The following is a 72,089-nucleotide window of genomic DNA, read 5'->3' as shown; positions in this document are numbered from 1 at the left end:
CTCCTGCTGGCTCGGCAGAGCTGTGAGTGGACGGCCTTGCTGGGAGCTGGGTCCTGGCAGCTGGGGTGAGATGCTGGCAATATATAAGCCCAGGCAGGTATGACGGCAGGGAGTCACAGTAACCGACAGCCATCAGGTGCTCAGGAGGGAAGCTGCAGCCAGGAGATGCCGAGCTGAGCGAGGAGCAGGTCCATCCGGTTGTGCAAAACACAAAGAGCCGAGTGTTCACGTCTAGGGATCAGGTGTCTCAGAATGGAAGCCCGAGCTGTGCATGCCGAGCTTCAAGCTCTGTTCCAAGGCCAGGGACAAAAACCTGCCTGTTCCCCATCAGGAGGATGCCACCCAGACACACCCATTCCCCCTAAGGTGAGGGACAGGGGCCAGAGCCGATAAGCATCTGCAGCTTCCTGTGAAAAACCTGGTGACAGCCTGGTGACTGTCAGGGTCCCCACACCCGCCCACACCTCCTAGGCTTCTGGAGCTGGGCGCTGCTGTCCAAGGCTGCTCTGTGCCAGTGAAACCTCTCTGAGCAGTTACAGGCTGTCGGCTCCCAAATGTTTCCATTGTAACTGGACCCGCCTGTGCCCAAGGCCCTGTGTTCAAGACACAGCTCCCAGGAAAGACAAGGAAAGGAAAGGTATGCGGTGCCCACTGCTCCAGGGCTGCTGGCTCCAGGGTCCTGCCGCAGCCCGTCGGGCAGCCCAGAATGGCTTTTTTTCCCCTTTGTTTTTTAGCCTGGACAACTTTTTTGCTCACACGTCACAGTCAAGCTTATTAAACTTGGATGACAGTAAACCTGTGACTAACTGGATAATTAAAGCCACAAGTCAGGAGGCCTGGGCGGGTCCTCCTCCGGAACCCCCAGTGGCCTGTTCCCTGGGCGGGTGGCCCTCGTCCTCCCCACAGCAGAAATGCTTTTGTGAATTGAAAACCCGCTGTGGTGACCTCCACCTCCTGTCACGGTCACTTCTCCACTGTCCGTTGCTTCATCACCCCGCCCCATGGTCCCTGTCCACTGCAGGAAGGAGGAAGCCTAACCACAGTCCCCCCGCCGCCCTGACAGGGACATGACGGAAAGTTTCCAACTAAAACCAGAGCTGCTCAGCAGAGCTTCCTCCCAGGAGACTGCGGAGGGCATGTCGGCCTCCTTGCTCCTGTTCCACACGACGCCGTCTCTGCTACAGCCCTGGAGGCTGCCCACTTCCTGCGGAGAGCGGACGAGGCATCAGAGTAGATGGGGCCGCAGCTCAGAAGACCCCGGCTTGCTTCAAAGACAGTCTCCCCCACGCTGAAGCTCTTAGGGAATGTCTCTCCCCCATCTCTGGAACAAAAGGAGGAGTCACTGAAGTTGACAATGTCCCCAAAGGCATTTCTGTGGGTCTCCCTCTCAACCAGGCCTGGGGGCTTCCACGGGAACGCCCCACGCCCTGGGAAGGATGCTCCCTGCCATTTACACCCTTCAGTGCCTCTGCCCTCTCTCCAGACTCCCCACTCGTCTGCTCCGCCGAGCCTCTGTCCCTCTTGCATCCCTCCTTTTCCACAGAGGGGACACGGCTTGGGGAGGGGCTACAGTTGGGCATGGGGTGGGCTATTCCTTGTTCCAGAATAGGTTTGTGGTTATTTCAATTAAAAAAATAAATAATGTTCCCTCCAAACCTTTGAGGACCTTTGATTCCAGGAAGATGTGGACCACGTTTAGCCATGGCTCTGTGCTGTGCCCCTTGGCAGGCCGCTGCTTACCCCTGGATGTAAGGACCCTAACATGAGAAGCAAGAGTAATCTGGATCTGTACTTTTCAGTGAGCATCTCTTTGCAGTAAACTGTAAGACTCTCGAGGAAAGGGGCTCTGACATTGAATCTTGTGGTCTTGTGATCATGCCTGGAAAATAGTGAGAATTCTCAGGTGATCTGTGTGTGTTAGACTACTATCATTGCTCAAAAAAATTTAAAGACGTCACTCTCTATTCTCAAGATGCTGCAGGCGCAAGTGTGTAGGTCACAGACACACTGAGGAACTGCACAGGTATTGTCTACAGCTCATATCACCAGGAACTAGGTACCAGACCTCTTGTCTCATCCGCCGTCTTATCATGTATCCAGCAGACTAAGACACAGCAAACCAGTGCACCTTCAGGAGACCCGCAGACCGATGAGGACATTTGAGACAAAGAAATCCAATGGAGCCCTAAACCAGAATGAAAAATAGAAAGATGCTCATGCTGTGAAGTCCAAGCCTCTGACCTGCCCTCGATGTCACCATCCCCCTGGGCTTTGGGACCATTGAAGATGCTCCGCTCGGAGCCCATCTGCTGTGGCTGACTTCCCAGGCAGCCAGGCCTGCGGGGAAGCGATGGAAGAAGCGCTGTGGGTGAGCTCGGAGAGGCAGGTGGAGCTCGGCACACCCAGAGTTGACTGTGGTGGGGAGGTGCTGGTCAGAGGAAGCTACCCTCTCAGCAGAAGCGGCTTTCTTGTCCCTTGTCTCCCAGACACACCCTCCAACTGAAAACTAATAATTGTGTATAACTCTGACGGCAGGTCCACACCTGTGTGTACGTCCATACCTGTGTGTATGTCCTGCCAGATTTCTTTGCTCCTGGAGAGAAACATCACATTCCTTTTCAGAAGGGTCAGTCGTTTGTCTGTTCATTTATTTTTAAATATTGAAACCCTCTGAGTTATACACAGATCACTTACTTGAAATGATACCAAATAGTAGCATTTTGGTGACAGAAAGAATTCAACCACTTCCTGGCAAGTAAGAAATCTATCACTCTATTCTACTTTTCTAAAGTTTAGAAGACGCTTCGAGGAAAACTCTTCCCTGGTGTCCCTGGAGTTGCTGATCCCAAGAAGGGGCCGGTGGTCAGGACCCCTGGGAGACACTCCGGGCAGCAGGGCAGGCTCCTGTCCCCCAGGCCATCTGTGGCCAACAAGCCAGAGCACCGGGTCTGGAGGGCTGCATGTTGGCCGTAATGAGCCATCCGGCCGCCTGGTGGAAGGAGCCCACTGGAGCAGAGGTCTGGGACTTTCCTGACTTTACCCCTGACCTTGGTCAAGGAGGGTTTGGTTTTCTCTAGAATGACTCAGCCCAGTAGGAAGAACACATCCTCTTGGTCCAGAACACTTTCGGGGATGGGGCAAAAACCCCTCAACCTCCAAATTGAATATTTCCTACCAGTGGGGCCTACCATTGGCCTGGCTGTTCTGAGCTCTGGTCCCTCCCATCCCTTTCCCCACTGAGAATGCGGGGTCTCTATCTTGTGTCCTGACCAATCACAGTGGTGGGGCCAAGGCTTGGCTTCGGCAGGTTTTCTTTGTTTTTTAAATAAATGTGCGATGTAAGTATAAAGAGAGTTTACTATACAGCGTAGCTTTAGAAGAAGTCCTTTAGCTATTCCTCGCTTCCAAACAAAATGTCACCCCCAAGATTTTCCTGCATAGAAATTCTGGAGCCATTACTCACCCACTGTGACATGTGTCCTGAATAAGATAGAGTACCAAAGTACATAAGTGATTTACCTTTAAAAAATAAATGATGGCTCAAGGCCGTCTGTGTCATTGGTTCTCTCGTGTTCCTTGGGTCTGAATGTTTTTCCAGTGTGGGAAAGGACAGGGTGTAACAGTCTGTATATGGGGTGTCACCCTGGAGGGGGTCCAGGGAGTGGGCTCTCTGTATTGGGGGTTACTGGGAGCAAGGGGCGGACACAGGGAAGGGGAGAGGAGGACTGTGGGTCTGGGGTGTCAACAGCAGGAGAGAATGGGGGCCTCAGAAAGCCGGAGCCTTCCTCCCCTCCAACACAGGAAATGGCCAAGGGGGTTAGGGGGTGGGTTTAACTCTTCAGACTGAAGAACGGCCTTTGGGGGTCTGCTTATTTGGGAGCAGAAGATGGGAGCACTCCCAGACCAGTCCTCAAGGCCAAGCCCCCCACTCTGAGTCTCAGACTGCCGCCCGAAGGTGTGATTTGCTTGGTCTGAGGAATTTTCCAAATTAAATGTGTCATCATTTTAAAATTGGGAGAATTCAGGCAAAATTGAGATTTCTGACTTCTTTCAAGAATGAGGTGTTGGTGACACCAGTGTCATTGGTGCGCAGCAATGGGCAGGGGCCGGGCCCACCCGCGCTGGCCCAGGCAGCGCCACATGCCGTCACAGCTCCCCTTGCAGGCCCGCGGCCACCGCGACGGGCCACCGCGAAGCTGCCCCGGCCTCTGCGCCACTCAGCGGGGTCCCCACGCCCCCCGCCCCGGTCAGCGGCCCTGGGAGCCGCTCCCCAGCCTCCCGGTTCACTGAGGCCCCACGAGGTCAGGACCAACGCGGCGCCGAGACAAAGACGACGTCCGGCCTCGGCGGCCGCGGCCCTGGGGACAGCGGGCTTCTCGGGACCCCAGGCCGGGCCTGGGGGCTGCAGACCCAGCACGGAGGGCGCGGGGTCTGGGCCGGGAGCAGGGCCGCTGGGGCCACAGCCGGCCCGGCCCCGGCACCAGGGCACCCAGGTCACAGACTCCATGGACAGGTGGGCCCGGGCCTCGCGGCCGCCCCCTCTCAGCCACTGGCTGCCCTGGTGGCGCGCCGGCTGTCCCCTGGGCTTGCCCGCGAGGGCCCCTGAGGACGAGAGTGCGGGCCATGCAGGCAGGAGGCCCCGGCGCCGCGGCGGCCCGGACAGTCGGCCCCAGGGCTCCCGGAACACGCGGGACCCGGTCCCGCCTCGGCTGGCCCCCGGCAGCCACAGCCCCAGCCCTGCCGAGGGGCTCCCGAACCCCCAGGGCCTCTCCTGCCCCACACCGCCGCCGGGTACCGCAGAGGGGCCGCCGGCCGCCCAGAGATTTGGCGGTGGGAGAGGTGAGAAGCAGAGTCCCTGTGCGCGGAAAGGGACCCCGGACAGTGTCCTCATCACCTGCTTCCACGCGGCTTACCCCCAGATGCCTCGTTTCCACTCGTCTGGGCAGCAGAGTCTGCCCCCAGCTCTGCGATTGCCTCAGTCTCACTGTCCTTTGAGAGGAGGAGGAAGCAACCGGTGCGTGTAGACGTCTCTGTGCCTCAGTTTACCTCTAAAATGGAGAGAACGGCCAGTACCTGTATGTCTGCTTCTCCGGAGCTCCGCAGGTGGATTGAATGGCCCCGCGAAGGCATCTGTGACCCTTGGGCGCAGGAAGAAGCTTTCTGTACCCTCACAGAGACGTTCTTACAGGCAAGGCCCTCTGGCCACGTTTTTAACAGTCCTGATGTCCAGATACCGCTGCAGCTCCTCAGGCTGCCCTGCGTGCCCTCCAGGAGGGGCCGCCTGCCTTCTCTGGGTTTCTGGGGAGCTGGTGAAGTGTTTCCTGGGGGTGCTCTTGGGAGCACCCCAAATTTTAAAGGACTGAACAGGACAAAAAGTCAAACACCACCACTACTGGTAACTAGCTGGGGCGTTAATAAGTGCCAGGCATGCTCCCCAGCATTGTGCACGAGTGGTCACACCCAGTCCTCCCTGCAGCCTGTAAATGGCGGGGTACAAGTACTCCCATTTCACAGACGTGGAAGGGGAGGCTCGGAAAAGGGAAAGAGCTCGCCCAAACTCACACTGCTGACACAGCCGGAGTGACAGAGCCGTGAATCAAACCCACATGCTCCCGTCTCCAGGGACAAGGCTCTGATAAAGGGCGCTGATGACAGGCCGCTGTCGTCATGAGATTGACTGTTCGTGTAGGGCTGCCTGCTACTTCCTCCCGACGTTACACCCTGAGGCAGCTCGGCCGAGGACGGCACGGCTGTGGCTGTGCTGCCTGCTGGGAGGTTAACAGTTCTGTCAGTTCAGGGACTGCCTGACCCAGTGTGACCAAAGTGGAGCAAGGAATGGATGTGACATAATTCGACATGTACATTGTTAACGGAACCCCACGGGAGACTATTTTAAATAGAGACAAATACCATGCTGTGAACTATTTGGGTCACGAAGCCCTTATTCTCTGACTCTTGCAGGAAAAAAGAATTGTGTCATGATAACCTGAAAACCCCAAGAAGCTGCTCGGGGTCAGGAGAGCAGTGGGCTACCTGGGTTGGGGGAGACTCTCCCCAGAAGTCAGGGACTTCACTCTCCTTTCCTGGCATTTTACCCCCAAAACACTCCCACTGCCCAAATTAAGAACCATGGACCTCACCCATTCTCCCCCAAGAGACCTCCTAAACTGGGGGGCCCAGAACCCTAGGCACAAAGCCAGCCCTGGTAAGCCGCCACACAGCTTGAAGTCTCCACATGCGCCCCCATCTCGCTGAGGGGCCCACACAGTTCCACTGTCTCTGAGCACCACCCAAGCCCCCCTCCCAGTCCCACTCCCTTGTCACCAGCGAGACCTGCCTGTCCTGTTTCCCCCATCCTCATCCTTGCCTCCTGACCTTCATAAGGAGTGTGTGCCCCCATGTGCCAGTGCCACCAATCCCGATGGCTCAACACCTATCAGGTGAGACCTGCCACCTATGTGACACAGAACCAGCACCTGAGAAAGGTTTACTGTTGAGTTAATGAGTGAAAGTAAGAGTGGCAAAGGCCCTCTGGAAATCCCACGCCTCACCCCAAACCGATAAGCCTAATATTGGCTTTCAGGCTAGTAGAAATGAATGCAGGAACAAAAGACCTTTGCCTTTTTTAAAAAAACAGAAGCCCCTTAAGTAATACTACCTGCTAAGGACAAACATGGTGGCCTCCTCATGTGCATTCCCTTTCTTCCCTTCCTAGCAGAGTCCCCCACGCCCCAGCCACACAGCAGGGAGGGATTAACCTGGTCACCATTCTCTGGGTGGACCTGGGTAGGCTTAAGCCATCCAGGGGGCTCCATTTTCTGGCCACCCTAGCCACAGTGATTGATTTGGGGATGGCCACCCTGCCCAGATGCAAGGAGACTCTGCCAAGGGCTTCTGGGATCTCGGGATCATCAAGTGAGACAGTCTAAGAACAAAGCCAGTACCATGGGAGACAGAGAAGAGATGGAAAGACATGAGGTCTTGCTTGACTTGTCCTGCTGCTATATAGGACCTGACCTGAAGCCCAGCTGACCTTTGGACTTCTTGATTCCATAAGCAAATAGAGCTTCTTTTTAAGCTGAATAAATATACAACACAAACATACTTAACCTGTTGATCCCTTTTTATGACTGAGCTCAGAGACTCTATTTTGTCATTTTGAATCACCTTTATCTTACAGTTTATTTAACTTAAACAAATAAACATACCAAAAAACAAACAAATAAAAACCCTAGTTTTTCACTCTTCAGTCAAAGCCTTCCCAAGGTCCCTAGGCTTGTGATGTCCCAGGCGAATGTGGAAATAACAGTGGTTTCAATAAAATGGAAGCTGATTTCTCTCTCACGTAAAAGAAGGCTGAAGTCTGCCTGGTAAGGGAGCTACAGAGTCATCAAGTCCACGGCTTACTCTACTTTTTTGTTCTGTCATCTTTTAACATATGGCTTCCATCTTCAAATTCACTTCATGGTCCAATGTGGTGGCTAGCACTCCAGCCATCACACCGATCTTCTTGTTCCAGGAAGGCACGGGGGAAGGAGAAGGGGAAAAAAACAAGTGTGTCAGTAGTCTAGCCCCTTTTAAGGAGTATCCACAGAAGATCCATCCAGCAACTTCTGCTTATATCTGCATGGCCATGCCAGCTGTGAATGTGGCTGACAAATGTAGTCTTTCATCTGGGCGCCTTGATTAAAATCTGGGTTGTGTTACCAAGGGAAAAGGGGAGAGGAGCTACCAAGTTTACCGCACCCTACTTAACAACAAGCCCACTTCTGTGTCCAGTTCTGCCACTTGGTGCCTGTTCCTCCCTGGAGACCCCTGGTTCAAGCTGCAGTTTTGCTCTCCACAGACCCGTAACATCCCAAGCTGGTTCCCTACCCACCCCACCCAGGATCCTCTGAGCAGCATCTTCTGATTCATCCGGTTAAGGAGCAGTCGTTGAGTGCCCACTGTCTTTCATTAGACTGCATGAGTCTTTCATTAGAGTCTTGGCTTCAACTGAACTCACAGCACGTTTGAACTTCTGTGTCGCGCTCCTGTTGGGCCCCGTTCACACGCGCCCTTCTTCTGTTTCAGTCCTTCCCTAGAACTCTGTTCTTTCCAGCACAGATCCACCCTTCACTCAGTTTCTAACCTCCTGGCATTAGCGGATTGGGGGCTCTGCCTGGGCAAGAAGGGCTGTGGTCAGCCCAGCAGCAGAGTGGGGGCTGGTCTCCAAATCTTCGTGGGTGACAGGGCGTGGTTTTGACTGGGGACGGGTGACTGGGCGAGGCCAGGGCGACGGTTTCTTTCTCAGTTCTCCCAAGGCCTCTGACCCCTCACTGTCCGTTCCCGGCGCCGAGGACCCCACTGCCGGCCTCCGTCAGCAGCGAGCCACGCACGAAGGAAGGCAGAGGCAGACACGAGAGTGAAGTGAGGTATTGTCTCGTGGAGGTGAAACCTCTGCTCCTCCCACCTCACCTGCACAAAAGCACAAAGAGTAAGAATGAAATCCTTGTCTGATAATGCTGACAAACGTGACCCCGAGTCCTCAGACGAGAAGACCTTCCAGAAGTATCCAGTACTTTCACTTGCATTTTCTCACTTTGATTTTAATAACAAACTGAAAGCTATTGTCGCTCAAAATTTACATTCTATTATGTCTTTTCAAATAGGAGCATCATTAGGCAGATGTGAACAATTATCTCCAACTGGATGCTGTTTTTTTAAGTTCAAGTCTTCAGAGAATCAGCTAAATTATGCCTTAAATCCCTGGTTTGGAACTAACGCTCTGAGACCTGACACTACAGGTGTAACCTGGAGGGCTCGACTTTGGACTTAGAAAGTTTGTTAATTGATCTGGTCATCCCTTTTATAGAGCTAGCCATATATTTTTAAACCAAATGGTTGTAACAATGCATATTTTAGGGCCAGTGGCATTTGTCATCTTGATGACCAAATGGTAAATGGAGAAAAGGTTTGAGATCTAAGAGGCTCTGTCACTCTGTCAAGAGGGCAGGTAAAGAAATTCCCAAGGAGGGTGGGGGCCTGTGTCCTCCCTGCTTCTTTCGTTTCCAACTCCAAACGGCAACATCACAGTTCCAACCATTTCTCATGCATGATTTGGATTCAGTGGAGTTTATTCTCAGGGAAAACAGGCAGCATAAACTAAAAAGAGGTGCGTTTGGCTGGTAAGCCAATGCACACTCAGGCGTCACCGCGGTCAGTGTGGCAGGATCCCCGTGGGAAGCAGCAATAGGGACAGCTCTGAGGCCTCAGAGCATGGCTACCAGTGCCCAAGTGCAGGGGGGACTGGCTGGCTGTCAGAGGACGTGTATTTCGGTGCTGGAGAGGGTTTACTGAGGAGGGCAGACGCTGGAACAGGCAGGACTCATCTCCGAAAGGTCATCTGAAGGAGAATTTGCCCAGGAATGACGTTCCCCTCTGTCTCTGGGTAGAAGACCAGCCAGGTCCTGGCGGCTCTGCCGCCTGGCTTCCTTCCAGGGCCACAGCACCCCACAAAGAGTTGAGCAACATGACCCTGGCAGCAAAGAAACCCTGGACAGGCCTCTGAGGCCGGGGAGATTGACCAGTAGCTGGCTGATGAGAGACGGCCCTGGCCTTGGCGACCCTGTCCTCACCTTGACTTTAAGAGCCTCTCTTTGGTTTTCCCTGCAGTTACCACAGCCTAATTTCCTCTCCCCTTCCTGCTGGGGCATTTTGCTCGGAAGACCGTGAGCCACAAAGCTAGCGGGACCACGTACATCATCTTACACCAGAGGCTCAGGTCCTGTACAACTAGCTGTGCGATGTGGGGGAAGTCACTTCACTTCTCTGCACCTCAGTGGCCACAGCTGTGAAATGGGGATTATGATCGCCTCCACCTCAGAGGACTATGAAGGAGCCTCTGATGCAATCCCTCCTTAAGCACTGAAGCCCAGCGCCTGGCTCAGGGTCCGAGCTCCACAAGGGCCACGGTCTCTGCAGGTAACAGGGGGCAGTTCCTCCCACTGCACTTCCTCCCTGGGCCCCCACGTCACTGAGACACACGCTTGCCTCTTCAGACACAGGACAGAGTGACATGTTTCACTCGGTCCTGAAATCCTTCAATTCTCGGGATATCCAAAGACATCTGTGTGTGCGTGTCTGTGTGTCTGTGGGTTCTTTGAATCATACAGAGTCTACGCTGATTTGGTTAAGTTTTAATTTGTCATGTTTGTTCAACTGTTGGCACACAGGCTTTGGGGACATGTGGATAAAATGTAACCAGCGTTATCTTCGTTCAAATTCCTTTTTTGTGACCGACTGCTGTCTCAATGAACCTTCACAGGGTTTTTGTTGTTTTTCTTAGTTACAGCAGAGAGTAAAATGAGCGCATCCAGGCCTCTCACACCGAGGTAGGCTGATGCCAAATTAGGTCCGCGGAGGCCTCCTTCTGGCTTCGCTGCCCACCGTGCAGAACAGATCTTCATGCACGTTGAAGACAGTCCATTAGCTCTTGGCAAGGAGAATAAAGTTTCCAAGCTGTTCTCTCTAACAAGCCCCCCCTTTCTCACGCGCAAGACCTGGCTGGAGTGGAGAGGCTCCCCTGTTTGTGGAGAAGTGGGGCCAGCTCCTTCGGCGACCGCCCTGCTGCAGCCTCGCCAATCGTTGCCCCCAGGATGCCCCTGGACTCTGATTTGGATCAGTCATTACGTTCCCAGTGCACAGCCCAGATTAAAATCTCTCCCTCCCTCTCAGGAGAGAAGCATTTTTATTTCAAAATCATGTAGTAAGAGCTTTGAAAAGTAGTTTGCAAACTTCTTTGCCTCTGGGGGAGACAAGTCCGTGCACATCTGGAATTTTCCCTCAGTGCCGTACGTGTTGCACTGACTGAGCTTCTGGGCTCCCACAATGCAGCTGAAAAGGAAACAAAGAAACTTGCCCCGTCTGTTACAGTGGAAACGTAAGCCAGGGTGACGCGGTGGAGCCAGGATTCTTGGTTCCTCGGAGGAAAATCCAGGAGATTTCTCTAATAGCCCCTAACAGAGCTGGATGTGGACTCCTTGACCTAAATGTGCTCCCAGCAAAGCCCCCTCAGGTCCGGGGGGAGCACTCTTGTGAAAGGTACTGAGGGGCCGAGGATCAATGATCACTGGCAACCAGCATTTTGGAGCCTGGTTACCACGGTAACGTTATCAGCCCCAAATGACTGTCAGGAGGTGACAAAAATCTCCTAAAATAAATGAAGCCAGAAAAGGTATATTTATAAACCTCTTACCAAACACCTATCTGTTCGCAAAGGAGAACACGTACTTTAGGCTATAGATGATACTCAAAGATCGGGAGAAATTTCATGACACAAACATTTTCTTAAATTAAAAGAATTGTTCTTCTCACCTCCTCAAAAATGACCTGTAAAAATAACTACTACAGATTTTTTAAAATAGAGAGAATTCTAAGGAATTATGGGCTTGTACACTTAGATGTTCTGTAGTTGTGACATTAAAACTCTGTACTGCTCTACTGATAGCTTATTTGGAATTTGTAAAATGGCGATTGACTGGGAGTTTTCTTCTGTCTAAGTTGTACGAATTATTTCTGGCAAGCTGAGTAAATAGAGTGTGATAAAATGTGTTATGCAGTGGGAAAGGACAGTGGTCACATACGGAAGCAGGAGGACACGGTTTTCGCTTTGCTCCTGTGGAGCATCATCTCTCGCTTGCCTTTCCTCACCAACAGAACCCCAGTTTTATTTGGAGCAGCAATGTGCCCAGCAGGAAATACTCCATTTCACAGCCTCCCTTGCGGTTAGAGGTGGCCGTGCGATGGGGTTCCGGCCAATAACACACGGGCAGACGTCCCTGGAGAGGGTATTGCTGGGAGACAATTCTCCTCGGTCTCTCACATTTATGTATACCTTGCAAGCAGAAACACTGGCTGTCTTGTGTTTCAGACTGTCTTCCCAAGAATGTTTGAATGGCATGCAACACCTTGGAAAACAGAGGTACTATCTCTAGAGCGAAGGGGAGGCTTGCTTAGAACCTTGGGAGACAGAAATAACATTTACTCCAGACCAAAGGGCAGGCCTGCCTCTGCCCATTGCATAAGATTTGGGGTCCCTAAGCTCAGGGTTCCTTCCCTGTAAGGCAAGCCCCTGTGTATACAAGCATTCCTATTGGCCTCTGAATTTCGCCTGTGGGGCCTGAGGACAAGGAGAATGCCACAGATATGCTGATGCTCATGCCACTTGCCCTGTTATAATAAAGCCCATTGTCCCTGACCCAGGAGTCGCATGTCTTCTGCCAGCTTCCACGGAGCCACGACAGGCTAACTTGGCTAACTTTTTAGCTTGCAAGTAGGATGAAATCTCAGATGCTTCACAGTTCTTGACAGGATATTCTTTTCAGAATAAAAAAGGAAAGTAGGAAAAAGCTCTTTCCCCTTTGCCCGTCTCCTTTCTTCCTGCCTTGAGGGGCAGCAACCATTTGGAGACTACAAGGTGACGGCATGAGGATGAAGGTCTGTATGCTGTCGATGCAAATAATCCATAGTCAATCCATAAATCAAAATTGGGGCGAGTTTATTATAAGCCTAGTCTGAGGACTGTAGCCAGGGAGGGAGGAGGGGCAACAAAGAATGGGGTGTGCAGCATGGCTATGTACCATCTTGGAACAAAGAGCATACATGACGTATGACAGGAACATCTCCTTTGCTACTGTCACAAGATGTCGCAGGAGGTCAGTGGTCAGCAGGTCAGTGGTCACAAGATGAGCACAGCAGTAATTAATCCTTAGTTTCCAAGAAGAGATGCTTATCCTAAAGGAAATGCCGATACGGGGGGAAGCTACATCTCTATCTTTAAGGGCACCATTCCTGTCTTTAGGGCATGGTAAATGTTTAAAACAGATGTGCAATGCATGCTCAACAGGCCACGTCAGGCTCTTTTGGAAAAACAAGATCAGGCCGAATTAGTTTTATACCAAATGACTTCCCCATATACTCCAATATATCCTATTGCTTTTCATTTATTTATCAATGCTAAGGATGGCACAGCAGAAAGATGAAGAACCTGGGTCCCTGATAGAGAATTGTGTATTAGCCCTGGATTGCAAAATTTGGGGCTTCCTGTCATATGAGATAAATGAGCCTCTATTTGTTTAAGTCAATATGAATTGTTTCCAAGCAAATACATTCCTGGAGTTTGTGTCAAACATAGTAGCATAGTAATTACATAACAGTAATCGTGTTAAACATGTGCAACTTAGGGCTCTAGCACATTGCCACTTTCCTTATTTCCTTACTGATCCTATCTTTCTGTATAGGAGCATTATTGTATGTACTGTATCTCTTATAAGCTAACTCAAATCCTTTTGGGAAAGACATGTCTAAAAATCAATTCAGTGAGTACAATTTGGTCCTGGGCCAAGTGTCTCCCTGAATTTTTACAAGTTATCCTTTAGGTTATCAGTCAAGAGGCAACAGAAAGAATAGGACTATCCCGTTCTACAAACTTCTACCACATGCCACGAGGTTTGTTTTGTCACCAGTGTGTATCCAGCACCCAGCACAATGGGTCAAAATATTCAGTGACCAAGTATTCATGAAAAGTCCCTATCAGTTGTGTTGGTTATGCTCAAAGAAAATTAAGATTTAACAGAGCATTTCAATACATTAGATCTGCCATTTGACTACAGTAAGTGTTTTAAGAAAAGACTACACTCAACTTCAAAGAAACAGCATCTCATCTTTGTTCCAAATGACCACAATATGCTGCTTAAGCTAACAATGGGATCAAAAGAATCTGCTGAGCCTCAAGGGCTGGTTCAATAGGACGCCAGTAGTAATAACAATTGTCATCAGAGATTAAAAGATCTTCGAGTGTCATGTACAAAAGTTATTTTTAGAACACTGGCTAAAATTTGGAACTTGGGGGCCAGACCCATGGCGCAGAGGTTAAATGCACACATTCCGCTTTGATGGCCCAGGGTTCGCCAGTTCAGATCCCGGGTGCAGACATGGCACTGCTTGCCAAGCCATGCTGTGGTAGGCGTCCCACATATAAAGTGGAGGAAGATGGGCACGTCTGTTAGCTCAGGGCCAGTCTTCCTCAGCAAAAAGAGGAGGATTGGCGGCAGATGTTAGCTCAGGGCTAATCTTCCTCAAAAAAAAAAAATTGGAACTTATATCAAGAAGAAAAATTAACTAATACACAAGATAAGAACATAGGAGGACATTTTAGAAATTTACACCAAAAATAAGATAAACAAAAAGAGACTGTGCACAATACGATGAGTTACAAATATCCTTAGTATTAGTTTCAGTATGTTATGATTCTTAGTTTCTGTTCAAAACCTAAACTACGTGAAATTACCTATAATATGTGTCCTCAGTATGATTTCCGTTTAAAAATCTGTCAAAACCACAGTGAGATACCATTTCACACCCATTAGGATGGCTATTATTTTTAAAAAACAAAAAAATGGAAAATAGCAAGTGTTGATGACGATATAGAGAAATTAGAAACTCTGTGAGCTGCTATTGAGACTGTAAGATGGTGCAGCCACTCAAAACAGTCTGTGGTTCCTCAGAAGTTAAACATAGAATTACCCTACGACACCAGTTCTACTCCTCAGTATGTACTCAAAAAACTGAAAATAGGGACTGAACCAGAAACTGGCACAGCAATGTTCATAGCAGCATTATTGACAATAGCCAAAGGTGGTAACACCCAACTGTCCATCAGCATATGAATGGATAAACAAAATGTGGTATATCCACACAGTGGGATATTATTCAGCCACGAAGAGGAATGAAGTTCTGATACGTCCAACAACATGGATGAAACTTGAAAACATTATTCTAAGTGAAATAGGACAAATATTGTATTATTCCATTTATGTGAATAGGCAAATTCATAGAGACAGAAAGTAAAACAATGGTTACCAGGGGCTAGGGGCTGGGGGATGGGAAGTTACTCCTTATTGGACACAGAGTTTCTACTAGGGATGATGCAAAAGTTCTGGAAATAGATAGTGGTGACAGTTGCACAACACTGTGAATTTTACTTAATGCCACTGAATTGTACACTTAAACATGATTAAAATAGTAATTTTTAAGTTGTGCATATTTTACCACAATGAAAAAAACTCTATGAAATAAATTGAACCAAAAAGATGGGTTTTATTTGTTTGAGGAATAGCCAATAGAAAAGATTTCTACATTGTGTTTGTGGCTTTGTCTGTCTTTGCTCTCTTTAGCCCTGTCTGCCTGTGCTGTGAAGCAGTGACAAGGTGCCCCCACGACACGGCCGAAGTCCTGCAGGCTGTGGGTTTGTGGGGTGTGGGCCACGTGCCTCAGGGGTCCTACGTCGTTCAGAAAGAATTCCAGCTTGGCAATTTCATTCCAGTTCTTCAACTCTCATTGTGTGTCACTGGAGCTCCCCCACTCCCACCGCTCAGGCGTATGTTGGGCCAGAATTTGTTTGTGAAAACATTATTTTAGGATTCCTTCCACTCCTATCATCTGCTTATTTTCCTTCCTGCATATTTCATAATGTAGCTTAGAAATTTCTGATTCAGCAGTTAAAATAGCCTGTGCATTAGTTATCACTTCCTTGTGACCCACTTTATATGCAATTACTCGTTCTGGCATTGAAAGTTCAGGTTTCAAAAATAATTTCTGGGACTAAAGTATGTGTCTGCGGAAAAAGTGGAGGGGAAAAGACATTCACTGACTATCTATTGGCAGCATTCAGAGGACCCCCAGAGCGGGCATCCCAAATCAGCCTAAGACTTCCCACCTCTCTCGCTCTCCTGCACGGGCTCCCACTCACGCCCTCCCCAGTTATCCCACGTCGTCCACCGCCCCCACTCCGCTTTCCTTCCTGAGAAATGTGTCTCTGCACTGAATTCACACACACTTGTGTCGGCTGCACATCCCTGTGCTCAATGCCAGGGGACACAAAGGACAGTGCCAGAGTCCCTGCTCTGAGGAGGCAGGTAAGCCACGCAGTTTCTCTCCCGCTCGAGTGTGCTCCAAGCCCACGAAAGGCTCGTGAGGCGCAGGTCCTGAACCTCGGCACCAGGGAATCAGATTCCGTTGATCGGCACTTTTCACAGCTCCCCAGAGAATTCTGACTGGGATCCCAGGAACATGTGCGAAACACTGTGACGACGCCGCAGAACATCTTCTGAGCTGTTGTGCGGTGGCTCCACCACAGCAGGAGAACAAAGGAGAGACCGAACTGTCTGAGATGGAGCGAAGGCTTCCTGGACAAGGAGCTGTCAAAGAAGAGCTGAAACTAGGCAGGTGGGAGGCACCGCGGCACTGTCACCCGCTGCCCCCCACCCCTGAGGATGAGGGCAAGACTTTTGGTCACATTCCTCCCACTCAGGGCCTTTGCACATTTGGCGGGGGGGAGGGATAGAGGGGGATGCGGAGGTAGGTTGGAGGGGTTGGGGGATTGGGGAGTTGGGGAGGGAGGTAAGGGGACAGGAGACTCTGGTACAATGGCTGCACTCATCTCTGAGGGGATCCAGGTGGAGGATGCCTTTTCCTGGGGTCCCTTCGTCCACGCTGGGCCCCAGCTCCTGACTCACCTCCTACAGAGGGCCCTGGACAAGGTCCTTTCCTTCTCTAGCCTCAGGTGAGGGGTGACATTATTGCTTTGCAGGCTTGGTGCAAGAATCAAATGAACCAATGTGTGTAAAACCCTTGGTGCACAATTAAAATTCAGAACATGGTAGCTAATGGTATTATTATTCTAGATTTTTCTTTAGAATAAATTCCTAGAGGTGGGATTTCTGGAACAAGGAGTGTGTTACCAAATGGCACACATAGAAACTGTGTTGCAGCTTGTGAGTTTTATAGAATTGAGTGTCTCAATTTGACTGCCAGAGATGAGGATGCTCATTCATCTCTACGACACCAGGTACTGGGAGGATATACACCACGATATTAACAGTGTCATCGCTGGATGAGAGGGACAAAGGGTTTCTTCTATGTCCTTTTTGCTGCGTTGATAAATGGCAGCCATGATCTTCCTCCTCCTCTTCTCTCTCCTCACATAACACACACACACACACCAGCTTGTTCCAGTGCCTGAAAAATCCCTTTAAATTAACACTCTCCCTCCACCCAGGGGACTCCTATTAAAATGCAAATACATTACCTGGGAAAAGTACCACATTCGACTCAGGGACCTCGCTATGCGCCCTTTCCCAGGTTACTGATCCAATAGCCAGCTGTTATCCCCTGGCCCAGAGGAAGGACAGATGGAAGGTCTGGGGCAGGGCTGCACCCCTAGAAGGGCAAGCCCAGAATAGGAGTAGTAGCAGTGGGTGGCCTGAGAGCTAGGAGGCACATCAAAAACCGTCAGATGCTCAAGATGCCACAATCCAAAGCAGTGGGCGGGTTTCCAGAGGAGCCTTGAGAGGGAAGGGCTGCCCTGCTGCCGGAAGTGGCCGTGTTCAAAGTCTGGAGGCAGAGGAAGGAACCGAGGGACCTCCGGATTCCCCTGCACAGTCCTGTGCCAGCGCGGTGACAGGTGCAAGGGAAGGTCGTGACCTTGGAGATGCTTGTTTGCACCTGCCTCGCCTTCTCAGCCTGTATTTAAGACCAAAAAGGTTATGGTTTGTACGAGCGAGCCCCCGGGTGCCGGTGAGTCCATCACTCTGAGAGCCAGTCGGAGGGCTCAGAGGTGGTGCCACAACCGTTGGAATGATCTGTTGGCGTGTTTTCTACATGAGAACCTTCCTTTCTTGCTTATCTTATTACGGAGCTGCATGACCTTTGACTATAGGGTCCGTCTTAGGAAACCAAAACCCTCTAACATTCTCGCCAATACCTTTTCATTCCGTGACTGGAACCTACTTTTTCGGAGAAATGCTTTGAGAGGCTGATACCTCTGAAATGCAACTTCATTGTCTGCCTTTTCCCAATTTCTCTCAATTCCAGTTTGGGGCAGACATACTTTTTCCCTAGAGCTCAGAGCAGTTCCCTGCCCAACTCAGAATCGAAACTTCACCTCAGAATCCAAATTTTAAGTAACGAAGAGATTTCCAGGGTCTGGGTAGAAGAGAGACATTTAGGTTGTCAAAGGGACAGAGGAAGGCTGACGCCATCTTGTATTTCTTACAACAAAAAATAAAGGGAGGTGGGAGGCCAAAGGGTGGGTCCGGCCAGGCTGTACCCCTCTCATGCACACTCCCTCTAACCTGACCAGCCTGTGCGTGTTCCTGTTATTGCCAATGAACCCATCTAGAAGGAAGTAATGTTGTATTCTTTCTTCAGGAGAGGGAGGGGTCGAGGGGAGAAAAATACCAATCAAGTGGCAGCTAGTCAGACCTACAGGGTTTCCTCAGAGCCCAGAGTTTAGAAATTCAAATCAAGGGCGCTGACGGAGCTACAAGACTACCTGAAGCTTATCTGGAGCTGAGGGCGGGAGGCAGTCCGCTAGGAGAGGCCTGGCGCACACAGGAGGGCGGGCCGCCAGCAGCCAAGGGAGTAGACGGGGACTGGGGCACACGGGGTCTCCAAGCTGCCCCTCCACGGCTCTCCTCCTGTCACCTTCTTCGTTGTTCTCTACAGAACAAAGACTCTCCCAGAGAAAGACCGCAGCCTTCAGAGGAGGCTCCAGGTCCGGGCTCTCGCCAGGCTCTGTCCTGGAAGGGGACAGGCCCAGGCGGGCTGCTGGGCCTTCTACCTCCCGGGCGAGGACTTCAATTCATATCTGGTTATGGACGGAAGCCTTTCTCTGCTCCTTTCAATAATCCTGGAGAGAAAGGAAAGCAGTGCCCCAGGAAAGCAGGCAGGCAAACCTGGACAGGAAGTGGAGAGTGGAACGGACAGGGGCAGGGAGGGACGGGGCCACCACAGGGTGGGGCAACTCGCTGCAGGGGTGCTGGTGGGGGTGCTGGTGGGGGTAGTGGTCTTTCTGCTCACAGAGGAGATGGCACAGCGTGTCTGCAGAGCTGGGAGCATCCCTTTCTCTGGCTGAGCAGACGTTGGGCCCAGTCTACCCTGGTCCTCTTTTCTGCTCTCCCACTCGCTCCCCTCTGGGCGTGTCACTACCTCTACGGATCCAACTTGTGTCAGTGCTGGGGGCTCCCTACCTTCTTCTCTGGGGTCCAGACTCATGCACCCCCGCTCCAGCCAGTCATCTCCACCAGGACGACCCACAGGCACCCCAAACCCACCCTGTCCTAAGTGAACTCTTTGTTTTTCCATCTACACACACCGTCCACCGGGATTCGCTTATCTCAGTCAATGGGGGTTCCCCAGCCCCACTCACTCAAACCAGAAGTCTCGCCCACCCCGCACCCCGTCTTGTCAATTCCCCGGGCATCACTTGGGAGGTCAGGCCACCATTACCTCTCGCGGGATCAGTGTGGCCGCCTCCTCCCCCTCCACTCTTGTCTTCCTCAAATCCAGCCAGGGCCATCTGTCTAGCAAGCAGCTCTGACTCCTGTTTCGAGCCCCTTTCTATGTCCTCATTCCCATGTAACACGTTCAAGGCCTAACCCAGGCACTGGGGGCTCACAGTTCTATTCAGAAGTGTACCTTTTTAAAAAATTACATTATGAACTATTTAAAACCCTCAAAAAGGCAGAAAGAATATAACAACACACAGGTACCCACTCCCGAAATTTAAGCCTAAAACCTTACCAGAATAGCCGAAGCTTCCTGTGGCCTCGCACATCCCATCTTCTCCCACAGAGGTAACTGCTATCCTGCATTTGTCATCATTCCTGCGATTTCTCTGTAATTTTATGTAACACGGCTCCTTTATTTCATGGTAACTTAGTGTTCTTCCTTTGAGCCTCTCTTGCGGGGTAACTTTGGATGCAGTCCAGGAAATGCCACGAGGAGGTCATCTGGACACGGTCGTCCCTCAGGCACATTCTTGGGCTCTGCAGTGTCTCCTCTCCCCACGCTGCTCTCCCACATGCGACATGGCATCTGGGGGATTCACTGGAGGGAGGGGTGCTGTCTTTTGTGACCTTACGGGTGGGGGTTGTGAGGGTAGAAGACGAGGTGCTTAAAACCATAGCATGTCCTCCAGATCCTGGGTGATTTCTGCCACAGGGTGGCTGGGAACTCCTCTGGGGTCTTGGCTGGGCCAGGGCTCAGTCATTCTCCCAGCTGGACTCAGCCTGCTCAGCATCCCCTGCCCTCTGACTCTGGGTCCTCCGCCAGTCTCCCCTCCAGCCTCTGCCGTGGGCTTTCACCGTGCACACCCAGGATAGACCCTCTGACTCTCAAGCCAGCCATCTCCTATGACATATGGGACTTCTGAGTCCAGTCCACGCCCCACAGAAACTGAAGGGGGTTCAGAGAAGCCAAATTCTAGCCCTCGCTGTGCCTCATCACATGACTGTTTTACTCTGATGGGTCGGGGCAGTCTGATAGGCATTCTCCTCTCAGATCCCAAATAGGAAGCAGGGCAAACCCCCTGGGTCTGGGTCAACCTACCTGACAAGCAGACAAGATTGTCCTTCTGCATGCTTCTTTCTTCTGGGCAGGTAGTCTCCAAAGATGACCACTGTGAACGCATCTCTCCCTGCACATGCGCACTGTTCCTCCCATCAAGAAGCTGAAGCTGCTTCCTCCCCCTAAATCAGGGCCGGCCTTGTGACTTGCTTTGATCAACAGAGTGCCGTGCAAGTGAGGTTCGGGTACTTCTGAGCCCAGACCTCACATGCACTGGCAGCTTCTCTCAACTGGAAGCCAACCGCCATGTAAGAACCCAACTGCCCTGAGATCACCGTGCTCCGAGGAAGCCAGAGATAGCCACATGGAGAGGAGAGAGACAGAGAGAGAGAAACGGCAGCCAGCCCCGGCTCTTCCATTTACCCAGCCAAGGCATCAAACACGGGAGTTAAAAAGTGTTTTTGGGTGTTCCAACCCCAGCAGATAGTCCATGAACAGAAGGACTACCCAGCTGAACTCAGCTCAGATGGCAGAATTATGAGAATGATCAAATGTTGTCGTTTTAAGCCACTAAGTTTTGGGGGTGGCTCATGATGCAGCAAGAGTTAAATGGGGCTGCATTTCTCACCACTGCCCTCCTTCAACTTCACGCCCCAACAACTCACGCCAGCTTGTGGCTCTGCACACGCCGTGCTGGGCGCACCTAAACACCTTTTTCAAACTGTAATCTCTTTGCCCACCTCTCTCCTCTGCCTGGCTAACTTCCTTTCCCCTTTTGTCTCATTTCTGTTTTTTTCCTACACACCCATGACACCTGAGGCAGGTCACTATCATTGCACCAATGACATTATATTGCAATTGTTTCCTTATGTATCTGACGCCCAAACTCGGCTTGAACTCTTCAAGGGTACGTGCTGTGTCTTCTTCAGCTTTGTGGCATCATTTTGTAAGGAACTGCAGGCAAGTCCCTTAAACCCCTTCAGCTCCATTTCCCTGGTCAGTTAGGGATTGCATTCAGCTGTCTGTAACACAAATCCGACCCCACTGGGTTAACCAAATAATGGTTTATTTTTTTCACTTAACAAGCTGAAAGTAGGCCTTCCAGGGCAGAAGCAGTGGCTTTGCAATCTCAGAATATCCCACTTTCCTTCTATCTTGCCGTTCTACCACTCTCCAGATATGGCTGTCCTCCTTGTGGTTGCCTCGAGGTCACAACATGGCTGCTCCGCCACAAGCCTCGTCCTCACATTCCAGGTAGGGAGAAGGAAGGAACAAGGAGGACCGGGCAGTGCTCCTATCAGGAAAGCAACACTTTCCCAGAAGACTTCTATTCAAGTCTCCGTGGCCAGAACCATATCATGGCCATCCATAGCTGCAGGAGAGAAATGACAAAATGTTTGCAAAATGATCAGTGTCTGCAGTAATTGCCCAGAGAGCCTAAACTTTAAACTAGAAGCGGTATCTGCTTGGGGCTGTCTCCATGCAGGAAACAAGGAGAAAATGGGTGTTGGGTAGCAACTGGCGGTGTCTGCCTCACTCCCCAACCGTAAAACAGGATGAGGACATACCTCTAGTTGGCAAAATCAAGACAGAATGTAGGCAAACTATTGTTCTTGGTACCAAGGACACAGTAAGCACTGAAGAAAAGAGATTATCTTCCTGCGTTTCCAGCTGTGGCACTTAACTGAAACAGCCCAGAGTTTTTCCTGAAGGGCAGAGAGTTAGTGGACTCGAGGCAGTGGTCCCACCTTCTTTCTGCAATTCTTCTGCAGGGAATCTGCTTCTGATGATTAAAAGGCTTTTCTCAATAATCTATTCAACTGTCAATAAAGCCAAACAGGATTATCATCATGGCTCTTCACTTAGAACGTGTGACCCAGAAAAAACAAGGCGCAGGGAACGAAGAGACAAATGAATAAGCCGTTTGCGTTACTTTGTGGCTACAGCGCTGCATATTTCATTTCTGATTCATGGAAAAACATCCAGCACACGGGAGTCAGCTAGATGGTGAGCGGCCTCAGACCAAGGGGTTTAGGAAGAAAGGTTCCAACATCTTAGTCACTGGGGCCCAGGAGGCTGGCCTGGAAAATGTTAGCGACAGGAAGACTCCTTTTTGCTAGGAACCTGCTCTGTGAATCTGCAACCTCTGACCCCCACAGGTTTTTGTTTGTTTGTTTGTTTGTTAAAGCAGATCATTTTACATTTCTGTGTTGGTTAGAACTTTTTTTGTTTGCAAGGGAAAAGCACAAAATGGCTTATTAAAAAGTGGATATATTGGCTTGAGTGACTGAAAAATCCAACAGTAGAGTTTCAGGCACGACCGGATCCAGGTGCTCAGGAATCTCGCCATCACCCAGGTTCTCCCTCCGTGGTAACAAGACAGCCCCTTGCAGCCTCCTTAATTACAACCCACCAGCTCAGCAACCCCAGCAGAAAGAGGATGCCTTTTTCCCAAGGTTCCAGAAAAAGCTCCAGGACTGGTCCAGCTTGGGTTACCCGCCCACCCTTGAACCAAACCCTGTGCCTAGGGGAACATGGTTCTCTCATTGGCCAGTCTGGGTCACATGCCTAAGCCTGGGGCCAGAGGGCAGGGTCAGCCCCATTCAAACCACTTAGGCTGAGAGTGGGAGCCAGGTGGTCCCCCAAAGGATAGTTGGGGGGCTCCTGCCAGCAAAACAGCGAGCCAAGGCCAGGACCACAAAAGCTCCTGGTGTCCTGTACAGATTCAGATTCCTTTAGACATCATTAAACGTCAATACCGTAATAATGCCACTGACACTTTTTTCCGTCTGTCACAATCCTACTCATTTTTCAGGCTCATTTCAAACGTCAGCACAAACATATCTCCCTAATGAAATGAATTTTCCATCAGCACTTTGTTTATTTTTCTCTTGCGGCATGTGCCATTTCTTGCCATAGGTTGTGGTGACTTACACACCCGTTTGTCTCCACTCTGGTTTGGAAGAAGCTCAAGACAGAGTCAGAGCAGCCACACCCCCCATTTCCCACTAGATCCTGAGGATGAGGATGAGGGATGCGAACGGGCAGGAATGAGAGGAAGGCGGGATGGTGTGACGGGAGAAGTCACATGGCTCCCTCCAGGAAGAAACGCACCCATGGCGCAAACTTGGATTTTAGAAGACAAGCTGGCTTTCCTTCTTAAGTTGTGCTGGAACCGCCTGTCTCTAACATGTGTGGTGAGACCTGGGCTGAAGCTGAAAACAGACTGAAACCCTAAGATGGCTGTAGTCTTGCAAATACCACGTCCTGAATAAATAGAGAGAGAGTTGTGAGGAGCGTTCCTCCCTTCAATAAGCAAAATGCCGACACCCCAGCTGCCTCTCACACTCTCCCAGGGCCAGTGGCTTATTGACGAGCTCAGAACTTTCCCACTGCCCCTGTCTTCACCGGGACGCCACGCACCGTGCCTTCCTGCAGCACCCTCGCTGCAGGCCTGCAGGCTCCCTTGAGTGTTTCCTGTTCAGCTCAACAGGTTTCATTATGAGAACTAATATTTGCTCACTATTAAACCGTGTTTACCCTCGTAAAAGGCAGCTCCCGAGGACTGGGATTAGGTGAGCCCAGAACAATCTCAGTGTTTATGCAAATGTGCTCGTGATTCCCACCGCCCAGCTCTCCTACGGCTCCATCATTCTGGGCCCTCTGCCTTTGGACGTCTAACTCCTTGGTCTTCTGATTTAAAGCAGACAACCACAAGTCCTCCGTTTTCAGCCTCCACCTGCCCGTGGTGGATGCAGGACAGAGTTCTCCTCCTACGGACGTCTCATCTTTCTGTGCAGAAATAGCCTCTGTTGACTCCTTCGTAAAGACTGACTGTTAATGATCCTAGTGAAGCTGCAGGAGTGCCTCCCTTTCTGCGGCTTCTGGGTCACATTCCTGAACCAAAAATTGAAGACTGTCAGAAAATCTGAGACGTATTGTTTCTCGAGTCTCGTCAAGCATATCATGTGGTTTGTTCCACTGCCAAGTTTCTCCCTCATAATTCTGACATGTTTGTCCCCAAACACACTCATTTCCCGTAACCAAAAGAGCGTGAGGGGGAGGAGACCTTTAGAACTCAAGAGACATAAAGATGGAAGCTCGTCACGAGAGACTTCATCTACGGTAAGAGTGAACACGAGAGTCCCTGATGTGTTCTTGGGGTGGTCGTTAGGGTCCGATGTCCTTATTTTGACCTTAGAGAAAATGCACTGTTCTTCCCCTCCCCCCCAAACACACACCAAGCTGCTCACACGGGGGAGGGCATCTTGGGAACAAAAGCAAGAATCAAGTCACATCTATCAACCAATCGGAAGCGAGCCGTTTCATCCACAAGGCAGGCTGGAGGCAGAGCTGGTGAGCACCCCTTGCCAACAGTGGAGCCCAGCGCGGATTCCCAGCGATCCGAGCCGCAGCAGACGCTCCTGGGGCAGGAGGTGCTTACCCAGGCTCAGTGCACGCCCTTCCTCTCTCTACAGGCTCCCGGACGGCGGTGGCCGAAAGGCTTCAGCTTTCAGTACACACCGTTCTGATATAAATAACTGCCGCTGAGGGCCTCAGATTTGACTTCCGCAAAACTCAGGTCTTCACTTCCCCAGTGTGTGGTCAAACACACCTGTTCCTCCGAAAACCAGCAGGCTGAATTCTCCTCAGTAAATCAGCCTCACGCATTTCTGAGGCAAGAGTCTGTACCTAGTGCATCAGCTGCACTTCTGTGCAAGATTCTCCATCACATTTCTCCAAAGACACTAACCCACAAATTCAGATATGCGATTCCTGAAATCAGAAAAAATCTTCCACACACTGTGTTCTTTAATCACTGCCTACCAGTAGGTATAAACAGTTCATTTGTAAAGCATGCCTGTGCAGACAAGCCCATGTGCACTGCATGTGCGCGCACACACACACACACACACACACACTGTGGCATGTGCTACACGCAGTAGAAAATTTCATTCTTTCAGGACAGGCACCAGCCAAACCCTTAAATTGTGAAACGAAGAATGCAGGCAGCAAAACTTGTGACTTCAGGCCACTTTTGATTACATTTCTGGAGCTCGGCCAGCAGAGCCATTTCCCAGCAAACCAACTCAGACAGTTCACAGTCGCACATTCAGCTCACCAACCTACAACCCAGCTCTTTGCCAAGCTGAGGGGGGTGTTTCTCCTTGCCCTGAGCCAAGCTCCAGTCCTATAAAGTCTTAGCTAAATCACAAGAGATCGGCCTTCCCAAAACTGTGTAAGGACAAAGGAAAGAGGAGGGGCGAGCAGAACAAAACAGCTTCACATTGTGAGCAACTGGAGAGTCTGCGAACGCTCAACTGATTGCACGCCAACACAGCCAGTGTGCAGGCGCGACAAGCCAGTGCTCCATTTCAGACCCAGGAAGAGCACAATTGAGGTCAAACACACTTCTCCCATGTGTGACCCTACAACCAGTACCCCCTCAGCTGGAAAGATAGTTTCCCTCAGGTGGGTAGCTTTGCCTGAGGGAGTCATGTCTAAACCAAAAGCTGACCCTGGGGCTTTGCAACTGTGCCCCAGTCCATGCCGGGGACGAGCTCAGTGCTCGTAGTCCATTTGGGGCATCTTCTCAGATTGGGAGGAGCGGGATCCTCAGGAGGGAGGAAGCAACTGTGGTTTTCCTGCCCCAAGAACCTGGAGCCAGAATGCAGTCAGGCTGCCCTGAGATCCAGAAGGCGGTCCTCCTCCTCTTAGACACAGAAGTCCACGAGAACCGCACCTTCCAGTTCCACAGTACGTAGTCGACGAATAAATAGTCAATGCCATTTACACACATGGCATTTTGGGTGGTAACCACTGATTTAGAACATTTGCCCCATTCAGAATCTAACTCAGACTTTACTTAGGGAAGACTCTTCTGAAGTCAAAAAAATTTTTTAATTCTTGGCAGTTTCTTAGCTCTTCGATTTTATCACCTGTCTTGAGATTTTAAAAAATAAATATTAAAAAAATCTAGGCAGCAAATGGTATAATTTTACTCATCCCCTACGTGTTAGCCTCTGTCTCTCATGCTCACAAAATAAATTCCAGACTGATTAAAAAGCCTAATGTGAAAATCAAAATAAAATGAGTATTAGAAGGAAACATAAGGGAATATTTGACAATCCTGAGATAGGGAAGGACTTGCTAAGCACGATGTAAAACCCAGAAACCATAAAGAAAAATACCCGCAGATTTGACTGCATAAAAATTTTAAACTTTGTGAAATAAAAGGCAATATAAATAAAGACTAGGAGAAAATATTTACAACAGACATAACACATAATTAACATCCAGAATAAATAGAACACATACAAATCAATAATAAAATGCAAACCACCCAATAATTAATGCACAAGGAATATTCATAGGAAATTCACAAATATAATTGGCCAGGTTGACAGAACATTGCTCATGACTCCAAAATTTCGTTTCTAGATATATACCCAACAGAAGTGTGTGCGCATGTGTTCTAAAAGACATGCAAAAGAACATTCATAGCATCATTATTTGCTAATAGCTAAAAGTTGGAAACAACCCAAATGTCAATCAATAAGTAAACTGTGGTATATTCACTTAATGGAATATAATGAGCAATGTAAACGAATATATTACAGCTATAGGCAGGAACACGAATGACTCATAAACATAATGTTGAACGAAGGAAACCAGACACAAAAGAGTGCATGTGGTATGATTCCATTTATATGAAGTTCAAAACCAGGCAGGACTGATCCCTGGGGTTAGATGTCAGGATGGGGATTACTCTGGGGGAGGTGGGAAAAGGTCTGATAATACTCTATTTCTTGACCTGGGTGGCGCTTATGAGAGGAGTTCACCTTGTGTTAATTCAGTCAGCAGCACACTTAAGACTTGTGTATCTTTGCTGTATTTATACACCTCAAGAAAAAAGTTCAAAAAAATCCAAATGGTCAATAGGCATAGGAAAAGATGCACAACCTAATGGGTAAATCAGAGAAATGCAATTTTAAATGGCATAGTTTTTTATGTGTATGATGCTGGCAATTTTTTTTAAAAAAATCAATAATGTCCGGTGTTGATGAGTATGATGGTGGCTATGTAAACTGGAGCAGAATTTTTGGAGAGAATCTTGGTATTATTTAACAAAAATTCAAATGTGCATGCCCTTTGGTCCAGAAATTCCACTTCTGGGAATGCATCCTTCAGAAATATTTATACGTATACACAAAAAACTTGCCTATGAGAATGTTTGCTGTAGGACTGTTTGTAATGGTGAAAAATGGAAAACCAGCCATGTGTCCCTCAACAGACTAGGAGGTGAAGAAACTGATCCGGCTGTGCAGTCTGGAAACGGGCGAGCCTCTATGTACTGACACTGAAAGAGCTCCAGCAGCCTGTTAAGTGAAAAACAGTAAGTCCCAAACAGAACATGTTGTATGATGCTGTCTATGTATAAATGACCCGAATGTAAACCGTAAAAACCACAAAAATTTTGGAAACAAGAAAACAAAACGAAAATCTCGTGCAGCTCATTTATCTAAATATTTTACAAATCCTGTCACAGAATAAAGTTAACTTCTCTCTTGAGATAGAATGCACAGTGTAAGCATTCTCCGGGACGGTCTCTGCCCCAGACCCAGAAAGGCTGCCCCTCACTGGAAGGAGCCGCGGTTGTTCCGCAGCCTCCCGGAAGAGCCTCAGCATCTCAGAAATGCCAGCTCCCACACAGGCCCAAGCAAGGGCACACGGAGTCTCCCAGATCTTGTGCTTCTGAAGCACTTTTCAATAATTAACAAATCCGCCTAAAGGGTGGGGCGGGCCTGGCTCCCACAGACTGGGCACTCCCTCTGCCAGCTGCCCTCCTCTGGAATGCAAAAACATCCCTAGGAATGGCTGTTGCTGGCCGCTGCCCTCCCTCAGCCCCCAGACTCGGGGAAGGTGAGGCCGGCCACACCCAGGACAAGGCAACGACTTCCTCTCTCAGGATGTTCTCCAGGAAGAGTTTACGATTCTCTACTCTTCTGGTCCCACCTCTGCCTGTCCCCTCCCACCATCTTCCTCCGGAGTCTGAGGAAGAATATTGCAACAGGCAGCGGGAGAGATAACATCTTAATACTGTCAGTTTCAACTCTGCCTTTTCTTGCTCAACTGATCCTATGAGCAACAGAAAAATGTATACAACTTTCAATTTCTTACTGGACAAATAAAATTAATTGCAGGAGCAGTCTCTGTTACAATATTTCAAATGATTGGCATCTGGAGCAAAGGTTTGTAGATCTACAAAAAATACACACTTAGCTCTACGAAAAATACACACGTATTTCACACAGAGGGTGACCATTTCCTCACAGGCTGGGAGCAGTCCCCTTGGAAAGGCCGCCAGAGATTAAATCACAAGTTTTCAAACCTGAATATGCCAGAAAAAGACAAGAAGGCATTAAAAAAATATGGCTTCCAGGTTCCCATCCCACGTGTACTGCATCAGCCTCTTCAAGAGTGGGGCTGTGGCATGTGTATTTAAAATTTTTTTTCACTGTGGTAAAATATACACAATATAAAATTTACCTTTTTAGCCATTTCTGAGTGTACAATTCAGTGGCATTAAGTACATTCACAAGGTTGTGCCATCATCACCACTACCCATTTCCTAAAACTTTTTCATCATCCCAAACAGAAACTCTGTAACCATCAACATGACTCCCCATTCCCACCCCACCCAGCCCTTGGTAACCTCTGGCCTGCTTTCTAGGTACTTCATATAAATGGAATCACACAATATTTGTCCTTTTGTGTTTGTCTTATTTCTCTTAGCATAATGTTTTCCAGGTTCATTTATGTTATAACGTGTATTCGAATTTCATTCCTTTTTATGGCTAAATAATACTCCGTTATGTGTACATACCACATTTTGTTTATCCATTCGTCTGATGGTGAACATTTGGGTTCTTTCTACCTTTTGGCTTTTGCAAATAATATTGCTGTGAACATTGTTGTACAAGTTTCTATTTCAGTCTCTGCTTTCAGTTCTTTTGGGTATATATCAAGGAGTGGAATTGCTGGATCATATGGTACTTCTATGTTTAATTTTTTGAGGAACCATCAAACTGCACCATTTTACGTTCCCTCCAGCAATGCACAAGAGTTCCAATTTCTCTACAACTTTGCCAACACTTGTTATTTTCTGGGGTTTTTTTGGTAATAGCTATCCTAAAGGGTGTGAAGTGGTATCTCTTTATGGTTTTGATTTGCTTTTTCTTAGTGACTAATGATGTTGAGTGTCTTTTCATGCTTACTGGATTATTGGCCATATGTATATCTTTGGAGAAATGCCCATTCAAGTCCCTTGCCCATTTTTGAATTAGGTTGTTTTGGGTTTGTTGTTGTTGAATTATAGGAGTTTTTAATATATTCTGAATATTAGTCCCTTATCAGATATTTGAGTTGCAAATATTTTCTCCCATTCTGTGGGTTGTCTTTTCACTCTCTTGATAGTGTCCTTTGATGTCCTAGAGTTTCTATTTTTGTTGAAGCCCAATTTGCCTATTGCTTTTCTTTTCTTGCCTGTGCTTTTGGTATCATATCCGAGAAATTATTACAAAATCCAATGTCATGAAGACTTTCTCCTGTGTTTTCTTCTAAGATTTTTATAGTTTAGCTATTAAGTTTAGGTCTTTGGTCCATTTTGAGTTGAGTCTTGTATATGGTATAAGGTAAAGGTCCAAATTTATTCTTTTGCATGTGGATATCCAGTTTTCCCAGCACCATTTGTTGAAAAAAATTGAATGGTCTTGGTGCCTTTGTCAAAAATCATTTGATCATATAAGTAAAGGCTTGTTTCTGGGCTCTCTATTCCATTCCATTGGTCTGCACATCTGTCTTTATGCCAGACCCATGCTGCTTTGATTACTGTAGCTTTGTAGTAAGTTTTGAAATCAGGAAGTGTGAAACCTCCAACTTTGTTCTTCTTTTCAAAGATTGTTTTGACTATTCCAGGTTTTTTGAGATTCTATTTGAATTTTATGAGTTTTCCTATTCTGCAAAACAAAATGTTCTTGAGATTTCAGTAGAGATTGCATTTAATATGTAGAGCAATTTGGTAGTATTTTCATCCTAAAAATGGTAAATCTTCCAATACATGAACCCAGGATGTCTTTCCATTTATTTATGTCTTCTTTAATTTCTTTCAGCAATGTTTTGGAATTTTCAGTGTACAACTTTTAGCCTCCTTGTTTAAAAATTTATTCCTAAGTATTGTATCCTTTTTGACATCATGGTAAATGGAATCATTTTCTTAATTTCCATTTCAGATTTTTCATTGCTAGTGTATAGAAATGTAACTGACTTTTGCATGTTATTTTGAATCCTACAACTGCTGAGTTCATTTATTAGCTGTAACTGTTTCGTGTGTGTGTGTGTATAATCTTTACAGTTTTCTGTGTATAAGATCACATCACCTGTAAACAGAGATGATTTTACTTCTTCCTTTCCAATTTGGACGTCTTTTATTTCTTTCTATTATCTAAGCACATTGGCTAGACATTCCAACATTATGTTGAGTAGAAGTGGGCATCCTTGTTTTTTCCTGATCTTAGGAGAAAAACTTTCAGTCTTTCACCGTTGAGTATGGTGTTAGCTGTGGGTTTTTCATAGATGGCCTCTATCATGTTGAGGAAATTTCCTTCTATTCCTAGTTTATTGTCATTAAGTGTTGAATTTTGTCAAATGCTTTTTCAGCATCAGTTGAAATGATCATGTGGGTTTCTTTCTTCATTCTATTAATGTGATATAGTACATTGAGTTTCCTATGTTAAACTATCCTTGATTTCCAGGAGTAAATTCCATTTGGTCATAGTATACACTCCTTTTAATATGTTGCTGAATTTGATTTGCTAGTATTTTTGTCTTGGTCTGTAGTTTTCTTTCCTTTTGTATCTTTTTCTGGCTTTGACATCAGGGTAACTCTGGCCTCATGGAATGAGCTAAGAAGTGATCCTTTTTCTTCCATTTTTGGGAAGAATTTGAGAAGAAATGGTGTTAATTCTTCTTTAAATTTTTGGTAGAATGCACCAGTAAAGCCATCTGGTCCTGGAATATGTATTTCTAAGCCAACTTCTCCCCTTCCCCTTGCTCCCATGATTCTGAAATACAGTTGGGTTTGGGACCCACTACCCAAAATATCTGATTTGAATACCCTGGGGTCTAACTCTTGATAAACTAGTAATACTGCCTTTTAAAAAAGAGAAAGAAAAGTTTGGTTTAAGAAGTGTAAGCAAGATATCCAGGTCTAGAAGTGCTTGCAGGTTGGAAATAGGACACAGGGGTGAGCCAGCGCTGAGAAGGAGGAGAGCATTGATTGACAGCCTCGAGGAGCCAGGGCTCCACCCTTCACCTGACCACAGCTGCTTCCACTCAGCCGGATTCTCCCCATAGTCATACCGCCATGTGGCTCCGTCTGGAGCCACTAGAACTCCAGCAAGTCCTCAGTCTGAAACAGGGTGAAGGGAGGAGGTGTTCCATGGACAGGGCTCCTCACGGGAGTCAGGTGGCCAGGGCCAGAGCTCTGATGGGCCGAGCGGATGGTGCTGCAGCAGGAAAGAGGAAGCTTCTTGGCCAAATTGATTAATGTGAGGCTATTCTCACTAAAATATTTTCTTCATCTTCATGCAGAAAGATCACGGACGATGGAAAAGCGTCATAAAACTTGTAATTAAACAGAAAAGCTGTTTTCCACAGGTTCCTTTGCCTTTTCAACTCAGCCTCTCTTCTCCCCACCCCCATCCTTCTTCAGGCACTAATCTGCGTTTCCAGTAAAAACTTGCTGGGTCACTTGTGCAGAAAGAGGAATTAATTTAATATTTGAAGACTCAGCTGACTGGTTCTCCTTGGGAGCAAGTAGCCAAGTAAATATCCAAGACAAGACAAGAAAAGGAAGAAATGGCACCAAGCCTGGATGAAAAGTTCCTCAATCATCCTGCAACCCCTAGACAAGAACATGGAGCCACATCCTCTCTCCCGGTGAGTCACCGCCTCCCACACCCAGCAGGGTGTAGACACGTTTGACTGAAACCTGAATCAAGTAGTCAGAACAAGTCAAGCAGGTTCAACCTTCCCCTCCGTCAGTGAGATAAATGCTCAACCTGCTTCAAGACGGAAGGAGGGCAGAAGGAGGGTTTGCAGCAAGACGCGGTGTCACAGAATCCCACAGATATTTCCGTCTATAAACACAGAAGGGCACGGAAGCTCTGAACACAGAGTCTTCGTTTGTTTTGTCTTCCAGGAGGAGCATTTCTATAGACTGGTGACCTTGAATCGATGAGAAAAGGCCATTTGGAAGATCTGAGTTTCTTCTTCAAAATCCAAGACGTAGTAAATACACAAACACTTGTACTGTTACTATTTCTCTTTTTCCCCTTCCACCTCCTGCCCCTGAGATGGAGAAGAAAAAGTGATAACAGCATCCCAGAAATCCAGAACTGCCTCAGAGACCAAGGCCTAAAAGAGATCGTAACATCAGCGAGGAAGCCTGTGACTAAAAGTTCAAAACTTAAGACCTAATGCTCAAATAATCTGAGCCACTGCTCCATCAGGAACCTCATTCCTCAAGATGGAGAGGGGCTAGTGAAACCCTCATGGGTCTGTCAAGGAACGAATTTACCTACGAGGCTGCTGCAGCCCGAGCTCTCGTCATGACGAGCACGGAGCATCCTCTGCCTCTTTATATAAATAGAGAATGTCCAGACAAACTTGTACTAGGTCATTTCATCATTATTATGATGGTTATTGTCCATAAACGCTTATTAGCTGTCCACTTGGCCAGCACTGACCTGACCAGACCCACGTCAACTCCCCTGAATCGTTGTTGGATGAAGAACATATCCAAGAGTGCTGCTTCCTCGCTTTCCAGAATTACACTCTTGGCAATATCTATATAGATGCATGCTGCTCTTGACACAAGCTTTCGTTGTAAATAGGCACTAAAATAGAGGCTGATAATTAGCTCTCTGGGGAGACAAATGTGTGGTAGAGCCAACTCAGCAGGAGAAAAGTCATGGCAGGTATTGAAGAAACACCGCATGGAAGATGCGTGACACAAAGATGTTTGGAAGACAGTTGAAGTTGGGGAAGACAAGAGAGTCCTGTCACTGCAGACCTTCCCAGTGACAATTTCCATACATCTCAGCACGTGGTTCTGAGAGCGTACTTGCAATTATCTGACACTGTTCAGTCCTGGAAAGCTGAGGTGGCTGGAATGTAAGAGACACCGAACTGGTCAGATCGTAGCCCTGGGAGGGCAGCACTGTATCCAGTCGTGTCTGTGTCTCCACCCCGGGCCAGCCCCTGGCCCTATGATGGGCTTTCAATTTGTGTTCCTTGACTCACATCCTTCCAGACTTCCCCATCTGTTACGTTCTTGACCTTTTGACATCTAAATCTAAGACTAGAAGTCAACATCAAACCTTCAGGTCTCTAACTTTCAAGACCCCTGCCATTGTGTATAGAACTAGCCTTGAGGGGCTGGCCCCGTGGCCTAGTGGTTAAGTTTGTGCGCTCCGCTTCGGCGGCCCAGGGTTCGGATCCTGGGCATGGACATGGCACCGCTCATTAGGCCATGTTCAGGTGGCATCCCACATGCCACAACCGGAAAGACCCACAACTAAAATATACAACTATGTACTGGGGAGATTTAGGGAGGGAAAAAAAAAAAGAAGAAGAAGAAGATTGGCAACAGTTGTCAGCTCAGGTGCCAATCTTTAAAGAAAAAAAAAGAACTAGCCTTGATATAGAAGGAGTAGAGAGGATGCTTGTTGACTTCTGCTGTGCCCTCGTCTGAGCTTGGCTTGCTCAGATGAAGTTCAGGCTGCCCGGCCTTGTTTTCAGAACGTTCCTCCCTTCCCTGAGGACTGAGACAGGTAACGTGGCTCCAGGACTTGGGCCCTGGCCCTGCCACCGTCCACCTTGGCAACCCTCCTTTTCACTTGGTGCCAACTCTTCTGCTACTTGCATCTTTGGATACCGTCTCTAGCCAGTTTAACTCAGATAACCTGCTAAACTATTTTCCCTGCTCAGATTATTAAAATAGAAGTGATGGTGGACTTGAGTCTTGGTTAAGCTTTAAGTTTTTGCCATCCATTACAGTCTACGTTGGTCCATGGGATGAAGATGGAGGTGCCCCCGGGGTAGCTAAGGGCTGCACTGGGAAATCCATATGCTCTCCAGGAATATTTCTTCTTCCCCCAAAATACATGAGGTTGTGTTTGCACCAGGGATAGAGCGGGATTTTCAGGGCACGGATCTGATGGGAAGGATGAGGTTCAACAAAACTGTCTGTAGAGCAGACGAACAATCCTATCCAGTCCTCCTTACCTCGTTTCCTCAAAGCAGGACAAGCCTTAGGCAGATTTTAATAGCTGCAGAGTTTTGGTGATCACAGGATCTTTCGTCTGGTATCGTTATCACAGCGTGATTTCCAAGTCCGCCTGGGTGCAGCATTTTATTCCTCACAGAACCCGCGATCATAAGGGGGCATCCATGCGATCCCCAAATTTCAAGGAGGTCACGGTTTATTCTGTAAAATCAGTAAACAGACAGGTAAGTATGGAATACTCTAAAACCTGCTCAGAGGATTTTAACATACAGACAAACAAGTCAAGGTGGTTTGAATATTTTTCAATCCAGCAAGGAGTGGAACAGCAAGAAGGGTGTAGGGCCCTTTGGCGAAGACAATGCTGGCAGGAGGAGCTCTCCTGAAGTCACCTGCGATGACTGCTCCCCGGTGCCATGCATTTCCTTTATTTTGTCTTCAAGACTCCCACCCTGAGGAGAGCTCTCAAGGGCTGCATAGAATGCGCCCTGAAGACATTACTGCACTCATCGTGACCCCACCTTCTGAAAATCAGCCACATTTCTAGTAGTTCGGTGGCAGGAGAGAAATTACGCACCCCCTCCTGTCACTCCAAGAGGAGTGCTGGAGCAAACATAACCCACCAGGCGTGGCATCGCTGCACTGAGCTGGGCACACCCACAGCTGGGGAGAATTTCACGGCAGGCTGTGGGAGGTGGTGAGCGGGGCTCCAGGTTTGCCGGGAAGCATGAATCACAGAACTGCTGTTCTTCAGAAGCTACCACATTGTAAGCAAAGAGCTGATAATTATGTCAATGAACATTCTACTCTCTCTTTACTGCACTGATCTGTTCGCTTACAAAACTAAAACTTCTAGGTTTTTTTCCCAAAGGCCATATACTTCCGAAAAAGTTTCACTAAAAAGGAAACCTTGGAGTGGAGAAAGAATTTTATTTTCATAAAGTTTTTATTAACAGGTGTTCCTTCATCATGTTTAATGAGATAGATTACTCAGTTAATTACTTTTATAAAATTAAAAGGCAATATGTAAGAGGGAAACTGCAATAAAGCAAGCAAAACTACAGATTGTGGTAAAAGTAGCTGTGATGGTGGTAAATTGCAGCAAACTGGAAAAGTCTCTTTTGAGTCCCCTCCAGCCAGCCTTTATCAAGCACCCTTATGTGCCGAACACCATGCCAGATGCGTGGGGAGTACAAGGAGGCAGTGTAGAACATGGCCTGTGCCCTCAGGGCATTCTTAGTTTGATTGGAAAGAGCAGTGATATGTAGACAGAGATACAAAAATCAACAGTTCTAGGACATGAGTATTGTGATGGTCAAGAGTACAGACCTGGAGCCAGATTGCCTCCGGAGAATGCCAGCTCGACCACTCCAGGCCAGGACTGGAGCAAGATGCTCACCTCAGCACACAGTTTGAGAGGGTGCCCAAATCAACCTTGGAATCACAATAAATAACAGTTTAAAAAATCAAAATTAATGCAAAGAATTCACGACGCACAAAATAGCAGAAGTTTAAATAAAGGCAGGCTGCAACGATGCTGTGCCGTCACGTTGAAGCCTCAGGCAAAAGGAAGAGAGTGCGATCCTATATACATGTTTCAGTGTATTTTTTGACGGTTAATTTTTTTCCGGGACGTTAACGTAGTTGAGAAAGTAGCGAAAACTGAAAAGTAGATGTATTAAAACTCCCATTATTTTAAGCTTAAATGTTTTATTTTTACCCCAAACAGAATTTGTTGCAATTATACGTCTCTGAAAGCAAACTCATCACTTACCAGCTTGGTAATCCTGGATGAGCTCCTCAATTTCTGTGTCTTAGTTTCCTCTTCTGTAAGTGCGACCTCACAGGGATGGTGTGAAGATTAAACGAGTTATTATGTGCTGAGCGCTTACAACAGGCCCAGCCCCAGCAAATTCTCTTCAAGGGGAGCCATTGTTAGTGCTGTGTCTTTATTATATAGACAATGAAAGTTGTAGAAGATCAGAGACGAGAGATCAGTTTTAGCTGAGATGATTCGTCTCTCGTTGTCCGATATAGCTCCCACAGGAACCGCTGTATACGCTCGTCTAGAATAGGTCGAGTCCCCTAAGTGGCACTTGATACATATTTATTTATTGAATGAAAGGTAATCAGAAGATGCTTCACAGGGAAGATGGGATTTGAGCTGGTTGGCCTTGGATAAATAATAGCAATAAAAGGAGCCAGTGAGGGAGGGCGTAATGACTTTGAGAGTACTGACTTTGAATTACTAGCCATACACCCAATTGGAAATATCCGTCAGTCATATGGAAATGTGAGATTAGCACTTGGAAGAGAGACAGAGCCAAAATGTAAATCTGGGCATAATGCACCTGGTCATGACAGGAGCATCACCTAAGTAGATGCCCTCTCCAGAGGAGGATGTGCACAGAGAATCGAAAAGAGCAAAGGACAAGATGGGGAGACGGTGACTGGATGAGTCTGAAGAGGAGCTGGGGAAGCATCTTCGGATCCAGGATGGTTTTCAGATAGTGGCCTCTGAATCATGCAACGTCTCCCTGGCTCCTTAGACAACCCTCAGAAATAAGTGATGGGACTCGCGAGTAAGAGAGACCAGATCATTAAGGGGCTCATTCTAAAATATTTTGTTTCTTCTGAAAGTTGATGAAAGTTCAAATGAAACTTTCAGCAGTTCATAGAGAATATTTTAACGTCATATATTTACTTCTAATTAAACTCCAAAAAGAGATATTTCTAATATAATCTTATTAAATGACAAAGTCACGAAAACTTTGAAAGCTGAAGAATCTAAACCCCTCCCCCCATGCTTTCCTCTCAATAGGGAACACTTTATATTGCCTCTAATTTGTGAATTGATTATTCTTCAAAATTCACTTTTTAAGCCAGTAATTTGGAAACACCAGCAATGTGGCTTGGTTCCCAGTCCACCTTGCAAATGCATATTTGTCCCACAGTGTCCCTGAACCACATTATCAATAATTCCCTAAGCCTCAACTTATCGTAATGTGGTTTCTATGACAACCACCCTACTGGATGGTTTGCCCAGTTACTTGTCTCCTCTACAAGCTCCTTTAGGGCAGAAGATATGCTTTAGTTACCTTTGTATCCTCAGCACCTAGCATCCTGCCAGGCTGACATATGGGAGATGCTCAATACATACATATTAAGTGAATGAATGAAGAACAGAATTCTGAGCTCTCTTCTAGCCATGTCAGTGGAAGAAGGGATTCTCTCCACTTCCTTACATAGGGAATTAGAAGGCTGCTGGGACATGCAGTGGGCATACGTGATGGGGGGCAGGGGCAGGTTGGAGAGAAAAGACACTTGAGGCTGTAAGGGGAGGGATGGCGGCTGTTGAGGTAACCCCTGGAGCCCAGGCACTGTAGAGGAGCTCAAGAAACACAGGAGCGGAAATGTACAAAACACATTTACAAGCCATTTATAAGCTCTTGGGGGATAAGTTGGCGGATCTACACTACTGGTTGCTTGTTTACTCTACCCCTTCCTTCCTTGGGAAAGCCCAGATTTGGTCTCCATGGCCTCGTGCCATGAAAAGGGTACCCTGGGTCAAGCCTTGAAGGAATGGTCTTGATTCAGTTTTAGCTAAGGAGACATGAGAAGAAATCTGCTGGGGTCGGGGTGTAGTTCTGGGAGAAATTCTCTTGCTATTAAGAAGAGATAAGTAGGAAGAAACCATTCCCCTCCTCTGACTCTAGAAATCTTGCTGCAATTAGATGCTTGGCAGTGCCTGAGCTGTCTTGGGACAAGTGGAGGAGCCAATGCACAGAGGGTGGCAGAGAGGAACAAGAGACAGGATCTGGGTCTTCCATGATGTCAGTGAGCTCCTGGATTAGCCAATCTTAGACCCAGCCTAAGTCTGGCCTTGTTGGTGGAACAATAAGTCTCACTATTGTTTAAGCCCATTCGCAATCAGAGTTTCTGTGACTCAATAGTGGTTACGGTTTTATGCAGATCTGACCCTCCCTCCTAGTGATTCACCAATTTCACCGGGATCCAGCCTTATATGTGTGGAATGAACTAGACGTGTAAATTCCCAAAATGTGGATCCTTTGCTTTTTGGAATCAGCACCTATAATGAATAAAAAATTTTGGCATATGCTTAGTTTGAATGTACCAGTGAATTATTAGGCTCACATGCTTGCAGAGATACCTCACCCAAGTCGCCTTGCTACCCTAGATTGGAAAGTCAATAGTAAACGGACTCTATTCAAAGAAGCACTTGGAACGTGGGACTCAGTAAGAAGCTTGATTGTAGATGATATGCTATTTAATTTGTAACACAAATATGTGTTTCCAGTTGGAGTAGAAGTCCCATATTAATTACAGATAGAATTGCTGACTTGGTTCACAGAATGTAGACAAGAAACACTCCTCATTCCTGACTCTAAAATGTTAGGGTCAGAAAGGAAGGAGTGACACTGTTCACACCAGAATAGATTGTGTCTCAGGAAACTTTAAGGAGTCACAGAAGATAGTGACACCAAATACAAATCCAATTAACCCTTCTATTTGGCAGCTGATAGCTTTTCAGGATTCTATTTTATTTCTCCCCTCGTTCATTTTAAACGTTATTGACAAACTTTGAAAAATCTATTAATTTGTTTTTATTCCCCTCCCACCGCATGTAGCGACCCCCTCCCTTCTCTCCTTGGAGCAGAGAGCAGATTTGTGACAGAGCAGAAAGCATCAGTTACCTGTGAGATATTTTCCTTCTTGACTTTGATTTTCAAAAGCTTATGCCATTCATTAGTTAATTGGTTTGTGTGTCTGTGTGTGTGTATTTGGTGGTTGTGCTGGGGGAGGTCCTGTAAGGGAAATTTGAAGACAGTGGAATGTCCGTCAGACTAAAAGATTCCTGGAGATAGGAGGGAGGGACAGAGGTCTGTGGGTTCCTCAGCATCAGGAACCAGAGCCACATCCATAGGAGTGCCCTACGGAGGCGACCAAATCTTCAAAGGTTTACCTTTTGGTGTGTCTGGGAAGACGGGACTCTAGGCATCCGCCTTGCCAAAGATCTCCATGCTTAAAGTGCCACAGGGAAAAACAGAGCCAGCAGGTCCTAAGGGACTGCACTTGCCAGGACAATGGGTATCTCACCAGTCACCAATGCAGTCCAGTGACTGATGACCAGAGAGCCTCCCCCACATCCTGGCACTAAGAGACCCTGGGCTTCCAAATGACCCTTGGGGTCAGGGGACTCTGGGGCAGTCCAGTGTGCCTGGGGATCCATTCCCTTCTTGCTATGTAGGAAAAGGTGAAGTTGAAATTACATTGATTTAAATACATGAAAAAATGCAGTATCTCTTGCCACCTAGGTCTGTGGCCTGTGATTCACACCTGCGAATATTGACTATTTAGAGCCCATACTCAGTGAAATTTCTCTCTACTTGAAGTTAGTTGTGTCCACTTTTGGAATGTGCCAGAAACCCTTGACTCTAGATTTGTCCTAAAATCTCTTAAGTACAGCTGCTTTTCTGTGGAGGGGCATACCCTGCCTGCTTCCAGCACTGGAAACACTTCTTTAGGTTTGAGCACAGAAACATCAGATGCCACATTTAATTCTTGGTTGCAAGCAACAGAGGTCAGCCCCAGCTAACGCTTTCTAAGCTGGAACGCATTGGAAGGTCATCGAATAGTCCCCAGGATGGATGGGAGGACTGGAGAACAGGGCTTAGGAAATGCCCTGGAAACCCAGAAAGGATGGGCATGAGGACCTAGCCGAGGCCGTGTCCCTGCTGGTGACCCACTGCTGCCCACAGGATGACGCCATCACCACAAGTGGCTTCTGAATTATCTTTGAATCTTGCTTCACTCCCTGATATTCAGAGTCCCGGAGAGGAGGGTCTGATTGGCTGGGCCTGGCTCCTGCACCGCCCCTGGATGTCTGGGGCAGGAGCGGGGACCGCCCGCCCTTGACAGTGTAGAGCACTGATCTCCCCAACACAACTCACACAGGGAACTCCCTCCAGATGGCAAGGGATGCTGAGCAGAGATTGAACGAACCAGACAAACGTCCACCATGTTCCCAACCCCTTAGGGAGAAGAAAGGGGGTCAAAGTTCTGAAAGCTCCAGCTTGAAATTAACTACGTTGGAGATGCATTCACCTTATTTCCTGGAATCCAGCGCTGTAAAAGCTTAGTGCAGGCTCATCGTTTCACTTCCAGATCAATTTGTAACCCATGGCCCTGATTCATGCATGTACTTGGCCCTGCTCTCTGGTCCTGGAATGCTTCTTCTGTTGATGTTAGATTACTGCGGCAAGTCCTCAGGCTCAGGGGCTGAAAGCCTTGCCAGGCACCTAAGTCAGAGCAACCTTTCACCTCCTCTCTCACCCCTGACCCCACCCTGATGCACACTGTCCTGTTGGTTTCCTAATAAAGCTAGGAGGAAGGTCAACTTAAGGACCGTAGATTTAGGAGGCTATTTTTGTCTTCTTACTTATAGGCAGAACTAAATTCTCAGAAAAATAGGAATATGGCCTGTTTTTTAAGCTCTTCAGAAGTGGGAAAACGCTGTCCTTAATACATCCAACAGTAAATAAGACACAAGCTGTGTTTGAAGATTCCGTAGAAAACAGAGAACACTTGATAAAAACAGGAAAGGAGACGCTCACAGACTATCTCCAGATCCGTTCACGCGCACAGGAGGAAGCTGCCGAGGGCCTCACGACGATGCCGGGGCGTTTCAGCCCATCTGGGATGCTCCTGCTGCTTCTCCAGCTTCGAGCAATGGACGATGGACCCACTGAGCAGACAGCTGTGCTCCTTTCAGGTAGGAAAAGAGTCTTCTCGCACCTCTGGCAGCACTGAGGGAAACAGCCTCAGGGTCCGTGTCCGACCAAAGAGTCTCCTTTTTCTAGAGGTTCATCAGGATCCAGGAGCTGACAGAGACATGTGCTCTGGAAAAGGAAAACTAGATGCAGTCTGAGGGCACGTCACACCCACAGCTGTGCGCCAGAGAGGGTACAGAGTCTCAGAAAGAGCTTATGAGCCATAAATGACCAACGCTTAATAAACGCTTCCTAGCTACTTTCTTTCAAGAAGAACAAGTTGGGAAATTTTACACAGAGGCAAAATCTTCCCAATTCTTCTTGTTCTAATTTTCCTTAATTTGTTCACTTCGTTCACTGTATCTTTAAGGGTCTTACGGTGTTAGGTTGTCCTAAGGAAAGATGAAGTGCCCCCTATGCTGTGCCACCCTCCAGCATCCCTAACCCATGTGTAACTGAAGGTGCCAATTAGCAGGACCTGGAGAGTCACAGCACCATGGCCTCAAAGTTGGCCACTGGCCAAGAAGAAACAGGTTCCAGCCGGCTGTACCTGAGGTTTTGAAAGCCACTGTACCCAACCCCAGGGTGCGGTGTGAAGCCTGGACAAGAACAGGCAAACTCCTGCTGAGCTCCATGGCTGCGTGGGGCAAGCCTGCTCTGGGCTCACTCCCAGTTAGGCCCCGAAATGGGAAACCTGGGGCGGAGGTGAGAAGCCCAAAGGAAAACAGCAAATTTTAAAATTCTAAGGGCTCCGCTGAGACACTGAAGCCTGCGTCCCTCCCCGTCCCTTCCTCATTGCCCATCACGCTGCTAAAGGCGTGTCTGCCTCACAGAGCAGCAAGTTTGTCAAAACTGAGGAGGAAAGTAAAGCTACGTATTTGTCTCCTGTTTCATCAGAGGCGAAGCTAAAGTAGAGTGTTTATAAGCATCATACAAGATATAAACTATTGAAGTTCCTCACAACGTCTTCCCAAATATGACTGACAACGGCTGAAGGTCGTGGAATGAGGCTTTTATATGACTCACATGTATTTCTTTCCGTTTCTTAGCTGTCACACTCATCCCATAATAAGAGGCTTTCTGGTCTATTATTACTTCAGGAACACTAACATTTCTCAAGGGACCTCCCTCCCCCAAGGAGTTTTTACTCTATCTCCAGAGAAGATAGCATTCTCAAAGAGTGAGTCAATTTATCAGGTTGGTTAAAGCGTAAAGTCCTCGGCCATCGCTCTTTACCGGCCATCAGATCTGCATAGATTTGCAATGTTAGACCAAGTTGTACATCTGAAGGGAAGCCTTCCGCTGCTCAGAAGTTCCCAGGATGAGTTTTACAAGCAGTGACGAGACCCTCACACTTCCATGGCTTTTGGTATAAGTTGTTGGCTCTTGATCATGATACTTTAGCCTTCAGAAGAAAGTGAAAAATGATTTAGATTCCAAAATGGAAATGTAATATGTGAGTTCCACAAAATCTAGGTGCACCATATATTTTAATGTATAAAGATGCTCCTAAATTCCACCAGTGTTGCTTTTGTGCTCAGCAGATGGCCCAGCCTCCTGCTTCACTGAGAAGGGAGAGAGCATCAGGACCAAAGGCTCCCTCAACTTCTCTCCTCTCTACCTCCTAACTTGTCTTTTCACTCACCTCCTTCCTCCCAGACCCACCTGATGCCATCTCCACCACCCTGAAACCTCAGGCCACTCACAGGCCCCATTCTCTTCTTCAGTGTCTCCATCGCCACTAACTCCCCTTTTCCTCTGCTCCCCAAGAAACACAGTCAATGCTCTCTGCCCTGAAAAAACCTCTCAGTTCTACTTCTCGCTGCCAACCTCCTCGAATGCACTGTCCTCCTCTCTCTCCACCAGTCATAAGACCTTACCCAACTGCCCTTAATACTAGCTTTTTGTCAGCTTGTGCCTTCTCCTTTGGATGTTCACATCTATTCTCATGGTTTCACATATTACTTATAAACCAATCATTTCAAAGATCTGTCTCTAGCCCTGAGGTCTCTTCTGAGTTCCAAACCATTTCTGAGTGCGTGAGGTACGAGAGGCACTGAATAAACAAGTCTAAACCCAAACTCATCGACTCAAACCTGAACCACCTCCCCCCCCCCGAAAATGCCTGCCTTTTGTCAACCTAAGAGTTATTTTAAATATCAGAAATTCTATAAACAAGAAAAGACTACAGTTATAGCATATAACCCCAAAGATACAGAGTCGTACAGGGGAAATCTGTGACACCCATAAAATAAGCAAGCAAAAACACTGGAAAATAGCCTAAAGTATCATTGAATAGAGAAACCCCAAAGGAACACAGAAAAATTTATTAAAATAGTGAATTAAAGTGATGTCTTAGAGACAACTGGTGGAGATCAGGCATGTCTAACAATTAAGAAGTCATTAACTGATGGCACTCGCTTGGATTTAATTTGCTTAGGCCTACCATTTCCAACTGAAAAGATCAAAGGATATCATTACCTGCACTATGGCATCACTGTTGGCAAAGTGGATTTGCCTGTTGGATCTGCCCAACACAGCAGGAAAGTTTGCTTCTAGAAAAAGAGTAAATGTGGTTTGCAGCTTTCCATGCTCACTTAGGGTGAGCAGACACCATGGTAAGCAAGCCCTGGAAGCACCAGGGGGAAAAACCATAAGGAGAAGATGGATGTCAAAAATCTTCACTTATTCCATGTGCCAAATAAAGTTACACACATGGCAAATCACAGTCACTTTGTACAAGTGACTCTGAGATATAAAAGAACTGGATTCCAATCAATATTCACCAGTTCCCAGCTCTAATGTGTATATTATTCAGTGACCTTTGGCAAATGACTTAAATATTCTGAGATGATTTTCAGATCTAAAAATTGACTGTCTCACAGTTAAAAATCACTCAACAAAATCAAGCTGAAGCTCCAGAGAGATAGTTAAGTGTTTGAAATTCTCAGTCCTGCCAACTGACTTGTAGAATGTTCAAATATAACTTTACAGTTGCCAAAAAATAGAATAACGTTAGCTTACATTTCTAGGAAATGTCAGATGAGGCAATTTGGAAAATCCACCTGCTGTGCCTGAGCCCGAATCTAAAACAATAAATGGTCCATTTTTCCCTGGAAGTTGAGTTCTACTGAATTAGTCTTGTTATAGGATGAAAGCCTGAAAGTAAACATGATGAATCACGCCTCCTGCCAGGCCCGCTTGTCGTGGCGCTAGCAGCGGCTCCTGCTCTCTTTCCAACCGGCTCTCATAAGGAGCCAAGCATCCGAAGGAAAGTGTGATCAACAGATGCTCGTTTCCATAATTGGCGCTTTTCCAGTAGCCAACCCCAAATTTAATTAGCCACTTATCTGAAGCAGAAAAGGATTTCTAAAGCATTCTAGTAATCTGTGCTCATTCTCTCCACCGGTCCATGCCCCAGCCCCACGTGCCTCCTCACCCAGAACTCTTTGAAGCATGCACATCAAGCACAGGACATGTGCTAATTTTTACTGTAAATAAACAATTCTCTAAAAGTGTTCATGAGATTATTCTACTAGGGATAAAGAATAGTATTCCATTGACCTGAAGACCACATATGGCACATGGGAAAGACACTGGAAATGAAGCTGCACAAGTAACTCATTACTAGCAGGTCAGCGTTTTTCCTGGGTTAACTCACAACTCTTCTGTGGTGACCTACGCAGCGCTGGACTCCCTCCAACCTGCAGCCGTCCCCGGTGGTCCCAGAGGCTGCATTCGTTTAACACTGCAGAGCAGTACCCTCACTCTTATTGCTCTGCCGACATTGTATTCAATGAACTCTGTCACGGCTCCAAATCCCTTGGAACAAAGGAACTGTCTACACTTAGTCCTCTTGACATCTGCTATAAGATGGGGTTTCCAGGAACTCATGCGGTCACGTGACTCCACAATCACCTCAGGGGGCCCTGTGGTTCAGGGGGCTGTTGTCAAGCTGAAACAAAAGGTAAGAATACCGCTCGGGTGTTGGCAGATGGTGTGGGGAGGTTAGGCACAGCACTACCTGCTGTGGACACGTTCCCCTGCCTGTCCAGCATCCTTTGCCCTGTCTGCTGGGACAGAACTCCTCTTGGTGGTAGTGAACCATCCATGTGGTTCCATCAGCTGACCCTCCCCCAGCACACTCCAATTCCTCCAAGGACACAAGGACTGGGAGATGGACCTGTGACCCAGGTCAGGCCAGAGACCTCTTTGAAATTCAGGTTCTCAGAAAAGGCTTTCTCCCTGGTCACTGAGCTAAAGGAATACAAGTCTTGCCCACCACTTGGACAGAATCTGTCTGCCAGGTGGAGGCAGGGGCCTGCCCGTACCACACCACTGGAGCCCTGGATCCAGCCCTGCCTAGAGTCAAAATGAGCTTGGCCTTCACTTCCAGGAGCTAATCAAATCCTGTTTTTGCTCAAGCTACATGGGATGTGGTTCTTTCCCTGACAGCTTCCCAACCAATAAACACCTAACCTCACCCCTCTCCAGCTTCTGCCTAGCTTATTTAGATGATCATTTTCCTTCTTCTTGTGATGTTTGCCTAAAATTCTTGATATCCTCCCCTCTAGCCCTTTAAACTCGGGTCAATGGGACTGGCCCGGTGGCGCAGCAGTTAAGTTCGCACACTCCACTTCTTGGTGGCCCAGGGTTCGCCGGTTTGGATCCCGGATGCGGACATGGCACCGCTTGGCAAAAGCCATGCTGTGGTAGGCGTCCAACGTATAAAGTAGAGGAAGATGGGCACGGATGTTAGCTCAGGGCCAGTCTTCCTCAACAAGAAGAGGAGGATTGGCAGCAGTTAGCTCAGGGCTAATCTTCCTCAAAAATAAATTAATTAATTAATTAAATTAAAAAAAATAAACTCGGGTCAAAATCTAACCTTTAAAGAAACACTTCCTATGTTAACCCACATCTCCCAAAGCCTTATTGTATGCCTCAATGCATGCATACGTGGATACATTCCATCCCATAATCATATCCCAAGTGCTATTCCATGAGACCCATCCTTGCTGTAAAACTGTTCCTTAACCGAGAAGTTTTAATTGCTGGAAAAAATAAGAGGATTCTCATTTTAAAGTGTCCTACTTATTAAAAATGGGCTCCCATGGTGAAATGCAGTGAGGATCCAATGTGTGTGCGTGTGTTTTTAATAAATGCTAATATTTGAAAGCTTATTGTGAGCCAGGCAGTGTGCTGAGCACCTTACACTTTTCGTTAATCCTTACAACAAAATTATGTGCTGGATACTTTCATCTCCCACTTTAAAGAATAAGCTTCAAGACCTTGAGTAATCTGTTCAAGGTCACACAGCGGGTAAGCTGGAGGAGCTAGACTGACTGAATCCGGGGCCCTTCTTACCATCCCCGAACCCCACTCGCACACCAGGGACTGGGCATCTGCCTTCTTGGAACGCCCCAGTGAGGCTTCGGTTGGAGTCACTCTGCATAAGTAGCTCGGTACCAGCGGGTCAGCATCTTACCTGGGTTAACTCACAACTCTTCTACGAGACCTACCCAGCCGCAGACTCCCTCCAACCTGCAGCCAGACCCCAGGTGGTCCCAGCGGCTGCGTTCATTTAATACTGCTGAGCATCACTAAATGATTTGTTTTATTAATAGTGTTAATATCTTTTTTTAGACTTAAGTGAAATATGTTTGGTAATTTTGCTTCCTGGTCCACAGCAATTCTAAAGGAATGAAAACTTGGAAGTGACTGTGAGGTGGAGGTTGACCCCAGCAACAGTGATAGATGGCTGTAGAGTCAGGAGGAGACTGAAGCACTGCTACAGGAAGACACAGGAGCTCTAGATGTGCGCAGAGTCCGCCCTTCCATGGCTCTTCCTTGCCTGATTGACAGACAGCCCTCAGAGCAAGGAGCCATCCTGTGGACTCTCAAGGACAGCACCATCACAGGAAGTGGGTCCTCCCGGGCACTGGTGGCAGCCGCTAGCCCTGTAGAGTTGGCAAACGTGAACCTATTAAGAAGCTCACATGGGGATTACGTAGCTATTCTTTTACAACACGCAATCATCAAACTACCTCTACAAATTTCTAAATGCATCTTGATTCTTCCCTAGGTGGTAGTTTTGAGGCCAGGAATCGCTGATAAATCCGACTTCGTAATGGGTCACATTAGTGCTCGATGCCCAAATGTCCTTATTACACAGATAATAAATCCTCTTTCTTTCTGCGATGAACCAGTTGTACATCCCTATTTTAAACACTGTCTAAATTTGTAAATGTTTTATTTTAGATACCACTCCAGAGAAATTGTCCCCTGAGACTTGAGCGTCTTACTCAGAGAAGGGCACCACAGTCCCTTCATCAGCACCCCACACTTTTCCTTTCCACAAATTCAAGTAGACTAGAATGTGAATGAGAAGAGTGGGGAGAGCATCGTAGAAACAGGCACACTGATGGGGCGAGTGGGGAGAGAAAGTCAAGGAGAGGGGAAGTCTATACGAAAAGTGAGCCTACCAAAGAGTTGGCTAAAAATGGAAAATGGTTATCTCAGGAGAGAAGGAAATCTCCCCCAGACACCCCACCACTATCTCTACTCCACACATGTGAGTGATATTTTTTGTACCAAACTCTGTAGAACTTTGGTAGCCAGCGTCCAAGGTGACCCCAGTGATTCACACTCTTGTGTAGTCCCCTCCCACAATGAACAGGCCTGACCTGAGTAACCAACCGCGTACTGTGCAAATGACGGGACGTGACTTTTGAGGCTAGGTCATGAAGGACAGCGTGGCTGCCACGCTGTCTATCTAGGACCAGTGGATCTGAGGGAAGCCAGCGGTCGTGCCATGAAGACACACGGCAGCCCTGTGTACCACGCGGTGAGGAACTGAGGTCTCCTGCCAACATCCGGCACCAACTTGCCGATGATGAGAATGAGCCACTTCGCAAATGGATGCTCTGGCCCCAGTCAAGTCTTCCGCTGTCTGCAGCACCGGCCAACCTCTTGACTGCAACTCTGGAAGACCCTGAGAGACCCCAGAATCACCCAACTAAGCTTGTCCCAAATTCTTGGCCCACAGTCTATGAGATAATCAATGTTTATCATTGTTTTAAGCATTGAATTTTAGAGTAATTTGTTATACAGCAATAGATAACCAACACAAAAACAATTTAACTCTACACTATATGCTCAGGTAACTTTATTTTAAAAATCCAAATCTGTTCTATGATAATATTTTCATTTATTTTCTGGAATCCTTAACCAATATCAAAATTCAAGACTATGGATGAAACAATGGGTCATAAGGTCAGCTTGTATACATGAAAATCAACCCTCCGTAGACGTTGTTCTGACACATCAGTACTTAAACCCCAAGAGAATGATGAAACGAGAACCCTTCATTCAGGCCTTCAGTCTCATCTTTAATGATTTATTTTAGCTTCAGCCTAGCCAAGGATGCATCTGTAAAAGTGTGTGTGTGTATTGGGGACGGGGCGGGGTAGGGGGAGGATACATACATGCTTGTGTGTCCCTAATTGGAGAGAAAAGATCAGGGTTTAAAAGTATAAAAGCAATACGTTCATTGAAGAAAATTACAATATGGGTAGAAAAAAACTGCTTGAAGTTCAAGCTCTAACAGAACCTATTGAGACCCTTGCCGTCTTTTTGCCCACCCAGGCTGCTCCTTCTGCGCAGCACTAGGAGTTCTGGATAAATGGCGAAAGATGGATCAATGTCAAGCCCGGCCTTGACTACCCTAGCAAAAGCTTTGCTACGCTACTTTTTTTCTTTTAAGATTCATTCTCAAAGGTACAGAAATGAGTTATAAAAATGTACGTGTGTATAAATATGTATAAAGTGCACTTTAGTGAAATACTTAACAAGCATTTCTCAGCACTTCCTGTGTACACCACACCAGAGCAGCTGTTTCCGGGAATCCTGAAGAAGAGAGTTTCCGCCCGTAGAGTCTAAATCTTACTTTAGACCACTATTCAGCCAACACCAGAACTCATTTGATATATAGATGATTTTCTAAAAATTTAGATCCTCCATTATTCTATATTGAACAGACTCTGTATGTATATTAAAAAAAAAAATTCTAGTTTTCACCTCACTGCTGGAGACAGGAAATACCAAGCTGATTTAAATAGAATCAGGTCAGATGCTTCCGTCTTCAGCTAATAATGAGAAAAACTATTAGTTCAGGGCCTACTTTGTACCTAGCATTTTACATAGATTATCTTTAATCCTTTCAACAGCCTCAGAAGGTGATAGTAACCCCATTTTACAGATAAGGAACTCGTGGTTCAAAGGAGTTAAGTAACACGCCTAAGATCACCCAGCTTGTGGGTTCTGGGCCTCCACTGGCAGCTCATCCACAGCTCCAAGCCTTTGTGCTTCTCATAGCACCACCCACCCCATTAGACAGGGCTCTCACTTTCCATCTGATCCCCAGGCCTCCTGTTTCCTGCACCAAAACAGCTTCACAGGTCTTTGTCCTCTCATAAGGAAGCGACACAGCTCAGGAGGAGCAGGGAGTTGAGGTCTGGGGGAGAAGGGAGGAGGGTGGTGCTGGGGTCAGAGAGAGAGGGTGGACAATCCCAGTGCCATATCTCAGCCTTTTCCACAGATAGAAGTAGAAGCCACACACCTTGCCCAGAACTTTTTTTTCTTTAGGAAGATTGGCCCTGAGCTAACATCTGTGCCCATCTTCCTCTATTTTATATGTTGGATGCCACCACAGCATGGCTTGGTGAGTGGTGTGTAGGTCCGAGCCTGGGATCCGAAGCGGAGTACATGAGTTTAACCACTACACCACCAGTCCAGCCCCCTGCCGAGCACTTCTAATTGTTAAAAATTCATAAGTGCTTCCTGAAAAGGGAGGGGAAAGTTTTACTCAGAAGAGTTAATATAGTCACAGAACAGACCAGTTACAGTAACTTAATCTCTTTCATTTTTTCAGATGCTTATTTCCTGGGCCAGCAATTTTTATTTGCTTACAGAGTCACAGGTTGATTTCTTCCCATTAGAAACTATCTTTTCCTTGGTGTTCGGTACCTTACACTTCATTCTCTGTTGCTGGAATGAGGGGTTTAAATGTCCCCACTCTGACCCAGTGTCATTAACTGCTCAGATCCCACAGACAGCCGCAGAGCACCCCCACGCCAGACACTGTTCTTGGAGATCGGAGGCACTTTATCTCTTGAACACAACTTCCTGTCTGGCAGATATTGAGCTTGGCGCCTATCCTTCACACGCAACTTCTCCAGGCAGTGACTTATTTCACTAGTTGTTTCTGGACACCAACCTATCACCAGGCTAGTAAGTAGTCAGTAGCTGCTACTCTGCTGGTTTGCCTGCAGGTCCAGGGAGTAAATGAAGAAAATAACTAACGCTCACCCAGAGCTTAAGGCAGGCCAGGCACAGTTCAAAGTGCCTTACATTCATTAATCCATTGACTCCAAGACCAGCCCTTCTTCTACAGAAGAAGAAACTGAGGCGCAGAGAATTTAAGAAATCGCCCAGGCGCACACAGCTTGTAGAGCCATGATCTGAACCCAGGCGGCTGGGCTCCAGGTCCGCATTCTCGAACACTGTGCTACACTGGCCCTTGCAGGATGAGGTTAATGGTAGCCCAGGAGTGTTGCTATTCAAAAAGCAGACTAATGTTTCCCCCAAATGTCAACCTTGACAAATATCATTTATGTAACTACATTTTACCTCTCATAGTCCCGAGCAAAGAAATCATTAAACCGGCTGCTTCGTGTGTTCTGTAATTCTGAGCAGTTCTGTATGTCAAGTGCATCCACTACTGAGCAGAACGGAACCGCTGACTCCGCCATTCACGAGCATCACTCTGCAGCTGAAGCGGTAATAATTCAAAACCGATCAGCGTGGAGAGACTTGAAAAGTCAGGCTGTTATTAGCATTTAATGGAATCAATTATTTAGTAGACTATAATAGAATGTATTATAAGTAAATCTCAATAAATCAGCAGATGCCAGGAACATCTTAGGGGCTAAGAATTTTTAAGGTATTCTGTATATAAGAAGTGATGGTTATTCCTGGAATGAATGTCTTAAGTTGACAGAATAGTTTTAAATTTCTTTAAATGAACATTTTTAGAAAGGTTCAACTAGAGCAAAAATAACTTAAAGCTTAAAAAAAATTTTTCAACACTACCTAGTTCTAAAGATACAACACAAATAGACTTGTTATATCCTGAGAAAAATCAATATTAACTTTCTAATTATCATATACTCAAAGAAGTGTGCCACTGATTGTCATATAAAAGTAAAAAATAACTACAACTTCACATCAGCTCAATATGATCCTTAGGAAAGTCCCCACATAAGTAAATTCTATTATTTCCTACCGTCAAGACAGGGTTGGTGGAACTGGCATGCCTGACTGAGGCTAGGAAACTAGGAGACTATTTTACTGACGTAAGTGTTAAAAATAGTGTACATTCCTTTCTGGCTCAATTCAGTGTGTCAGTGACCCCTAAAGAATGACCCAAGGCATTTCCAGTTTGAAGATGTCAAATAAAATTGACATTTCCGTCATCTCTCAGACACCACCCAGCAAAAAACAAAGGAAACGAGAGACAGGAATAAAAACCCCACCTTCAATTAAGAATTTAAAACAGTGGAGGCTCCTAACTGCAAAATAGGTGGAAGGGGTGCCAAAAGCAGTGGAGTTTGAGAAAGGCATGAAAAGGAGCCGAGGGAGGGATCCAAGTCTGCAGGTGTCAGAAAGCGCCTGACAGTTCAACCGAAAGATGCGTACACTGAGGTGAGAAATCAGTGCCTCCATTTGTCCGTCAAGGGGAATACGGTGGTAATATGGGCCGAACTGTGTCTCTCCAAAAGATATGTGGAAGTCCTGACCCCTGGTACCTGTGAATGTGACCTTATTTGGAAATAGAGTGTGCAGATGTAATCAAGGCAAAATTAGATCATGCTGGCTTAGGGTGGGCCCTAATCCAACGACTGATGTCTTTGTAACAAGACCAATTTGGATGCAGAGATACCAGAGAGGAGAACACCACATGAAGGTGGAGGCAGAGATCGGAGTGATGAATTTACCAGCCTAGAAACCCAGGGTTGCCAGCAGCCATCAGGAGCTAGGATGGAAGCATGGAACGGATTCTCTCTCAGAGCCTCTAGAAGGAACCAACCCAGCCAATACCTTGATTTTGGACTTCTAGCCTCCAGAAGCGTGAGGGAATATATTTCGGCTGGTTTAAGCCACCCAGCTTGTGGTACTTTGTTATGGCAGCCCTAGCTTCTAAGACAGATGGGTAGGCTGGTGGCATGAGTTTCCCTGGATCTGGCGTGGTTTTGAGTAGAGAGAAGGTGGGACTAAACTATAACATTCACAAGAACTCGTATGTTTATGAGGAGAGGAAAGAGACTACAGTGCAAGCAGCTCGGCAGCTGCCTGTCTTCACTGGCTGCGGAGAAGAAAGGGCTCAAACATCTCATCCGCAAAACCCCGGGTCCAAAGAAAAATTCTCTCTGATGTAGAAGGCGTCGTTGGCCCCTTCAAAACACAAACCTCCTGTAAATAAATAGTCAACCTTTGAAAATGCTCCTCATTCAAAGATGAGGAATAATAAAAGGAACCAACAAAGGTATAAGGAAAGAAATGAAAATCGAACAGAAAAACAAAGCAGATGAATAGTCAACATGAAAACGCCACCTCAGAGCAGACGAAAATTTTGAACATGTATTTTGCCTTAATTTTTTAAAAAATATAATGAAGCAGTTGTTTCTAGAAAACAAGCATGAAAGAAAGAAACAACAACTCAGAGAGGGGTGAGAGAGATGACTACAGGAGACGAAACAGCTGACAGAGCTCAGGAAAGAGGTGAATGAAAAAGAAACTAAAACCATGGTAGAGATGTGCATGAAACTGGAGGCAAGGCACAGTAAGAAGCTCCAGCATGGAACAGAGGAGTCAGAGACGAGAAGAAGGTGCAAAACATGATGAAGGAAACAACATCAGAGAGAAACTTATAAATATGAAAGCAGGAGTAGGCAATGCAGCTCACAAAATAAGAGGACCTGAAAATAAGATAACATGAATAATGGAAGAGAACAAACCCTTAAAGATATATTTCAAGAAAACTTTACTGGAATAAAAGAAGACTTGAATTTACAAATTGAAATTGCACGCTGTGTCCCACAGATCTTGACTCAGAATGGTCATAGTAAGTTTTCCAGACTTTGAAGATGAAAGATTATTTTAAAACAAAGAAAGTCTTTGAGCAGCCACTGTGGAAGAGGCGGGCGGAGGGGAGGAATGAAGACATTTATAAAGGAGAAAATAAGATTAGCTTCAGATTTCTCCATAATGTTCAATATCAGAGAGCACAGCAACATCTGGAAAATTCGCCCAGAAGGAAAGTGTATATTCCAACCTATCATTCACTTTAAAGCAATAGACAATTTTGAACATGCAAACACTCAGGAAATATTGTTCCCACGAGTTTTTTCTGAAGAATCTTTCAGAGGACAAATTTCAGTCACCCAAGACGTAGATGGAAAAACTTCAGCACAGAACTGCATGTGAGCATTAAATCTATTTAATCCTGGGACTAGAACTAAAACAAAAGCGGGCAATATATCCACAGAACCAAATGCAAATGCTACAAACTCTGACAAGGTGGAAACAATTTGACTAAGAAGTTGAGAGGGGAACGGGGAAAAGGTAGGAGGTAGTGAAAGAGACTGATGCCTCTATTTTTTTTATAGCTTTCACCAAAAGATTTCTTTAAGTCAGTTATGAGAATATAGGCGTAATTTACAGTTACCAAAAAAGATAATGTAATCTTTTGCATAATAATATAATATAGATAATAGATAATAAACTGAAATTAGATGGTAAAAGGAAGGGAAGGCAGATAAAGAGGAAACTTCATAATCTCATCATTGTTCATAGTAGAGAATTAACAGATATGGGCTGAAGAAATAGAGGATTAAAGATAGTGTCAACTTTCCTTAATAGACAACTCTTGGATCAAAGAGGAAATAAAAATGGACACGCCAGAATATCTGAAATAGAGCAGCAATGAAAACATCACAAATCAGAGCTGAGGGGTACAACAAAAGCAGTGGTCTCAGGGAATCTTACAGCCTTAGATGAGAGTTGTGTCCAAATAACAAGGAAAGAAAAAAGGAAAACTTTAAGCTCTGACAACTCAATATGTTAGGTTTATTTATTCTTTTTTTTTTTTTTTTTTTGAGGAAGATTAGCCCTGAGCTAACTGCTGCCAATCCTCCTCTTTTTGCTGAGGAAGCCTGCCCCTGAGCTAACATCGTGCCCATCTTCCTCTGCTTTATATGTGGGACGCCTGCCGCAGCATGGCATGCCAAGCAGTACCATGTCCGCACCCAAGATCCGAACCGAGGAACCCTGGGCTGCCGAGAAGCGGAACGTGTGCACTTAACTGCTGCACCACCGGGCCGGCCCCAAGGTTTATTTATTCTTGTTTGTTTCTTTTCTAAGGAAAACAGAGTAAAGCAATAAAGATAAAAGTGGAGATTAATGAATTAAAAAACAGAGAAACGTAGAAATAAATCCCAAGAGCCGGTGCTTTAAAAACAAAAAATGCAAATATAACCTTATCTAACAAATCAAGGGGGAGAAAAGAGAGAAATCTTGAATACACAAAATAGATGAAAAGTAAGGAAAATTAGTCACAGATACAGAAGAAATTAAAACATTTGTGAAAGTTGACTTTGCTCAACCTTTCAAGTAAATTTGAAAATCTTGATGATATGCATACTTATCTAAGACAGTGTAATTTAACTAAACTTCCCAAGAAGAGACAGAAAATCTAAACAGACCAACTATAGAGAAGCAGAGAAAGTGGGCAAACAGGTCTCCCACTCAAAAAGCACACGGCCCAGATGGATTCACAGGGGAATTCGACCAAACCAAGGGTTCTCAACTTTGGCTACTTATTACAATCACCTGAGAAGGTTTTGAACCACCTAGGAGCCCAGGCTGTGACCCAGAGCAATTAAATCAGCATCTCTGGGCCGTATCAGCAGTTTTTTGGTTTTTGTTTTAAAAGACTGGCACCTGAGCTAACAACTGTTGTCATCTTTTTTTTTCCTGCTTTTTCTCCCCAAATCCCCCCAGTACATAGTTGTATATTTTAGTTGTGGGTCCTTCTAGTTGTGGCATGTGGGACACCACCTCAATGTGGCCTGATGAGCAGTGCTGTGTCCGCACCCAGGATCCGAACCACCGAAACCCTGGGCCGCCGAAGTGGAGTGCTGGAACTTAACCACTCGGCCACAGGCCGGCCCCTATATCAGTCGTTTTTAAACTCCCCAGGTGATTCCAATATGCAGCCCAGGTTGAGAACCACAATGTCAAATTGTTAAAGACATTGATGATGCCATTTAAACTGCTCCCCTGCATAGAAAAATAAAGGAAATTTTTAACTATTAATAATTTACAAAGTAAATTATTGCTTTGTAATATTACTATTAATAGTATTACTTTGTATATTAATTTATAATAATTAATTGTTTCTATTAAATATAATTAATAATTAATTTATAATGTCATTATTAACTATTACTTTATAATAATATCAATGAATATAATAGCGACACCAAAATATGACAAAGCACGTCCAAAAAAACAAACTACAGACCAACATCACTAATGATTATCAATGCCAAAAAGCCTAAATTGAGTGTCAGCAAAACAGAATCCAGCAGCACATTAAAAAAATAGTACACCAAATGGGTTTCCTTCTAGGAATGAAGATTTGGTTTAATATTAGAAAGTCTATTAATATAACTCATCATATTAATAGATCCAGGAAGAAAAATCATATAAGATCATCCCTATAATGCTGTAAAATGATTTGATAAAAATGCCACAACACCTCTTGATTAAAAACTCTCAACGAAAACAGGAATAAATGGATACTTCCTTATGTGAAAAAAATGACCTCTCTCCCAGTCCCAAAGCTAAACTCCTGCATAGTGGGGACGTGCTGGCCCTTCTCCCAACTCAGTCTTTACACTTGCCGTGTCCTTGTTAAACACTTTGCTCCCAGATCTCCCCAAGGCTCATTCCTTCTCCATGTTTAGGTCTCAGTTCAAATGGCGCCTCCTCTGAAAGGCCTCCCATGACCATTTAATGGAAGCATTCACTCTTCCAAAATATCCATTTGTTCATTTCCTTATTCACTGTCTGCCCTCATTAAATTATGAACTCCAGATGAGCAGGATTTGGTCTCTTTGGGCACCACTATATTACAGTAGGCACTCAATAGAGGGGAGAGAGAGAGAAACAATATCCTTCTGGAATACTAAACCCAAAGCATAGGCTAGTGGTGAGAAACACAAAGGCTCATTTATGAAAAATAAAATACTTGTGGTTTGTGAGGTTTTCTTTTTATATTTAAAACCAGACAATGCAATATCTGCAACTTAAAGCATTTCTTTATTAAGCATTGCATCTCCATCACTCAAGGGTTTCTTTTTTTGGCTAAGACCACCTGCTTTGAAGCATGTGATTTTCATCAGCTACTTTTCTTCTTCTTGGAAGTAGCCATAACAGAAGTTTAAATTTGATTCGGAAAAGAGTCTGCCTTACACCATCATCAGCTGGTTTCTCTTCTCCACCCTCAGTCAATAGGCACCTCAGCCATCTCTCAGACTGATCTTCCTCTGCTTGCCAACCTTGGTGGTCATTGTGTGCCAAATCAACACAAAACCACAGAGAGGGAACAAACTAGAATGGTTCTGACTTAACTTGGCCTTTTCTGGGATAAAGATGTTCCAGAACCGACACTCTTGGTCTATCAGTCTATTGAATTCCAAGCTAGTTAAGTGAAAAGAGAGCAAATAGATGATGAACTTCGTGTGGACGCCAGGATTATTGATGAGCTCCCTTTCACTCCAAAATTCTGGCTCTACAAGCTTTAAGAGTTCATTGGTGGTATTTTTCAGGGTTCTTCATAATCTTTAAAGAGAAAATTTTGCCTATCAAATTAGCGTAATAATATTCAATAGTGAAAAAATGCAGAGAGATTGGCACCCACGTACTACTGTTGGGGACATACATTGGTTTAATCCTCTTAGAAAGCAATTTGGTATTGTGTCAGTGGTCTTTTTAAGTCAATATTCTAACAGAAAATTATGACATTGTAATCTTAAAAGTGGAACGTGTAGTTTGTTGTTAGTGCCATGGAGTGGATCCCAACTCCTGGTGCCCCTGTGGACAGCAGTGTGGAACCCTTCCTGGTCTTTTTGTGCCATCCTCTCACCTTCCAGCGCTATATCAGACAATGCTCCACTGCTATTCACAGGGTTTTCACCGCCAACTCTTTTGGAGGTGGGTAGCCAGGTCTTTCTTCTCAGACTGCCTTAGTCTGGAAGCTCCACTGAAACCTGCCCACCATGGGTGACCCTGCTGGCATTTGAAACCCTGGTGGCAGAGCTTTCAGCATCACAGCCGCACACAGCTGCCACAGTGTGACAGCCCACAGACAGTGGTACGGTTCCCTGGCTGGGAAGTAAACCCAGGCCACAATGGTGGCAGCACCAGATCGTAACTATTAGACCACTGAGGCCGGCTGGGACTTGTGGTACCATTACAAGTTATGTTTAAGAGTTTAGAACATGGGGAAATATAGTTTTATGCTAAGAGAAAATTGAAAAAGAATAGAAATATCTATGTTAGTAGTTTTCTTTGGGTGGTGGAATTAGAGATTATTTTCCTCTCCCCTCCCATTTGTTTTTTGTATTTTCCAAACTTTTCATAAAGATCATGGCTTACTTTCACAACTTTGAAACCTTGATGACAGACTAGAGAAACTAAAATTCAAAGAGGAAAATTCAAAAGAATGAAAAAAATTAAGAAAAAAAAATTTCAAGAGGATGACTTTGGGTAGGCTAAACAAGCCAGGATCTATTGTGAGTAGCTTGGGGCTTGATCAAGAGCAGATGTTGGCAGTAAGATAGGCTAGCAAAGGGAGAAGCAGTCTGGTGAGGCCATGACTTGGAAAACTGGATTAGGAAATAATCGAACATATACGGCACAAACCCAAGAGGAACAGAGTTTATAGCGTCCCGGGAGTCAAGGCCAACAGGAAGTAAAAACTGAAACATGGAACGGGATATATAAACACAGTGATCACCTGAACAGCAGGCAGAATGGGAAGGCTAACGCAAACACTCTATGCAGGTGTTGCTGTAGTTTGCATGTTGAGTCAATCAGTAGACGACAAAACCACACACAAAAAACTCCAGGTTTTTTTTTTTACATATAGTGGAGTAAAGCACTAGGTTATAAACAATTGGAGATTGATATTTGGAGCACAATTGTTGTTAGTTTTGCCTCTAATTGGATTTTACATGATAATGTCCCTTCTGTGGTTGGTGGCCCAAGAAGGGATGGAACATCATGCTCACTTTCACTCTCTGGGAGCTGAGTATACTAAGGAGACCAACACTGAGTGTGGGCAATGACATCCCAGAAAGTGTGTATGATTTCAAAACACGACGAAAGGACTGTGTCGTCTTGGCCAGGGCCTAGAAAGGAACTTACTCCTGGGATTTGGGGATTCAGACATTTCCCTCCGTATGTCTCCTCACCAAATTAAAATTAATTTGTACTTCAGTACAAAAGCCTATAGGTTGAGAACCTTTAAGAAAGTATGACATGGGGCCGGCCCCATGGTGTAGTGGTTAAGTTCGGCACACTCTGCTTCAGTGGCCTGGGTTCTCGTCTCCAGATCCCAGGTGCAGACCTACACCACTCGTTCGGTGGCCATGCTGTGGCAGCGTCCCACATAAAAAATAGAGGAAGATTGGCACAGATGCTAGCTCAGGGACAATCCTCCTCAAGCAAAAATAGAGGAAGATTGGCACAGATGTTAGCTCAGGGCTAATCTTCCTCAACAAAAACAAAAAAGTATGACAGTACTGACAGGAGTTGTTGTGAAACTACAAATCAAAGTAACAGGGAAAAGTTCTGCTTTAAGTATCTGGCCTGGATGTACCTGGAGATAAAGCTAAGACAAATCAAACCTATCATTAGCTTAACACACCAGCACACTTTCTCACACCCAGAACGGTGCTCCGTGACATGGTAAATGAATGATTCTTGCCTAATCTCACTGATTGATCTTCTGTTTGTTGTTGTTTTCTCCATCCTTTAATTATGAGCACTCCCTTCGGAGCAGTCTTTGCTCCCCTGTCCCAGTCTTTCTTCTGAGGGCAACTTATCCACACTCATGGTGATGCACTGAACAAATATATATTGAGCACCAACTATGACCCAGCCACTGCGCTGGACACCACGACGCAGCAAGAACACATTGTCCTTGAGGCAGAGAAAAACACTTGAGTAATGACAATATAATGTGATAAGTGCGCCACTGATGGTTGAGTGAATTACCTTGGGAGCAGAAACAAGGGCGTGACTCACATCTGAGAAGTCTCCACAGGAGATATTGCTGAAAGATAACCAAAATGTTCAAACGTGGACATGACAATTTCAGGCTAAGGGGACAATAACGCAGAGGCACGGAATTACAGCACGGCATGGCATATCTGGAAAAGGACAAGGAGTTTGGTGTGGAGGAATTAGGGGAGCTCAAAGAGGTATAAGGGGTGAGGCTGGGGACAAAGTGAGTGCTGCGGAGAGTTCTCCTAAACCCTGGTGATGAGTTTTAACTTTGTTCGTTATGTACTCAAAGTCATTAAGAAGGGTTAAGCAAGAAAGAGATGAGGTCACATTTGTGGTTGGATGTTTCACTGCTAAGACCTAAGCAGGCAAAAAGCATTTCAGTAATCTAGGTGAGAAGTGATGGAGCCTAAGCTAAGAGAGCGGCAGTGGAGATGGAGAGGAGGATGGATCCAAGAGGCAGAACTGAGCAGATCTATGAGCAAAAGGAAGTAGGGGGTAAGGAGAGGCATCAATCAAAGGCAAGTTCAAAATGTTTAGCATAGTCAGCTAGTTGGATGTTGATATCACTAAATGAGATAAAGAATATGAGACAAGTATGAGAGAGATGAGGCAAAGGGAAGGAAGAAAAATGATCCCTATCCTGAAATGGTGAGTTGGAAGAGTCCACTGAGACATCTGAGGGCAGATGTCCTGTGACCAGTTGAATATAAGTGTGTGGAGCTTAGAAATAAATGTGAGGGTTAAGACCACCAGCAAGTGACAGCTTCAGCATTGAAAGGAAATGAAATCATCCAGGAAATATAGGATGGAAAGTATCTACTTTTATCTAGATATTCACATTTTTCTCCTATACTCTACTCTCAGAAAATCTGAGTCCTCTATCTTCACTCACTTACCAGACTTTTCCATTTGGACGTCCTACCATTGCCTCAAACATGAATGAATCTAATCATATTGTAGGTCAAAAGTGGTTGGATATTGGAATTACATATGGTTCAACCTCAATAACTGGCATTTCACAACTGCATTATCACAGCAATTTTGTGGCTTCCTTACCTCCCAGCTCACCTCCTATAATTCATATTGCCAAATATTTCTCATCCCTTTCTTCATACATAGTTTCCCTGCCTAAAACTTTTTAGAGGTGCCCTACCAATTACTACAGCCAAGCTAAGCCCAACACTCAATCTCCATCACTTCTCAACAGGGCCAGGCTCCTCAGTGTCCTGTGAATCAACCCACAGTGTGCATCCCCTCCTTGGTTCATGTTATACCCCTAATCTGTAATTTCCTTCTCTCAGTTTATCCAAATCCTATTGAACGTTTAAAGCAATATTTCTCAACTTTTTGACCATGATTCCCTTTGATAAAGCTAACTCAAAAGCCGTTCTCAACCCCTTTCATCCTTGTCCTTTTCCACTAGAGAGGCTGGAAAAGTTCAGGGCTTGTTTCCTGAGCCTCCTCTGGAACTAGGAGAGACCACGTGACACAGTTCTGGCCAATGGTGCCGCTTCCTTTGGCTTCCTGCCTTAAAAATGGGCACAGATACCTACAGCTGAGCAGCCATCGGGGGTCCTAAATCAAAAAGTCAGCACCTGAGGCTGGCAGCGTGATAAAACCCAGATTGCTGGGTCCTTGATTACATCCCTTGGCTACACAAAGCCGGGACTGATGACGTCTGGACATCATCAACTATGTGAGAAGATAAGCCCCCAGTTGTTTACGCAGCAATTTCCTGTCTTGTTTGTTTGTTGTTTTTTGCTTCAGAAAAAATTCTAAATTGATCTACATGGGCATGCTCACATTATATATTTTCAAACAATAACATACTCTTATAGCCAATTAATTCATGAGTCTTTATGCACAAAAAATAACAGTCACTTGAGAGGTCAAATACGTATCTAATAAAAAGCCAGCTGTGATGTCTAGACAAACTTTTATTCGACAATTATGGCTTTTTGCAGCAGCTACTCTCTCTGAAGTTCACAGAGTCTAGAAGAATCATTAATTAAAACACAACTTGTATTACTTAAAGGGAGAGTTTCAGTTCTTCAATAGCAATATGTTTGTTATTCTATAAGCATTTAGTTTTCCTCTACCGCAACTAAAAAGAGTTTTAAGTTCTCAAATTGTTATATATTAACCTTTTGCTTTCCCTCTAGAAAGAGATGGGCAGCCCCTCAGAGGAGAGTGCTGAAGGAGCCTGTGCGCTGACGCGGCCAGAGAACGGTTCCACGCTGTGGTAGACACCATCTAACATGGCTCCAGGGCCCCCGCCTCTGGGCATTTGCACCCCGGTTCCATCCGCTCCCCTAGAGTGCCGCTGGATCTAGTTGCCTGGTCATCCGGTAACACTACACTTACCAGTTTGAGGAACTGTCAAACTGTTTTTCTAAAGTGGTTGCAGGATTTTACAATCTAGATAAACTACTTTTTATCTATGGAAACAAATGCGGATTATTTAACCTGAGTTTGTATCATTTATAAAATGAGATAATTCCAAAAATAGTGACTAACATTTTTTGAGCACTTACAAGCACCAGCCCTGTTCTAGGTAATTTCTAAGATTTTACTAATTTAAGCCCCAGTGGTAGAGTTGCCAGATAAAATAAAGGACACTCAGTTAAATTTAAATTTCAGATTAAAAAACAATTATTTAGTATAATTACGTTCCATGCAATCTTTGCCCTAGGTCTCATGGTAGTATACGCCATTATGTGTCCAGATGAGAACCAGGCAGGCTGACTCTGGAACGACTAATTTCAAGTAACTTCAAGCAGTTGTAGCAAAACAAACAAAGTACATGAAAGGAGCTGGTACCCACAATAGTAAATTTTGAATCTATGTTAGTTCCCTTCTGGGTCTCTTCCTTCCCTCACTACCCCCAACCCCAGCAGAATTAAATCAACCCTCTGGGTGCCCACAGCCCTTGGCTTATGCCTCTTTCATAGTAATTTTCTACAGGTGGATGTCATTGTTGAATGATGGCAATTCTTGAATTGAGACTTCAATGAAAAGTTATTTAAATATCAACTTACTATAACCAAATTCTGGTAAGGATACCAACATCCTTGGAGAAAGCTTTAAAGAAATAAACAATTACTTTATAAATGCCAAACTGGAAAGTGAAAGTTCCTGTTCTCTCTAAATTAACACTTGACTTCTAATTTTGTTATTTAAAAATAAGCCCTTAGCTAATGATCAAGGACATCAAGCTTGATTCAAGTACTAAGCATATTAATCTAATTATGATCCTATGTTATGAATGCCAATTGTTTAAATATATACTGGCAATTCTTTTTTCTAAGAACGTTTCTCAAATACGTTTGTTTCTAGAATTCATCCCAACAGGATTTGCGGGGATTCTTAAAAAGTAAGTTTTTAGCTTTCTGCAGTAATCAATGTGCCTTCAATCGTTAAACACAAGAAGTCATACATTTTTTTTCCTCTGCATCTCAATGCCATATAGAGCAACCACATCCCTAGTAATACGCGGTCCACTTTTGCTCATTCTCAGGAATTTTTCAATTATGTTTGTAACTCAGTACACATTCATTCTTGGAAAATTAATATGGTTCAGAAGAGGAAACATCAGTACATCTTCATCACTGTCCTGAGACAACAGAGAAGATGTCTGGGTGTGAAGCTGCCTCCAGCGTCACAGTAGTCATTTTAGCTACTATGTTTCCCGGACCAACTGCTCTCTTTTTCCAGCTGAAAGTGATGTTGGCTGGGAGCCATGCCACAGAACCTCCACCCTGAGCAGTGACTCAGATAATTAGACAAAAGCATTTAAACCTCTTCGGGATTTTTTCAGGCTTCCCTCTTGAAATTCCTTCCTCTTACTCAAAGAATTGGTGACTACACATTTTGTGTAGTTGAAGCAAAAAAACTACCACCATTCTTAAACTAACAATGCCTGCTTGGACATCTTTAAAGAGGCACAATACATCAGCACTTTGGTTCCCTATCACGTTGAGAAAGACTTTGTTCACTATTTTTTTATGTATGGCATAATTTTTTTAAAAATTTTATTATGGACAATTTCAAACACAAATAATGAACACTCATGCATCCATTAACTCAACAATTACCAACCCATGGTCAATATTGTTTCATCTATAACTCCACTCCCTCCGCCCAGATTATTTTAATACAAATCCTAGTCATATAATTTCATCTTTAAATATTTCAATGATGCTATCATAAATGTTGTATTTTATTTCTGCTTTAATTTTTTTTAAATTATTGAACTAGAGGAAGAAGGAAAATAGAACTTTTACTGAGTGCTTACCATGCCAGATATTATGCTAGGGACTTTCTCAAAAGTTACTACTTTTAGTGATGAAACCCTGCTGGATGAACATTACCATTCCTGTTTTTAGTAAATAAAACAGATGAAGAGATAAACTTTCCAATGTACTTAGCAATTGAGTAGCAGGACGGGGATTCAAAGCTAGGGCTTTCTGACTCAAAACCTTACGCTCTTACCCAAATTAATCCTGTCAGGCAGGGAACTAAAAATGTCTGTGAAAAGATAGGAAGTGTCTTATATGACTTCTTTGAAAAAAGGGAGATCTCTTCCATTCAGTCCTCCCTCCATGCTATGAACGGCATTCAGAGCATCGTACACAGGAGGTCTCCAGATCTAATTCCTCGAGTATTTCTGACACTGTAATCCAGAACCCAAAATCACAGTTTCCTAAATCACTATTTTGATGCTCAGCAAAGCAACATGGACTCAGAGGTGTACCAGTAGGCAATATACTTCAGATTTTAGTAGGATGGGACACGCAGCAAGAAAAAGAAAACGCCTAGAAATCACCATAGGTGTGAAAGAAGACAAATTAACACATCTAAGCACATGGAACCAACAGCCCTGCCAACAATACTAAGGAGAAGACCAGTTACCCAGGTAACTGTAATTTAGAAATTTCATCAGACTAGTCTAAAATCTATACTCTATTCAATGATATAGTCTATGAACAATAAGAGTATCTATTAGCACTTATTTAAAATATTTTCTCCAACCTGCCACTACTTTATTATTACATAAGTAAAAAAGAATGAAAACAAAAATTTAATATTTCGTTCTATAATTCAAGTTTGCCTTGATGACAATGATAGGACTTGAGAATCCTCAAGCAGGTTTCTAAATACTACGTTCTTGTGTGAAATACATTCACTATCTTAAATAAACTATTGTTCATGAATTGAAGAGAATTAAAAATGCAATCCAATTTTATTTAAAAAGTTCTGGAGCCGGCCTGGTGGCACAGTGGTTAAGTTCACACGTTCCACTTTGGCGGCCCAGGGTTTGCCAGTTTGGATCCTGGGTGCAGACATGGCACCGCTTGGCAAGCCATGCTGTGGCAGGTGTCCCACATATAAAGTAGAGGAAGACGGGCACGGATGATAGCTCAGGGCCAGTCTTCCTCAGCAAAAGAGGAGGATTGGCAGCAGATGTTAGCTCAGGGCTGATCTTCCTCAAAAAAAAAAAGTTCGAATCATAAAGATAAGCAATCAAGCACAGAAGGCTAAGAATTTTTCATGTAATAGTACCAGTGTTTACTTTAAGATACGTACCTATTTTGACCTTCTTGTAGAGTTTCAAAAATAAGCCATAATGCAATGTGTTCATTTCAGTTATGGGCTCAATGTTCCTAAGAAGCAATTCGTGGCTTGGGAGTAAACTCAAGGGTATCAATAGAAAGAAATACGATGTGACAATAGCTACCAGCGTCCCAGGTTTGTCCTCTTAAGTCCATAAATGAGTCATCACTTATTAACCTCAAAAATCTTGTGTTAAAACCTGGTTAAGAATCACTATTGGTTACCTAGAGCTAAATATACATACAAAGATACTGACGTATAGCCATATTACCAAATCACTAAATATTTTCCTAGTTTGAAATATATAACTACTGCTTTTAATATCCCTGTAATTCTTCTAAATATTTTCCAAAGAATGAAGAATCCCAAATATGAATATTAAAAGATTTCTAAAACAAAACTAAAAACAAACACTTCTATTTTTAATTTACTGATCGAAAGCAAGAAGATTTTTAAAATAATTCAACATTAAGCTCTCAAAGTTAAGGCCTCAGAAAAAGGAAAGTTATGGTTCGTAGGCACTGACTCATTTCCTTAGATGATTCAACCTCCTGGCTTCGACACTGCCTTGCCCTCCCCTCCCCCTTCCAATTTTAATTCAGTACAGGGGGAAATAAGCCTCTGGTACTAGAGAGCTAGATTTCCTGTGCTACCACATCATAATCTTTTAAATAAACTATGTCTTTCTACTAGTTTCTATACACTTTTGGTATTGAAGTCCTATTATGTAATTCAATTAACAGCAGATCAAACTGAAACATGCTACATGGATTTTTCTAAAAGTTATTGAAAAAATTCAGGGATTTTTTTTTTTCCACCTCTTAAAAATGAACAGTCAGACTGTCACTGGTACAAAGATGATTTCATTAAAATGTGTATTTTTCTGCCACCCTGCACAAACTTATGAAAATAAGTCTGTGCTTCATCTTGTTTTCCCTCGTATTCTTTAAATACTTACATACCCCAAATGTTGAGTTCCTTAAGAATAAGTTCATGAGTTTACCTAATACAAAGTTGAGACCCATGAAGACACAAGAAGGGAAATAAACGCGAATATGCCAAAGGCACGTCTACACACGCCCATTAACTCCTGGCCAAATGCACAACAGAAACAGAATACATCTGGCTCCTCCTCTCCAAGTGAGGGCAAGACAAGATCTAGCCAGCTATCAGGAGTCCAGAAATCATGTGTACTCATGCTGCTGTTGACAAAGGGCAACTTGCAAACCATCCCCTCATCCAGAGGTAAGGTTCAAACTAACCTGATGGCACTTATCTGACATGGGATAGGAGAGAGGAAGCCCTCCTCCACCTCACCACGTGCCCCACCCCACCCCAGAGCCTGTCTCACCCAGGCCCTCAGGCGCTCGTGGGTACGGAAAGAAGAATGCTTGGGAGTTCTTTAAAATCACCAGCTCTTTTGCGTCATTGGAGGTGAAGCACCTTCTTCACACATTTCAAATAAGTCCCTGCCCCTCCGAAATGTTACTTTGTCTCCAAGAGCACACACCAGCACCTGATAAATCGGATTGATGACAGACACATCTGCTGGATCGCAGCCACCATGTCTTACTGGATTTGATGTTAAAAACGCGTTTATATATATACACACACACACACATTGCAGTTTGTTAGAACCCTTGCTCTCTAAAGGCTATTGCTTTGGAGTCAACAAGACTTGGGTTTGAATATGAGCTGTCCCATTTAAGGGCTGTGGTCCCCTGGACAAATTACTTAAATTTTTGCCCATTGTTTCTTATCTGTAAAATGGGAGGTAATATCACCTATTTTCCTACTCTGTTATGAGGATTACATGTAAAGCCCGTAGCACACTAGCAGCCACCCAATAATTATTCAATAACGTGTACTATTATTTAGTTCTGTACTCCATTTTGTTATCCGAAAGACTTTTCCCCTCTTACTCCTAAATCACTGTGGAAGAAAATATCCTAAAGTTCAAAACTGATGTTGACGGAGAGTATGAAACCTCAGTTTGCAAATCTTAAGAGAAGTTTCATGGTAAATTGTTAACTCTCTATTTTAGTTAAATAGGGATTAAGTTAATTAGCATGATGCCTAGATATTAGAAATTCTCTTAAATTTCACTCCATGGCTATGGTGACTGATAAATACAAAGAAAGTCTGAGTCTAGTCTCAGCTCTGCCACTAACTGCTGTGATTTACTGGACAAGTCACACTTTCTCCATTTGTGAGATGGGGATGCACATCTACACCTGTAATTACAGTAGGACTAGAATTGCTCTGGCATGGTCGTCATAGGCACTTCCAAGAGGAGAGCCCTAACTATGCAAAAAGAGCAGCTTAAAGGAATTAAGATGAACATTTTTCCAATGGATTCTTTTTTTCAATTTTCCTTTACCTCTGGGAATCTGGTGGTAGGGAGCCCGTTCCTCATTCCCCAGTCCACCGACCACAATCAACAGCCACAATACTTATCTGAACAATGTTCTGAAAATTAAATGACCCTCTTATATTAAAGTATCTTGATAAACATTCACATGCATCTCCCTCCAACTATCAGACCCTTAACATCTATCACGCCTTCGTCTCCAGCTTTTTGGAATGCTTCTGTGAGCAGCTTCTCTTCTGCCTCCTGTGTCTTTCATTGCAAACTCATTTCTGACCACTTCACTCAAACTTAAGGAAGATCCCAATGACTTGCCAATGTCAATTCTAAAGATGTCATTTGGGGTTTCAACCTTCTTGAGCTCCCTATGGGATACGACATCATTGATATTCTCTCCATTTCTTCTCAGTCTTCTCTGTTAACACCTCTCATTCTACCCACCCCGTAAACTTTGCTGTTCCCCAGGGAGGTGTTCCATCCCTGCCCTTTATTCTTCTCACTCCCAGGAAATCTCACTAGCATCTATGGTTTCAAAAGCCATTTACAAGCTAACTCCTAAACCTCTATCTGTAGACTAGATGTCTCTTGTCCTATCTACTGGATATCTCCGTAAAGATGTCCATGCCATAGGCACCTAAAACTTGCTGTCAAAACTGGGCGTGTAATCTCTCTCTTCCCCTTAAACAGATGGAAAGTACTAAACCTCACTTTGCAAATCTTTTCTTTTCTCTTATACCTCTATAAATGTAATCTTCATTAGCAGTCACTCAAGCCGACTTTTCCTCTTGTTCCCTCTCATTCAGTTGGCCAAAACTTGGTGATTCTGCATCTAAAATAGGGTTTCCAAAACTATAGTCCTTGGAACTGTTGTTCCATAGGATAGTGATGGGTATTTGTTTTAAGAAATATATATTAGAGTTCCGTGATCAAATGAGTTTGGGAAATGCAGGGTTAAAGCAGGACTTCGAAGAACCTTCCATCTACTGCTAATGCATCTCATGCATCCCACGTACTGATGTAATATAAGCATTTCCCAAATAGCTTGGAAGACTTTTTTCCGAGGATTATCTTCTAGGATCAGTTTTCCACAGAACATACTTTGCGAAATGCCATTCAAGTATTTCTCAAACGTGTTCTCTCCTCTCTGCCACCAGAACCGTCGCTTCAGTTGGGAATTCTCTCTTACCTACTCTACGATAGGTTTCCTGCCTGGGGTCTTTACTCATTCTTTACACAGTAGTCGGTAAGCTCCCTAAAAATGTAAACCTCATGCAATTTTGTGCTTAAAAATCCCATGAAGTTTTTCCAGCACCCAAATTATAAAATCCAAAGCTCCTTAAAAAACCAAAGGCACTTTGTGATGCAGCCGCTGACCATCCTTCCATCTTCATCTGACACCCGTCCACGCTGCAAAGCTAGCTGTCAGTTCCTGGTGGTGCTGTGCTAACAGCTGGCTTTTGCACACAACTGTTTGCCGCCTAAAAGGCCATCCACCTCCTCTTTATCTGAGTAACTGCACTCATCCTTTACATTTACTTCAGATGGATTTCTTCTTCTAAAGCCTTCTGTTCTTCTCACTACCTCCCATTCCCCAGTCACAGGAAGGTGCCTCACTGGTATGCACTCAACGCACCGTCTCTTATAGCACCTTTGTAATTAGGTGTGTACACATCTCTATTTTTCAACTAGACTGTGAACTTCTTGAAGATTAAGGACATTTATTTATTCCTGCTAATGGGGCCTAGTACAGTGCCTGTAACCTAGTACATAAATGCTTGGTGAATACATGAATCGATATATGCATTATCTTTTAACCCTTTCAATATTCTTTCTTTCTGAAAACTCATTTAAATGTATAAAATATGTGTTTTATTCATGAAACTTTAGTTTGGGGCCTAGAAACATGTTGTCAAACTTCTTCTGTAAAGGGCCAGATAGTAAATGCTTTAAGGCTTTGTGGGCCATACGGTCTCTATCATCACTACTCAACTCTGCCGTTGCTGCACAAAAGCAGCCGTAGACAATACACAAATTAATGACCATGGTTATGTTCCAATAAAACTTTACTTACAACAACAGGCAGTGGGCCAGATTTGGCCCATAGACCACAGTTTGCCAATCTCTGGCCTAGAAAGTTTATCATATCCCAATGATCTTAACTGGTACCCTCCAGTGTAGTTACTGAAGTTGTAGGCATGGTATTAGGAGGAAATAACCACCCTCTAAGAATGAACCGTCCAGTATGATAGCCACTAACCACTTGTGGCTATTGAGCACTGGAATGTGGCTAGTCCGAATCGAGATGTGCTTTAAGTATAAAATATGCACTTGGATCTTGAAGATTTTGTATGAAATAAAGAATGTAAAATATCTCAATAGTTATTTTATACTGATGACACTGAAATAATAAATTTGATATATTGAGTTAACTAAAACATATTCTTAAAATTGTTTTCACCTGTTTCTTTTTACTTTTAAAAATGTGACCACTAAAATATTTAAAATTACATATGTGGTTTGCACTCATTTATATCAGACTGCACTGCTCTAAGACAGAATAATTACAAAAGAGAGCACGCCTAAGGGAGTCAACCTCTTTTCAAGATTGCAAACAAGATGCTTCTCCTGATTACCAAAGTGTCTCTATTCAAATCTGCTGTGTATCCTGGTTTCTTTCTATCAGTGGTGCTATCATTATCTTGTACATAAGAATTAGGAATCAAAATCCTTAATTTCTTCTCCCTCCACAAGTAATGTATGTCCACAATTTATTTCATCTCACTCGTGTCTCATTTTCTCTATGATATACTTGGTCCTCATTCTCTCACCTCAATTATTCACAGTCTCTTGAAAGGACTTCTTCCTTCCAGCCTCTCTCCATGATCCTGATACATGATTCTATACAAAGCTACTGGATTAATAGTCCTAAACATTGTGACTCTCTCCTGCTACATAAATATTTTAAAAATTCAATGACTCCCATTACACGCTAAACAAATCTACTTGGTCTAGCTTTTGAGGCCTAAAAATGTCATTTTCAACTTCCATTTTGAACCTTACTCCTCTCCTACCACTCAAGTCAGACATAGGATTGCAGGTAAGATATAGGCCACTCAGTTAAATTTGAATTTCAGATAAGTAATTTTTAGTACATAGTTTTAGAATATTGCTTGGGATACATGCACTAAAAATTAGTGTTTATGTGAAATTGAAATTGAACTGGGCATCCTGTATTTTTATTTGCTAAATCTGGCAACCCCAGTCAGACAAGCCTATTCTCTATCTTCCGAATACTACATATAGATTACCACCCTTGCACCTTTTGTTCACACATTTTATTTTTTTTTATGCTTTATTGTTTTTTTGGTGAGGAAGATTGGCCCTGAGCTAATATCTGTCGCCAATTTTCTTCTTTTGTTTTGTTCTCCCCAAAGCCCCAGTACATAGTTGTACATCCCAGTTGGAGGTCATTCTACTTCTATGTGGGATGCCGCCATAGCATGGCTTGACGAGCGTTGTGTAGGTCTGTGCCCAGGATCCAAACTGGTGAACCCTGGGCCACTGAAGCAGAGTGCGTGAACTTAACCACTCAGCCATGGGGCCAGACCCCTACTCACACATTTCAAGTGAGGTCATGCATGTAATACACTTAGAATAGTGTCTAGCACACAATAAGCATGCAGTACATAGTAATACTATCATTCCTCTGAACCTTTGGGTCCAACTCAACTCCCACTGGCCTTCTCTGGCCCACTCCGGCCCACGTATAATCTCTCTCCTCTGTCTAGAATTTGATAGAACACTTGACTGCTTGCTTTGAACATTCCATGTCTATGTCTTACTTCACCTAAAATTTCTACCTCATATAGACATTACCGACAAATAAAATAGGATTTTAAAATAAGGCATTTTGCACTTTACCAAAATTATCAACCTTTACTCTTAAGTCCTGGTGTAAACACCACAGTGCATGGTTAAAGCTCTCCAGCTGACCCTAGACTCGAGGCTCTTGCTGACAGGAGGACCTAGTGTTCTTTAAGCAAACCTCACCTACAGAATGTGAGCCGTAATGGGATCTGAAAAGCAAGAAATTCACTTCTTAAACAATATCTGAAATGTCAGTAGTTATGAATTTATCAACTAGAGACACAATACAAATTGTGCATTT

The 72,089-nt window shown here is 45.2% G+C and overlaps 1 long non-coding RNA gene across 4 annotated transcripts; it reads right to left on the bottom strand.

The window, feature by feature from the left end:
* Window positions 1-13,563: 13,563 nt before the first annotated feature.
* LOC106839509 (uncharacterized) lies at window positions 13,564-51,650 on the bottom strand. 4 transcript variants are annotated; one of them, XR_011501586.1, is made up of 6 exons: window positions 36,510-51,650; window positions 36,065-36,169; window positions 34,738-34,939; window positions 20,431-21,760; window positions 19,624-19,958; window positions 13,565-18,730 (listed from the first exon to the last, which is right to left on the bottom strand). It is a non-coding gene; the product is annotated as an uncharacterized lncRNA (long non-coding RNA). The 4 variants fall into 4 exon arrangements; XR_011501588.1 differs by having other exon boundaries at window positions 13,565-17,562; window positions 36,510-51,649; XR_011501585.1 differs by having other exon boundaries at window positions 13,564-18,730; window positions 19,624-21,760.
* Window positions 51,651-72,089: the final 20,439 nt, after the last annotated feature.

This window comes from Equus asinus, chromosome 2 (genome assembly GCF_041296235.1).
Source record: "Equus asinus isolate D_3611 breed Donkey chromosome 2, EquAss-T2T_v2, whole genome shotgun sequence".
NCBI classification, from domain to species: Eukaryota; Metazoa; Chordata; class Mammalia; order Perissodactyla; family Equidae; genus Equus; species Equus asinus.
The sequence above is the reverse complement of the archived record's forward strand: the minus strand, read 5'-3'. Positions and strand labels throughout refer to the sequence as shown.